The following is a 72,089-nucleotide window of genomic DNA, read 5'->3' on the forward strand; positions in this document are numbered from 1 at the left end:
TGATAAACTCGGAATCAGCTCTGAGTTTCCTAATGAAACGGTAGTAAGGGCAAGAAAGGTTAAACGTCAATTTTTGTATCAAGGTGTCGACGAACCAATTAAGACAGAGACAGGAAAAGATTCTTTCAAAATAAATTTATTTTTTGTGATTCTCGATACAGCCATCAGTTCATTGTCCGAGAGATTTGATCTTATGCACAACCATAGCCAACATTTCCAATTTCTTTATGACTTGAAAAAATTAGAAAATGGTGAAGAAAAAACTATCAAAGGAAATTGTCAACGTTTGAGCGAAGTTCTGACAGCAGGTGATGAAAGAGACATTAACGCAGAAGATCTTTTTAAGGAAATATCAATATTAATTCCAATGTTGTCACAAGAAGAGAGCTCCCCTCACACAACACTGAGCTATCTCACAACAAACAGATTAATAGACATATTTCCAAATGTTTTCATCGCGTTGAGGATTCTACTAACATTACCAATATCAGTGGCCAGTGGAGAAAGGAGCTTCTCAAAACTAAAAAGAATAAAAAACTACCTTCGATCTAGCATTTCACAAGAACGTCTTAGTGGTCTTGCCACATTGGCCATTGAAAATGAAATATTGAACACAATAGATACAGATACGATTTTAAAGGATTTTGCAAAAGCTAAATCAAGAAAGAAAGGTTTTCTGAAGTAGAACACTGCTGATGAACGAGTGAAGTTAGGAAGTTATGAGTATGTTGATGATGATGACCTTATTAATTGTTTTGTTATTGACTGTTCAAGAAACTGTAAATAAAATAAGATAGTTGTATCATAAATTTTTAGTCTTTATTTCCTTTGCTTTTATTACTACAGTAGGCTAGTGTGTATAAGTACATACATATATATATATATATATATATATATATATATATATGTGTGTGTGCGTTTGCACCAATATATGAAGTCACTAATATATATAGGCGCCAAATCCAGATCTCGCATGTGCCGAAAAAACTCCTTGCACCGGCCCTGCCAAACAGCGCAGCGGTAAGAAACCATGCAAGTGAACTTCCACAGCTGTAAAATAACATTTGGTAAGTGGCTGGTGGGGGTGTCGCACGAGAGATGTCGGGATGAACCGGTAAGCCAGAGGCCTCGGTACAATGGCAAGGACCGACGCGGAGTGCTATACCCGGGACAGTCGCGGCGAGCAAGGGGGTACCACCCACCACCCACCGCGCCGTGCGACCCCGGCAGTAGCTGCGGCCGCGCGCGGCTATCTTCACTCCGCCAGCCGCCGCGAGGGTCCGCTACCAACTCCGGCGCCTCGCCCCGCGGAAGATAAGCCCTTCTGTCTGTCCAATTACAGCCGTGAAAAAGCCACCCCTCCATCCCCCTTCCGGACCCCCACTGTTCCAACAAGTTCTGTAACATAATCCCGCGTTTTCCTGCTGGAGTGAGCCCCTTCATGAAAATCACGACGACTTTAAATTTCACACAGCCGATGTGAAGGAACTCCCATTTTCAAAGGCGAGAGTCGCAGGAAAATGACAGAGCAGATCGACTTCGCCCCACAGAGCCCACCAAGAGCCACAGGATATCAGCCAGGCCCAGATGTCCAGCCCTTGTCGTCGCCGTAGGTTCGCACGTCTCTTCACATGGGTCGCCAACCTTTGAGACGTGACACTCCACGCCAATATCAGCCACTCTGACAGACACCCTGCATAGCCCCGAATTCGCAAATCAGAGGTGATTCGGGAAGCCATAAAACATTTTTTTTACTTAATATAACTCAAAGTTAGTATCCACCCATCATGGTTTGAGGGGATAATTTATTTTTTCTACCAAAATCAATGTTAGTCAATCATTTTTACACGGGTGCCAATATTGTGTCAATATTTCGCATTCATAAATTGATTGAAACATAAATAACCTTGATTAAAATATTGCTTGACACCACGTCTTTATATAAGTGTTTAAAGTTTGTAAAAATTGCATAGTTAACACTTTGTCAGCTAATATGTCAGTCGTTCAATTAAAAAAAAAAAAACTTATTATGATAAAGAATATGTTCCAAAGTGTACATATAATCGTATAGCCGTAGCAGAGACCTTTTGCGTAAGCTGTCGAAATACACATAAGAAAATATTTACAACTAATTTTAACACATGAAAATGGGAATAATCTATAAATAATCATATACAAAACCTGTACGGAAAATAAACACGATGAAGACAAGTCGATGCCATTACATGCAATTTTGTATCTTAAATGAATAGAAACGCAATGTGTAATTAAAACTTTCTCCATTTTTCAAACACATTCCACAGTTTCTAAGTGTTAGCATGTGGTTGGGTATGTGTTACGGAATAGTTATGTTCTGAGGCTTATTGTTTCACCATTTAATTTTTCTTCTATAAGTAAAATAAGGTAACAAATGAATTTAAACGCTGTATTTCATATATGAAATTCGATGCATTAATCGTATGATATATATATAAATATATATTAATTTTTGGGTTTGTTATACCAACTATAATGGTCAAAATAATACACATCTAAAATAATAAATGCATTCAAATACCATCATATTTTAAAACTATTATTACTCTATGAAACGAAAAGAAACTCTCGGTTTTTAATATGTAAATACCGCGTATCATTATCACATAATTCCACTCCCCCCTACACCACCTCCTCTGGGTTAGAAGTCATCAGTATGTACATTATCAACAAGAAAGACTTATACTATTGGTACAACTGTAATACGCTATTTTATAAAATAACATTTAATAGAATAACGGAATCACAGAGTTCTTTTTTCGTGGTTAGTTGGCAATAATATCACTATTCTCTATGACCTCATATTAGCTCCATGTTTCTTTATCAGTCGATATTTCAGAATGTTGATTCTTAAAATTAATAAAATTTTTTTTTTAAATTATTGTTTTGTTACAGGCATTGCTGGGAAAATCACTTGAAGAGCAGAAGGTTGTTGGTCGGAAAAGAGAATTGCAACTGTCAGGTCAGAAAAAAAAATCGCTCTGACGTGTATTTGTCAAAATCCCTCAGCTGTGTAAAACAAAATTTACGTCAGATTTACTTGGGCGTGATAATAACAAAAATTTTTGTTGTTAAATAGCCTTGCATTTTTTAATGAGCTGATGTTTTGAAACACTATTAACCATGTAAGTCTTTTTTGTAATATGTTTAAAATATATTTATTTATATTTGTTAAGTTTAATTAAAAATGATTTTTTCATTATTTTATCGTTGCGCTTTTGAACAACCATAACATTTAATTAATAATTTCAGTTTTCATGTTACTTCGGAACCCCTATAGAGCTATAAAGTGGGCAGAAATGAACACACTTGTGGGTGAGTAAGTTTAAAAATGATGAAGCCAAGCTCTGAAATTAATTTGGTTAAGCTATAAGAAAGATGATTTTATATTGTTTCCTTAAATATATTGCCAAATTCTAGGAAGGCGATAATCGTAATTTAAAATCTAGACGGGCATAAACGAGTGTTAAATGGTCAGTTTCTAATGATGAGATCTTGCACCCATGAAAACATTGTTGCCAATATCATCTACATTTATTATTAAAATAAGTGTTTGCACTCCTTCGTATGCAATTTTCAACACCAAGATGTAATTGATTTTCCACTAAGAATACCTAAAAGTATACAGAAACTAGAAATAAGTTCTCATTTTCGGAACACTCACTGCCAAATAATTTTTTAAAGAAATAATTCACATAAGTATCAAAAAATAAATCTTTTTTCTGACAAGTTGGCATCAATCACTTCACACTATACACTATCGTTGTGTTGCAGAAAGAGGGCACTGCAGTATAAAGAAAGGTATTACATCATAGCAGTTTCGTTGAATTCGCTTGACATCTGCAACAGTAGCTCTATTTTTCTTGGTTCGTTCCCCACATATTTCACAGCGATGGAGCCATATTCAGGCATGAAGCACGTCTGGACTGATGAAAATTCACATGTCGTCCACTATTATATTCAAAAAGTTTTATTTAACATAAATGTGTGCTGCGATGTGGGTTGTGTTTGCTTGGATCACACTTTCTACCACAACGACTGAATGGAGAAATTTTCTAGCATTTCTCAACTAGACTACCCGATATTCTTTGAAGACGTTCCCGTTAACATACTTCATTGTATATGACTATAGCATGAAGGTGCTCCCGTACACTTTAAGAAATGTGCGTGGGTACTGGACTGATTTGTTGCCTAACCTCAAACCCAACAAGCTAAATGTATTGTAACGGCGTGTGTATACCTCCACAATTTTGTACGTCTAAATTCAACTTCGTCTAATTTATATGGTTCGACGGGTGCTTTGGATACAGAAGAGAATGTGGAGGTTGTACCTGGTACTTGGAGAAATCAACACGATATTACATCTCTACTTAATTTGAGAAAATTACAAGGAAACCACCAACGAATGCGAAAGAAATACGAGATGCGTTTGCTAAATACTTTAGGACAAACGGAGCCGTACAATGACAAAACGATTACTCATAACTTCATTATTAGTATACATTAATTTACTAGAGGCATTAAATATAAAGTTTACCATTATAGTATTAATTTTTTTTGTTTGCTCATAATCCACCGAAATACATTTCGCAAACTGGAGTTAGTTGAACACATACACACATACACACATACACACACTGAACCACAATGTACACTATCAGAACGCTAACAAAGTTAAAGTGTCAATCACCTTTGATGTGGGACACTTAATATACATAAGTAAATAACTATAGGCATTAAAAGTATACGCTACCCCAACAAAGTATGAATAAACTCACCTGTGAATTTGTCCCCCGTGAGGCGTTTTGTGAATGAGATGAACTGAGAGTGTTTTTGGGCTAGTTTTTGTCCTGAAAAAATCTCAAAGCCTCATAAGTAGACCATTTTCTACTGTAAGATGTATCTCGTCCTCACCTGCAAACAATAAACAATTCATTATTACACTTACTATTATTCCATGTATCTGTCCATTTGAACCATTTTGTCTTTGTTTACACAACACACTGAAGATACTATCGTGCCAAAGTTACATCAAGAGATGATGGTCAATATAAAGACAGACATACTTTTATTAATACCATTTTTTAAACCAAGAGTAGGTGATATTAATAAGAAAGTACCTATAGATTTCCGGTTCCTTTAGATGTTATTTCCTTGTTCTTTTCCCTTCTGAACGAGGAAAGCAAGGAATTGATTATCCCCTTCGCAGATTTCACGCGTATTTCCATGTTAGTGGCTATGTCTTCTCAAGCATCATGCCTGTTCAGTTTATTATGATGGAATTTATGGTTGGGTTTCCATAATTCTGGCTTCCCTTCGCACAGTCCAAAATCAGCTGAATGCATTTTTCGTTGTCCCACTCCATCGAAATAAAAACACGGTAATAAAAACAAACAGAAACGCAAACCGAATGAAAATTGGCTTATTGGTTGGTCGCATTAGCAGAGCGTGTCCGGTGGACTACCGTTCTCACAGGCTGCTGAAATGGGGGGGGGGGGAGGGGGGGGGGGCACATCATCGCGCGCAACAAACTCCGAACCCTCTGATGTACCGAGAGCTCGCGAACTGTGTCTGGCGCCGGTAAGCGTTCACGCCGAACGCGCATCCTGTTTGAGAACGTTCGCAAACACTGTGCTTGGTGTAAACCCACATCAACATTGCTAGCGAGGTGGAATGACAAGTGCGAAGATCGCTGGTTCCTTCATCACGTCACCGTCTCCGAGCGCCAGGCTGTGTACTGGCGCGCGGTCTTCTCGTCGGGCATAGGTCAACTTAAAGATTTGTGTGGAAACAATAACATTTTGTGACGTATAGGTGTAGTGCAAAGTCCTTTGAGTGCTGTTGAGAATCTCCTCCAGGAGTTTCATGCATACAAATTATTCCGTAAACACGCGTTAAAGCTATTTTAACTGTTCTAAAAATATATGTAGTTAAAAAACGAAATGCGGAAACCAATACTCATCCGCGTTCCCTTAAATACTATTCGTAAACAGACTCCACTCGAATGGCTTGAGCAGTTTTAAAAACCCGTGGTTTCTTTTGAAGATTCATAAAAGCTCATGTGTGCCCAGGTAGGTAGGAACCTTAACGTATGCGATGTGAGGAGACGTCGAACCAAATATTATTATAGGGAAAATATAGGGAACTGGTGAAAAAAAAACGCTAGGAAAGTGATGTCAGCGACCCGGGTAGCTTGGAGTGTCTCTACGTATTTTTTTCCCTTCACAATATGTGTTTAAAATGCGTGAGTTGGAGCAAAGTGCAGGGCACACATGCCGTGTGTAGAGCTTCAGCAAAAAACCACGCGATTTGAAAATTGCTCAAGATACCGTTTAAGGAAAGCGTTTAAGAATACTCTTGAGGGCGGATGAGTAGTTCTGTTTACGTAAATTTCGTTTTCAAACTGTATTTATAGAAGTTTATGTAAAAAATTGCTAAAACGCGTGTTTACAGGATACGTTTTAGGCGTGAAAACATCCGGTACAGATTCTCGAAAGCACTCAAGGGACCTGCATTACACATTCATTTTTATTTTCCCCGCCAAATTATGTTATGATTATCGCTCGATTCACGACAGCTTGCGCGCTCATGGGCTACGCATCAGTAGAAGCACACAGCGATAGTCGCGCTTATCATCTCGCCTCACTTAAACATATACACCCCTGACAGGGCGGGCCCCTATGTTAGTGGTATCCGAGCGGGAGGGGTAGTGCAGCAACGTGTCTCGCGCTTCGCCAGTCCTTAAGTGGGCATGTCGCACTGTTACGACATTTTGGTCGAACGCTTATTGGTTCGTTCTGTGCTGGTCCTGACAAAAGCACGCGACCTCAGAGGAGCTTCCTCTCGTCGCGTGCGACGCTCATCCCCCCCCCCCCCCGCCCCTCTCGCCCCACAATGGGCGGGCGGCAGGTTGAAGCCGCGCGCCAGTATCGACCGGCGAGGCCAGCTGGACGGCCGCGCGCCCAGGGGGCAATGGCGGCCTCTGCAGACTGAACCCTCGCACCCGGAGTGTCCCGCGGCATCTCCATGATCCAGGTACGTGGTCAGGCCTCCAGGCGCGTGACCCGCCAACCCCCTCACCCCTCCGCAACCCCTTCTCCCTCGGCGTCACGACGTCAAACACGAGCGGACATTCCGTCAGCTGCCGCGCCTTGGAAAAAACCAACACCTAAAACACATCAACAAACAGGAATTTAATTTCGCTACTCAATGAGCGTACTGGTTGGAATTTCACCACTCCATGCCTATTCACAGTTAAAGCAAGGTTGAAAGGGTGGCTCCACACAACTCCTACCCCCCCCCCCCCCCACACCGGCTCCACCGCTGACTTGGTTGCTCGACACTGAGATCACAATAATCGGACTTCCTGGCACGCCATGTTTACGGCTTCATTAATTCCCGCGAAGAGAAAACAATCTCTATCAAAAGTACGAATACTAAATAATCTTATCTAGCGATACACAGACCGAACATGTTTTTTTTTTTATTCGACGTGGTATTCGTGTGAATGATGATATTTACTAACATAAACTAACTCCCGTGACATGGAGTTAAGTATGTACTTATTTATTTTGAATAAAGTAGCACGCAAAGCACAAATTAAACATTACATATACACTCGTCCTTAAAAACATTGCTATCAACCTAAAAAAATTCGAACCGAGGGATTTTATATTAATATAACATTTCTACATATTCATATATTGCTTTTTTTGTAGATGGAGGCTTTGTTATGTCATAGAGCCAGGAAATTATGTGAAGAGAGGTGAAGTGTTTTTATTTTTCAAAAAGGCATTAGAACACGTATTTCATGTTTGTGAGCTGGCTGTTGGGAAATATAGATGAATTTAATATTTTCTTCACCTTGGTGGAGTATTAAAATGCAAGGGCGTAAAATAGCATGTGCAATATTTTTAACACAAATGTTTTAGTAACTGGCAGAATTGCGAATATGGCTGCGTTGTTACAAAATCGATTATAAATGAGAGTTTTATTTCACTTTTGAAAAAAACATATTGTTTTTGTATCTCGGGCCCTTCCACGTGGCCAAAGTAGAAAAATACTGCAATATTTTTATAACTCCTCGATCAACTATGGTTAGAAAAAAAAAACATTCAAAACAATTTGCTTTTATTTGTGAAGACAATTAATTCCCCAATATATTAACATAAGTACAAACGTATATTAATAATTAATTGTCTTCTAAGAACGGCATCATTTCATAATCAAAAAAGAAAGAATTTAGGTTTTCCCTTTACAAAATAAATGAATAATGCCACAATATTCTTAAATTTCACCAAACTATACGATCGCATGATCGCATGGAGTGGAAACTTACACTGTAAACAACATCGTCATTTGTTTACGTAGATCGATACTAATTTTTGTCACAGCTGGCTGCCAAGCGGACAATCGAGAAGACGAGGCTTCGATTCCTTGCGGTAGCAGGCAAAACTTGCCTCCCGTCGTCAGAACTAATCATTTAGCTTTTGAGCCGAAATTATACCACAGATTAATTACGGCTCAACGTTTTGCTGACAGAGAGGTCATTACGAACAGATAGTGCATGAAACGCTTAAATGGAGCAGCGACGGAATGCATTGGTGGGGGAAACTGGAGAACTCGGAGAAAACCCACTTTATCACGGTGACGTCCACCACGTCCACACGTGAGCTAGTCTTTCAGTACTAGTCAGTGATAAGCAAATATCTAACCTCGGTAACGAGCAAATTCATGTGTTCTCATGTTGCGAATACACTTATGATAAGAAACTCGGTCAAGGTATTTAACGTAGAATTCTTAAAAATAATGCTGAGATTTCGCTGCCGGAGCAGCTAAGTTGACTATCGAATCATTTATTTTGCAAAACTAGATTTTAAACTATACAATAAACCGGTTCCTACAAAAGCGATGAGGCTTTAAACCACCCCACAGGGTGGGCCTCAACTTAAATATTGGGTGTAGACCAGCTGTAATCTCACAAAAAATCGACCAATCAAACGCGCTGTCTACACCCACGCAAACAAGCAGAGTAAAACAAACATTGACGGAGAATATTATGAGAATAATTCGCGCAACGTTATGCCCTACAGGGTGTACAAACAACTTACAATGACTTGTTCTTGGATTCCGCCTGCAATACACACACGCCTCAGCGAAAAATCCATGTGAAAACGTGTTGCAAATACACTTAGGTCTATAATACGAAACCCGGGACACGAAATTTAACTTAGAATTCTTTAAAATATAACATTAACCTAAAACATTTTGAAACAAATATTATAACACTAAGTATATGATTGTATATTTGTTTTTTTCTCAAACGACTGAAGTCAGTCTGTGAAGATTCCCTTCAAACATTTAATATTAAACAGTAAAAATTTCATCATGAAATGCTTTTATTTTTCATGGCTTCGAACATATGTAGTCTAACAATTTGTTGTGTCTCTACAGTATGATGAACGCCGCACCAGCTGTAAATTTCAAAGTCAACTAAGGGTTGTCAAAATTTAATGCCAGGATTCAAACGTATTTTTCTAAGTTATCATTATTTCTTTATTGACTATAAAATATAACATAAAGAATTAAAGAATAGCTGTACTATTATAGAGTTTTGTCAATTTTGCGATGTTTACAAAGCAATATATTCGGATGAATCATGCGGATCCGCCATTTTTTTTCGAGATTTCCGAGACTTCAACAGATGGCAGCACCGTGGTGACGCATTTCCGTTCATTCGACTTCCGTTCTAATTAACCAGATTTCTCCTACCAAATGCCGTATACTGAGAGCTAAGATGTTACACATCAAAACTCAGGGATCTACTCCACCGGGAATCAAACTAGAATCACCTCTAGGTTGGAGGTGAGTGGTCATACAATATGCCCCTTCTGAAATATAAAGATAGAACATCTACAGTTTACTTCAGAAAATTGCGACGCCTTGAACAACTAGGAAGTTAGTATCAACTTATCTTATAGCATTTTTCGTCTTACAACAATATTTGGGGGAAATTTCAAACTCGTGAATAAAGAATGACAAGACAAAAAAAAATATGCCACTTCAGACATGATATTTTAAAGTTTGTACGGAGTTAAATGAAGTTACAGCAATATAATAGGTTGTCGATACAGCAATAGGTTGTCTTGTCGATCGTCACAAATCCCAGGAATAGTACACTTGATGTTTAATGTCATGAAAGGGGCAGATATGGTTAGACAGCGTGATTGACTCGCAGGCACAGATAGCGAGGCCAGTGAAGTGTGGATCAGAGATAAGATACAAAAACAGTACAAGTGCAAACAAATTTCCCGCTTGTAACTTGTCGCATTAAGTGCTTTGTTGGCTTAAGTCGAGTTATACGCATCACGTGTTAAAATTATCACGGAATCAAAAACTGTAAACCCATAAATATCATTCTCGGAAAGTAATGAGCAATTTCATGTCCAAGTGAGCATTTTTTAAATATTCAGTAATGATATTTGCTGATCTTGAATGTTTCTCAAAGAAATGGTATTTCCTACCACTTTCATCAACGGCACGTATCGGCCATAATGAATTATGTATACTCTGATGGTTCCAAAGTTCGCTAGGAGCCGCTAGTGTAGCTGTGCTATATATTTAAAGTTTTATAATGTCCTGGGCGTGAGGTAGTTCGTTTTGAATCTTGTTCGCAGTCGGCGATTTCGAGGTCTAAAACCATTTACGCTACTCATACAACTTAATGCACTATTATCAAGTGATGGATTAGACAGGGTATGCAAGAAATCGAATAACATTGGCATATTTCACAGGATATTATAAGATCCCGTAAATCCATACTGATTACTGGGACTTGTCAACTGCTAAAGGACACCGATATAGGGGCATGCATATTTCGCCAAAATATTCTGAAACCAGCTGAAAGTTAAAACATTGTAGCATCGTCTGTCTTTCGTGATTAATGTAGTTTCTTTCAGATATATGTCGATTGTTACAAAACCAATCACAGTAATTAAGCGTGGAAGCAAACGCGTCCTGAGTGGCCCAGTAAAATAAAGAAACGAACGACTTCTTTTGCAGACGGCTGCCAATCACAAGGAAGATTCTGCTGGTGCGTGTATACCTTTTTGCAGTTTAATAGGCGTTCAGATTTTTTTCGCAAAAAAATGCCTTCACCTACGATTTATTACTTACATTCGTTCAGACTGAAGTCTTTAATATTGTTACGAGTTTTATTAGAGTTTCATTAATTACTAACGTTGATATTACTAATAAATAATTGTACTTAAATAAGTATAATTACCAATTACTTGCACTTAAATTGTTTATTCGCAAGTCACTGAATGTCTGTCAAGTTCCGCAGTTCGCACTCCCCACTGGAGCTAGGCTCGACAGTGATTCCCCCCTTACCTCGCGCCTGTCCACACACAGACTCGCGCCACTCAATCGCACTCTCACGGTCCAATCGCTCCTCGACGCGCCGCTCTCGAAGGGGTCTCTCACCCTCTTCGCCGATGTCACACTTACCTTCACTCGCCGAACTCTCCGAACTCCTGCGGAGGCCTGCGTCGTCATTTTTATATCCGCGGCGTCCTTCTCGAAGGGACGAGAGCGGCTGTGATGTGTTGCGTCATCCCGGGCCGATCCTCGAAACACCCAGAACAGCGACGCTCATTCACGCTACCCCTCGCAGTGACCTCTGTAGGCCCGGAATTCCCAGGCCACTAAAGGTGACAATTGCCCGAGGCGAGGTGATGCGTGGGGAGTGGAGGGGGGTGGGTAGCGAGGACTCTTGTAATCCAGCTAGGCACGCGTAACTTGCCTTATGTCAATGGATGGCGCGTGATGTCAGTGGCCGTGTGGTGCCGCCAGACAGCTCCGAACCTGGTGCGCGTCTTGGTCCTGTCTACGTTCGTAGCAATATAAATATATATAGTAGGGAGTACCATCTGTAGTTCTAGCGGTAGCTGTAAGCATACGACAAAGTCGCAGTATATTAAAAAAAATATTAGGGTGCCTTAATGGTTCCAGCTGTTGCCGCTAGAACTAGCTACCATAATCTCTTATGAACCCAGCAGTGGAGTGCAACACAGTCGAAATATATTTACTGAGTACCCGCCAGGGGCGATAGTGATATTCTTTAGTTTACAAATCAACTACTAGAGCGCGCCATCATGCAATTACCACCAATCACCTTATTGGATTCAGAAAGAGGTGCTATATTAAAAGTGAAAACTGAAACATAGAGCACGCATAGTGCAGATAAGAAACTGTTCCATTTCAAACACGAATGCATGTATAGTGTGCACCGTAAAATGAAGCCTTAGGTATGTCGAGGGGGAAGAACTGTACTAAAAGGGACGAGTCGATAATCATAAAGAGGAATTCTTTTGAAGTGGATACCGAATAATAGTGCAATGTAGATGATAGGTGATGAGAAGCGGTAGGTACACTAAGAAAAAAAACAACTAATTAATAAATGTAGGTCATGTCGGTAGTCGTTGAATTCGGAGCATCAAGGGGAACAGGAATTACACGTTGTAAAGTCTGACAAATAAAATGGCAACCCAGTGAACATGTGTACAGGCACAGGGAAAGATAAATATGCCTAGGGGTGTGTCGTATGAAACGATAATAGACAAAGAATGAATAAGTAATGAATATCAGATAGGCAAATAATGAGGAGGGGAAAGGGAAGGTAAGGGATAGGAAATGTATAATACTAGCTACACCAAGTATATAATCGTTGAAAATGCAAATAATATGGTTACAGCAGTTAGGTATGTTTGAATAGCCACTAAGGCAGGTAACTAAAGCTCTATAAAACTCACTTTATAACTTCAAATTGCAGCAATCAAGACATTGGAGAGCCATAAATCCAGGATGTTAGACGGTAAAACAGTAATCCCAAAGCACGAGAAATGTAGACAATGCCAAAAATAGTAAAATACCTTCAGTACATCACATATAAACAATATTGCATTGTTTAGAATACTCGTAAAAAATATCTCACGAAGGAAAAGCCAGGTGGCGGAAGATGTGAGAAGAAGCCAAATAAAAATGTAATAAAACCACCATAAACAAAGTGGAAACAAGTTATGTGTGGGATCGCGGTCGTTTGTGCGATATGTTTTTTTCTTCCCTGGGTTTTATTCCACACACAAGCCCACACATTATAAACGGACCCTTAAACGTCAGTAAATGATCATAGAACCTGCACTCACACGTCGCTAAAGCCCCCCGCCCCCCCCCCCTCCCCCAACACGGCCAATATAAAAAAAGTCACACGCCCACAGTACCTACCCGTCTCAACGAACTCCATTTTCAGCCCGCATTTACGATAAGGCATACCGGAACCTACCTTTCAAGAGTGTGTGACAGTTACCATCCTTGTTTCGCTTTTTATCTACTAGAGAGCACTAGTTTCAGCTACCAAAGTTTTAATAATATTTTCGGCTGTACTGAATTATTATGAATCAACCAAAGGTTCTGAAAAAAAAATAAAAACTTTCTGTAAATCACATCGTCACTTATCCTCCAAATTTATTTTAGCAGCAGCTACCATTTTTAATGTATTTAAGAATCAACAGAAATATCAAAGGATGTTATATTATTTATAAGACAAATTTATTAACGTATTTGAGTAAAGTGGTTCCTGATGAACGTGTGTACCGCAGATCGGTTGCCGACTGTGGAACCTGAGCATCGTGAGCGTGCTGGTGCTGACCTTCTCCAACATCCTGCTGACGATACGGCTGCTGCACTCCTCCGACTGTCGCCGCCAGGACACGTCTCCCCCGGAGCCCCCTCGCCACGAGCAGTCCTTCCCGGGCACGCAGCAGCCCTGCCGGAGCGCCCCCGCCGACCCCGCCAGGAGCAATGCCACCTTCCAGGTACCGCTGCTCTCCGTCCTCACGCTGCCTTGACAGGTCCAGCACTCTGACACACTGCGCTTAGGGGCAACGTCATATTTCAGAGTGGCCTATTGTCTTCTGGACCAATGCCACTTCCAGTTACAGCAATGTTCTCCATCCTGATGCGGCACTCCTCATTTTGCCTTGACAGGTAACACGGTGTTTCAAGTCGAGCACTCTAACATACTGCGCTTAGGAGCTACGACATATTTCAGATATAGCAACCGATGTCACCTATTGTCTTCTGGACCAATGCCACTTCCAGTTACAGTGCTCAGCACGTTTCCCCAGTCAGCAATGCTCTCCATTCTGATGTGAAACTTGCCACATTGTGTGCTTTAAGTGCGGCAATCGACAAGTTGTGCTCAGGAGCAGCAACATCATCTTTCAAGAGTAGCAATTTTGGAGCAATACCGTCTTCCAGTTACAGTGCTCAGCGCATGGCCCCACTAAGCAATACTATCCATTCTGATACGACACTTGTCATGTTGTCTCCACGAACACACTATATTTCAAATCTTACATTTAGGCGCTACGCATTATTCAAAAGTTATGCATCCTATTTATTATTTTTAATAAATCAGACAGGCACATGCGAAACAACGCAATCTTTTTACGAGTGCGATTTAAAAATTCAAGGACTCCAACCTGAAGGTGTAACATTTGTTGATTCACACCTGTATTTAAAAAAAATGTTAAATGGTTTTCTGAATATTAAAATGTTGTACGAGTTAAAATAATCATATAGAGAAATTAAAATTGCAGTTTGTTTACAACTCACATTATTAAAGATTGTTTAAAACTTATATCTGAATGGGAAAGATATTCTGATGTTGGTATAAGACGAACCGTTAGTCTACAATTAGAGCATCCTAGTCAGGGAGTGATCATGTCTGCGTTATTACACGCTAACTGCGTGAAGCCGTTTGTTTTCTTCAGGTAATTGTTGCGCCATATTGGTAAAATGCCCAAAACGTTGGCTGAAGTGGAGCATTTGCAGCGTGGAAACAGTTTTAAATGACTTTTTTTTTTAAAAATGAAAGTGACTGTTTTTAACAACGGGGATTCTAATGAATACCTACTAACCATCAGCAAATATGGTCCAGCACCATTTGCGCAATGTTTTGGGCGTATACAATATGGATATGGTGAGGTTAAAAAGTGACTTCACCTACGTCAAAGAATACCGTATCCTGTCAATTCTTAACTCCATGAACATAGTTTCTATCTAGTGACAGCACCCTGAGGTCGTACATAAGTTCGCTCTCAACTTTACCCGCTTCTACTCCCGGCATGACTCACACACATGAGCGCCGTGTAAACACCTGAGCATTTCGGATCACCTAACATTAGTGAAGATCAGGTCACTTTTAACATTTGGGGTAAAAGATTGACCTAAAATCCTACCTTTAGGTTTTTCACTTCAGGACATTAAACTCCTATGCTCGTTCATTTCACATTAATTCTATAATTTATTCTTAGCTACATTCATTCATTTATTTTTACATCCAGTTACACATTCATTTATTGTTTATATTCTGCATTCAATCATTACATATTTATTCTTTTCCACTTTCATTCATTCACCATTATTGAAGTTAGAAATTGTTAGGAGTGGCAGGCTGTGACGTAAATCTGAATTCACTTTCTGTTAACTCACCATTGCTAAACTACGACACATAAACATTGTGTAAATTGTGCTTGTCCACACCTAATGATGATTAATAAGAATCAATAACAATTTTTGTCTCTAAACACACTTTTGTAAAATACATTCCTTAAAAACTGTTTTTACAATTCAAATACTACGTTCAGTCAATGTTTTGGATGTCCCGCGAGAATGGCGCAGGACATCAGCTGGACACAAAAAGGACTTAACTCCGTCCACATCCATGTTGTAGCGCACACTGACAGTGAGAGAGCGCTTCACGCAGTATTACTGTAAACACAGATTCAGGTTATCTGATTAGCTGAATGTGAAGGCGAGGGGGGGGGGGTGAGGGGTGAGGGAACGATGTGGTGAGGATACTGAGAGTGATGAGTTGTCTTAGCCTCTCATCATAGCCGACTCTCAAACCACTTTCACGATTGCTATGCAATGGCATATCTGTTTCCCTCACCCGCAAGTGCCCCAGTGCAGCAAGAGCTAATGCCTAAGAGCCAAAGGAGATATTCAGCTTTGCTGATACCCCTGGTCAGTCTGGTATCAATGTAGTATTGTCCTGGTTATTGTTAGACATTCATCTTCATTCTCGCGTCAGGGCGTGGTTTAGGCGCGCAGGTGTACCCGAAGCTGGGTCTTCGGGAACTACGACGCCGCGGTGGCGGCAAGTGCTGGTGATGGCAAAGAGCGTGGTTTAGGCGCGCAGGTGAACCTGAAGCTGGGTCTTCGGGAACTGCGACCCCGCGGTGACGGCAAGTGCTAGTGATGGCAAAGAGCGTGGTTTAGGCGCGCAGGTGAACCCGAAGCTGGGTCTTCGGGAACTACGACCCCGCAGTGGCGGCAAGTGCTAGTGAAGCCCTGATTGATGGCAAAGAGCGTGGTTTAGGCGCGCAGGTGAACCTGAAGCTGGGTCTTCGGGAACTGCGACCCCGCGGTGGCGGCAAGTGCTAGTGATGGCAAAGAGCGTGGTTTAGGCGCGCAGGTGAACCCGAAGCTGGGTCTTCGGGAACTACGACCCCGCAGTGGCGGCAAGTGCTAGTGAAGCCCTGATTGATGGCAAAGAGCGTGGTTTAGGCGCGCAGGTGAAGCTGAAGCTGGGTCTTCGGGAACTTCGACCTCGCGGTGGCGGCAAGTGCTAGTGATGGCAAAGAGCGTGGTTTAGGCACACAGGTGAACCCGAAGCTGGGTCTTCGGGAACTACGACCCCGCAGTGGCGGCAAGTGCTAGTGAAGCCCTGATTGATGGCAAAGAGCGTGGTTTAGGCGCGCAGGTGAACCCGAAACTGGGTCTTCGGGAACTACGACCCCGCAGTGGCGGCAAGTGCTAGTGAAGCCCTGATTGATGGCAAAGAGCGTGGTTTAGGCGCGCAGGTGAACCCGAAGCTGGGTCTTCGGGAACTACGACCCCGCAGTGGCGGCAAGTGCTAGTGAAGCCCTGATTGATGGCAAAAAGCGTGGTTTAGGCGCGCAGGTGAACCTGAAGCTGGGTCTTCGGGAACTGCGACCCCACAGTGGCGGCAAGTGCTAGTGAAGCCCTGATTGATAGCAAAGAGCGTGGTTTAGGCGCGCAGGTGAACCCGAAGCTGGGTCTTCGGGAACTACGACCCCGCAGTGGCGGCAAGTGCTAGTGAAGCCCTGATTGATGGCAAAGAGCGTGGTTTAGGCGCGCAGGTGAACCTGAAGCTGGGTCTTCGGGAACTACGACCTCGCGGTGGCGGCAAGTGCTAGTGATGGCAAAGAGCGTGGTTTAGGCGCGCAGGTGAACCCGAAGCTGGGTCTTCGGGAACTGCGACCCCGCGGTGGTGGCAAGTGCTAGTGATGGCAAAGAGCGTGGTTTAGGCGCGCAGGTGAACCTGAAGCTGGGTCTTCGGGAACTACGACCTCGCGGTGGCGGCAAGTGCTAGTGATGGCAAAGAGCGTGGTTTAGGCGCGCAGGTGAACCTGAAGCTGGGTCTTCGGGGACTACGACCTCGCGGTGGCAACAAGTGCTAGTGATGGCAAAGAGCGTGGTTTAGGCGCGCAGGTGAACCCGAAGCTGGGTCTTCGGGAACTACGACCCCGCAGTGGCGGCAAGTGCTAGTGAAGCCCTGATTGATGGCAAAGAGCGTGGTTTAGGCGCGCAGGTGAACCTGAAGCTGGGTCTTCGGGAACTACGACCTCGCGGTGGCGGCAAGTGCTAGTGATGGCAAAGAGCGTGGTTTAGGCGCGTAGGTGAACCCGAAGCTGGGTCTTCGGGAACTACGACCCCGCAGTGGCGGCAAGTGCTAGTGAAGCCCTGATTGATGGCAAAGAGCGTGGTTTAGGCGCGCAGGTGAACCCGAAGCTGGGTCTTCGGGAACTACGACCCCGCAGTGGCGGCAAGTGCTAGTGAAGCCCTGATTGATGGCAAAGAGCGTGGTTTAGGCGCGCAGGTGAACCCGAAGCTGGGTGTTCGGGAACTACGACCTAGCAGTGGCGGCAAGTGCTAGTGAAGCCCTGATTGATGGCAAAGAGCGTGGTTTAGGCGCGCAGGTGAACCCGAAGCTGGGTCTTCGGAAACTACGACCTCGCGGTGGTGGCAAGTGCTAGTGATGGCAAAGAGCGTGGTTTAGGCGCGCAGGTGAACCTGAAGCTGGGTCTTCGGGAACTGCGACCCCGCGGTGGCGGCAAGTGCTAGTGATGGCAAAGAGCGTGGTTTAGGCGCGCAGGTGAACCCGAAGCTGGGTCTTCGGGAACTACGACCCCGCAGTGGCGGCAAGTGCTAGTGAAGCCCTGATTGATGGCAAAGAGCGTGGTTTAGGCGCGCAGGTGAACACGAAGCTGGGTCTTCGGGAACTGCGACCCCGCAGTGGCGGCAAGTGCTAGTGAAGCCCTGATTGATGGCAAAGAGCGTGGTTTAGGCGCGCAGGTGAACCCGAAGCTGGGTCTTCGGGAACTACGACCCCGCAGTGGCGGCAAGTGCTAGTGAAGCCATGATTGATGGCAAAGAGCGTGGTTTAGGCGCGCAGGTGAACCTGAAGATGGGTCTTCGGGAACTACGACCTCGCGGTGGCGGCAAGTGCTAGTGATGGCAAAGAGCGTGGTTTAGGCGCGCAGGTGAACCCGAAGCTGGGTCTTCGGGAACTGCGACCCCGCGGTGGCGGCAAGTGCTAGTGTTGGCAAAGAGCGTGGTTTAGGCGCGCAGGTGAACCTGAAGCTGGGTCTTCGGGAACTACGACCTCGCGGTGGCGGCAAGTGCTAGTGATGGCAAAGAGCGTGGTTTAGGCGCGCAGGTGAACCTGAAGCTGGGTCTTCGGGAACTACGACCTCGCGGTGGCGGCAAGTGCTAGTGATGGCAAAGAGCGTGGTTTAGGCGCGCAGGTGAACCCGAAGCTGGGTCTTCGGGAACAACGACCCCGCAGTGGCGGCAAGTGCTAGTGAAGCCCTGATTAATGGAAAAGAGCGTCGTTTAGGCGCGCAGGTGAACCCGAAGCTGGGTCTTCGGGAACTGCGACCCCGCAGTGGCGGCAAGTGCTAGTGAAGCCCTGATTGATGGCAAAGAGCGTGGTTTAGGCGCGCAGGTGAACCTGAAGCTGGGTCTTCGGGAACTACGACCTCGCGGTGGCGGCAAGTGCTAGTGATGGCAAAGAGCGTGGTTTAGGCGCGTAGGTGAACCCGAAGCTGGGTCTTCGGGAACTACGACCCCGCAGTGGCGGCAAGTGCTAGTGAAGCCCTGATTGATGGCAAAGAGCGTGGTTTAGGCGCGCAGGTGAACCCGAAGCTGGGTCTTCGGGAACTACGACCCCGCAGTGGCGGCAAGTGCTAGTGAAGCCCTGATTGATGGCAAAGAGCGTGGTTTAGGCGCGCAGGTGAACCCGAAGCTGGGTCTTCGGGAACTACGACCCCGCAGTGGCGGCAAGTGCTAGTGAAGCCCTGATTGATGGCAAAGAGCGTGGTTTAGGCGCGCAGGTGAACCCGAAGCTGGGTCTTCGGGAACTACGACCTCGCGGTGGCGGCAAGTGTTTGTGATGGCAAAGAGCGTGGTTTAGGCGCGCAGGTTAACCTGAAGCTGGGTCTTCGGGAGTTACGACCTCGCGGTGGCGGCAAGTGCTAGTGATGGCAAAGAGCGTGGTTTAGGCACGCAGGTTAACCTGAAGCTGGGTCTTCGGGAACTACGACCTCGTGGTGGCGGCAAGTGCTAGTGATGGCAAAGGGCGTGGTTTAGGCGCGCAGGTGAACCCGAAGCTGGGTCTTCGGGAACTACGACCTCGCGGTGGCGGCAAGTGCTAGTGATGGCAAAGAGCGTGGTTTAGGCGCGCAGGTGAACCCGAAGCTGGGTCTTCGGGAACTACGACCCCGCAGTGGCGGCAAGTTCTAGTGAAGCCCTGATTGATGGCAAAGAGCGTGGTTTAGGCGCGCAGGTGAACCCGAAGCTGGGTCTTCGGGAACTACGACCCCGCAGTGGCGGCAAGTGCTAGTGAAGCCCTGATTGATGGCAAAGAGCGTGGTTTAGGCGCGCAGGTGAACCTGAAGCTTTGTCTTCGGGAACTACGACCTCGCGGTGGCGGCAAGTGCTAGTGATGGCAAAGAGCGTGGTTTAGGCGCGTAGGTGAACCCGAAGCTGGGTCTTCGGGAACTACGACCCCGCAGTGGCGGCAAGTGCTAGTGAAGCCCTGATTGATGGCAAAGAGCGTGGTTTAGGCGCGCAGGTGAACCCGAAGCTGGGTCTTCGTGAACTACGACCCCGCAGTGGCGGCAAGTGCTAGTGAAGCCCTGATTGATGGCAAAGAGCGTGGTTTAGGCGCGCAGGTGAACCCGAAGCTGGGTCTTCGGGAACTACGACCCCGCAGTGGCGGCAAGTGCTAGTGAAGCCCTGATTGATGGCAAAGAGCGTGGTTTAGGCGCGCAGGTGAACCCGAAGCTGGGTCTTCGGGAACTACGACCTCGCGGTGGCGGCAAGTGCTAGTGATGGCAAAGAGCGTGGTTTAGGCGCGTAGGTGAACCCGAAGCTGGGTCTTCGGGAACTACGACCCCGCAGTGGCGGCAAGTGCTAGTGAAGCCCTGATTGATGGCAAAGAGCGTGGTTTAGGCGCGCAGGTGAACCCGAAGCTGGGTCTTCGGGAACTACGACCCCGCAGTGGCGGCAAGTGCTAGTGAAGCCCTGATTGATGGCAAAGAGCGTGGTTTAGGCGCGCAGGTGAACCCGAAGCTGGGTCTTCGGGAACTACGACCCCGCAGTGGCGGCAAGTGCTAGTGAAGCCCTGATTGATGGCAAAGAGCGTGGTTTAGGCGCGCAGGTGAACCCGAAGCTGGGTCTTCGGAACTACGACCTCGCGGTGGCGGCAAGTGTTAGTGATGGCAAAGAGCGTGGATTAGGCGCGCAGGTTAACCTGAAGCTGGGTCTTCGGGAGTTACGACCTCGCGGTGGCGGCAAGTGCTAGTGATGGCAAAGAGCGTGGTTTAGGCACGCAGGTTAACCTGAAGCTGGGTCTTCGGGAACTACGACCTCGTGGTGGCGGCAAGTGCTAGTGATGGCAAAGGGCGTGGTTTAGGCGCGCAGGTGAACCCGAAGCTGGGTCTTCGGGAACTACGACCTCGCGGTGTCGGCAAGTGCTAGTGATGGCAAAGAGCGTGGTTTAGGCGCGCAGGTGAACCCGAAGCTGGGTTTTCGGGAACTACGACCCCGCAGTGGCGGCAAGTTCTAGTGAAGCCCTGATTGATGGCAAAGAGCGTGGTTTAGGCGCGCAGGTGAACCTGAAGCTGGGTCTTCGGGAACTGCGACCCCGCGGTGGCGGCAAGTGCTGGTGACGGCACAGAGCGCGGTGCACGGCGCGCAGGTTAACCTGAAGCTGGGCCGCTGGGACTCGCGCCACATCTTCAAGGACTTCGACTTCGCGGTGGTGGGCGAGCACTTCGCGGCGCTGTCGGCGCGCCACGCGGTGTGCCTGGCCACGCAGGCCTCGCTCGAGCGCATGGGCTCGCTGGTCGAGGTGGCGCACCGCTGGGAGGGCCCGCTGTCCGCTGCTTTGTTCGCCGCCGCCGACGAGTACGCGCTCGTCGAGGCGTACGTGGCGTTCGCGCGCCGCTGCTACGCGGCGGTGCGCGAGCGGGTCAGCTTCCACCTGGTGTACCCGGGCGACCGGCCGCCCCCGGTAGAAAGGGGGGGCGGCGCGGAGGCGGCGGCGGCGCGCCTCGACTGCCGCCGCCCGGAGGCGGCGCTGCAGGAGCTGCTGCGCGCGCGCCGCCCCGAGACCGCGCGCTGGAGGATGCGCGCCGCCTACCCGCAGAACCACATGCGCAACGTGGCGCGCCGCAACTGCCAGGTACTCATCGAGGCTTTCCTTTTAACCTTGCCTCTTATCATCTGATAAATAAATCATATTTCCAGACACAAGCACTCACCGAGAGAAAGGTTTTTTTTTGCCCCAACAAAATATTCGTTTATATATGGCGAAATAAATATATATTTTGCTAATTAAAACAAATATTTTGTAGTAGGAAAGATTCTGTTGACCCAACAAAATGATTCTGTCAACTCAAATACTTATATATTTTGTTTGGTGTAACAAACCATTTTTATTACTTACCGAGTTTGGTTAAGCTAACAAAATATTTTGTTCCACCAAGTAAATATTTGTTTCGCCATATATAAAGAAATATTTGTTTGATTAAAACAAACCTTTTTCTCTATAACGATTTTGCATTAATTTATTAATTTTGTAACTACACCTACATACATTTTTTTAGCACAAAAATACATTGTAAGTTCAAAAAACATCATTTTTAATTTTTTTCTTTATCATTGCTTAATAATGTGTGTAAAATAATATTTTATAATAATTTCTAGTTGTATCATCATTAATACATTTTTAAAATGGGTAAACATGTTATTTTTTTAAGCGCTATCATAATTTTGTAAACAATAACCTAAGCTACGTACATGACTTCAAAATTAATGCTAAAAGTTAAGAATAGTGCAAAGACGTGATAGTAGGCCTATAATACGTTTAAGACCTTCGAAAATGTAACATTTATATTAAAAATGAGAATAATATTTTTTAATATAAGGTAGATTTATTTAAATTCACTTGCACTCTTTTAAACATAATGTTGAGCAATTATGAAAAATAAAAAAAAACATATTTTAATATTTCATAATTAATCATATGAACTTTTAGCAAGAATCAGCTTCTGGAATATTTATAACATGGTAGGTACCCAATAATATTATTACTACCAGTAAATGTGAAACCATAGTCAAAAGAACTTCGTACTTAGTAAATCGTAAACAAAAATCTCATTGAATGTGAAAATTTCTGTGATATCGATTCGATAATAATTGGAAAATCCCTATATTGGATGATTGTATTTATAATTAGTACGTGGAGGCCCAGAAGATGTACTGAATGCTCAGGATATCTGAAAGCCTGCGAATAGTTGAATGACGTAATTTTTTCGCACCGAATACAGCCCTGTCTACAATTGTGAAGTCCGATGACCAGATCTACTGATTTCTAACAATAGCGCAGTAAATATACAGCGCCGAAATAAATGTTTTTCAATTGTCTTTGTTTATTATTTTCGTGCATTGTAAACGAGTACGCAGCTAAGTTTTGAATATTCATTTAACTTGTGAAGTTGTGGGAGTTCAATAATATTCATTTATCCTGTAAGACTGAATGCTAATAAATTAATTCTAAGCACACTGAAAAAATGAATTCGTGTTTAGCCATTTGAAAAACGCCGGTTTTTAAACGGCCAACACTGATAAATGTTTTGTTTTTCGGTCTTCTTGGTTTCCTGCCACACCATCCGTTATTTTCTGTTTACATCTTGAAACGGAACACGGAAACAGCAAATATCAGGAGTGTTCTTCTACGCTATTAAAGGGCACAGATTGGGACAGAAGTTGACCAATGTAATTGGACCATGGAGATTCGGAATATCGCCCACACCACCCATAACGTCAGAGTGGGCCAATCAGCTGTCAGTGTCCATCGGATACAATTTGGGACATTGCAATTGTGTACGGACCTGTAACGACAACTTAAATCTTCTTACTTCCACATGCCTGTTTACAACGGAACACAGAACGCTGGAATCCGCGAATACAACGAAATTTTAACGAAGATCCAACTATCTGGGAATACTAAGAACCCTTCTTTGAGAAGGCGTATCACAAACCGTGTTAATTTGTTCATTATCACGTTCATAACTATTAGTTCAGGGCTATTTCAGTCAATTTCAAATTATACCTCTCTTTCATTTGTTGTTCTATGACACACAATTTCAACATATACGTATTTACTAAGTGTGATGTAATTGATGTATAAATGCGCGCAAGTGATATCATTTACAAAAAACTTACGCGACTTCTTACACCCATTATATTTTATTATACTTAGTAAATATCTGTTCAAAATATTCGTCACAGAAAAAATAAAGATATAGGCTATATAGTGTTACATTCACAGAAATATCGTTTAACTGTTAGTAATTATGTGAAGATGAAAAATAAAAACTACATGGCGTGTGAGACCCTGCCTCAATTTGAACTGAAATCGTCGTAGAAAATTCAGTATATTTATTGTTATTTCTGACAGTGTACTCGTGTGTGATAGAGTTGTATGTTGGTTGTTTCAATTTTTTTATTACTATCATTTGAGGGCTTCTTCTTTGAATTTTCCCAAAATAGCGCTCTTGCATGTATAATTTTCTGAGTAGATATTTACTTTAAGAGTTGTTTCATTTCTGAAAAAATGTCACAAGTTTTCTTTATTACGATCACTTGCCTGACCTCTTACAGCTGAAAACGAACATTTAGAAAATATCAGGCGGGAAAATTTGTTACACAAAATAAATTGCAGGATAGCTATAGAAAAAAAATTATCTTCTTTATGCACGGATTCATTTCGGTGTTCAACACATTTTTTTAAAATTTATTTTTGTTCATAGCTAAAAAATCTATTGGTAAAAAAAAATAATTCCAAGCAAAAATAGTTTCTTTTACAAGCTGCTGGAAATATTTTCATGTCATCGATAACCAATATTATAGTAAATATTTATTTTAGAACGAGTCAGTCTACACTGAGAAAAAGGTTTGTTTGAATCAAACAAACATTTGTTCATATATGGCGAAACAGATATTTACTCGGCGGAGCAAAATATATTTGTTAGCTTAACCAAACTCGGTAAGAAACAAAAAAATTATTTGTTACACCTAACCAAATATACATTTGAAGTTGAAAACATCATTTTGTTGGGTCGACGGAATCTTTCCCGCTACAAAATATTTGTTTGAATTAACAGAATGTATTTATTTCGCCACATACAAACACATATTTTGTTGAGGCAAACAAACCTTTCTGTCAGTGTATGCCACTATGCATGGTTGAGGGTGGTTATTAGTTAGTAGTAAGGACATGGATATTCACGGTAATCGTATCATGTCACCTGTGTCTTGTGGAGAGTGTATCGAGCGAAGTGGGCACTCGGCTCGGAGGTGTGTCTGTCGAGAGGCTGGGGAGATCCGCCCCAGTACCTCGCTGGCAGGGTCCCTCCAGACCGGTCTCAGCTCCGGGACTCTGACGGTGCCGAGCGGTCAGAGAACGGCGCCGGCACCGGGCCTCTGACGCCGACCCTGCGCAGGGCTCGCACGTGTTCCTCACCGACGTGGACATCATCCCAAGCTCCGGCCTAGCCGCCGGCCTGGACGCCTTCGTGCGCGCGCACCGCTGCCGCGACAAGTGCGCCTACGTCATACCCACGTACGAGCTGGACGAGCGGGTGCGCTTCCCGCACAACAAGACCGAGCTCATCCGGCTGGCGAAGAAGGGCCTCGCGCGCCCCTTCCACCACAAAGTGTTCATCTTCAACCAGTTCGCCACCAACTTCTCCAGGTAAACCTTGCGGCCGCCCTGCTTTTCCTCCTCGTTGTGCTACTTAACTGCAATCCCAACGGATGAGTAACTCTAAAACCATTACTCATTACGTTTTTCTTGCTCTTAATCTCTTTGCCAAGTATGCATTATATTATTTTGCCTTTTATTTACGAGCTGAACGTAATGATATTTATAATTAAAATTAGAACCGATTAACTGAGACATGATATTCATAAAAAGTATTATTTTTTCCTGTTTTTCTAAAACTGCACAATGCATACAAATTTACTTCTCATATATATGTACATATATATCGAAAATAATCATTCCAATAGATCTTGAACATTAGGGTAAAATTCATGCTTTGCTGAGTGGAGTTTTCTGTAAACTGAACGATATTTAAATGTGTAACCATATCCATTTTTTAAACATATTGTTTTTATGAAATCCAGAGTGGTACATGTTATAATTATATTTAATTTTTTTTAAATTTCAATAAAATTAGGTAAAACAATATAAATGTAGTTAGTCGGGTACAATGAACGAGCCAGTTATGTATATGCAGATGGTTTTATTGAGCGAGTGCAGAGACAGAGAAGCGGAGGCGGTCAAGTGAACACGGCGGCAGGGGGCTGCAGCAGGCGATGTCGGCGCGGGCCTCACCCGTAGTAGGCGGCTCCGAGCACGGCAGGGGCCGAGTAGGCCGAGTAGGCCGGGTAGGCGGAGTAGGCGAGCGGGGCGCGGTAGGCGGAGTAGGCCGGGTAGGCGGAGTAGGCGGCGGCGGGCGCGCCCACGTAGGCCGCCGGGGCGCCCAGGAAGCCGGGGGCGGCGCAGGCCGCTGCCACCACGGCGAGGAAGACGAACTGAGGGAAACACAAACACGTCACAAATATACATATATAGATTTTCGTAATGGCACTGAGAACTATGCGCGAGGGAGAAATTTTACAGCACAACTCTTTGATCGGCTTTGAAAAAAAAACCAGCCACACCAGGCAAACATTTGAGGCAAATTTCGAACGACTAACTATTGCTGTCCGTTACAATGGTGAAACACATACAAAATTTCTACCTAGTTTTTCGTCTCATAGTCCATAGAACCCAAAATCATAGTCAAACTAAAAAAAAACAACTATATATAAACATACATACACACACGCGTAACGCATATATGATCACGATAGCTGCCATAATTTTGCACGAATTACTTCCAAGACTGATGTATAAAACAAACAGCTGGAAAAACTGGAGCGAGTTCGTTTTGGGGCAAATTTGGACCCAGGGGTTAAAAATGGGGAAGTTGTTTTTTAAAAAATAAACTGAAAAAAAAAATCACGTAACTCATATGATATGAAAAAAAAATATTGCATCCTTTTAGTGTTAATTTATACTTCAGTTGATTAAGGTGTTTCTATAAGGACATTTTTTTTTCTTTAAAAGAAAGAAACATAAGACCGTTACTGCAACCGCAGCAGAATAGTTTGGAATCCACAATACGAAATAGTTTTCCCAACGGTTCCCCAGATCAATCAAGGCAAAATTACGAATGGTTCCAATCTACAGAACACTGCATATGCCTTTCCCTTTGGCCCAGGGTTGTATAAAGTCGTGTATTGCCGAACCTACACAGTAAAATGAAAAACAGATTTATGGCCACTATACAATATTTTATCAATAAGGACACTACCAAAAATTTTTGGCGACAGCAAAACAGCTCTGTAGCTTAACAAGTTAATTCATATCTGACAAAAATCGTTTTTTCCCCTCTCAGTGTATTCATATCGCTGTTGGCGAGACGTAAAACCCAAGAAATTAAAAAAAAAAAAGATGCTATAAGAATCTTTCAGTACTCGCCAGAGATGTGTAACATCTAACCTCGGATAACGAACAAAAATTCCTTTTAATTCGAAACTCGCACATTAACTTTAACGTAGAATTATTTTAAACAATGCCGAGCGTGATGAATATACACGCAAACTGTGTTTTCAACATTTCCTGACGCGAATCACCCGTATCTAGAATTCGCTGCCGGAGCAGCTACCTCGACTGTTTAATCAGTCCCTATAGCTTTGGACCTTATTTTTAACAAGGGATTTTTATCAAAACAATGACCGTCTTGTTGTAAAGTTTCCCTTTTGGCTTTTGTGAACTTCGGGTTGGCGCCGCCCACCAACGTGGTCCACACATCGGCGACTCCGGTCGCATCCACACAATCACTCCCAAGTCCAGCAGGCGGTACTCACCAGCTTGAACATGTTGGTGCGGCGATGAGAGTGCTCGAGGGACAGGAGTGCACACTGCGGTCCGAGGCGCAGGCTTAAATACCCGCCCGCGCGGCGGTCGCGACAGGACCACACGGCTGCCAACATTCTGCACCCGCACCCAGCTCGCTGCAACTTCCCTCCCCCCTCCCTCCCCGAGCGAGGTTCGTCCAGTGAATAATCATGCATATACGTGATCCTGGCTCTACACACTGACGGGCTGATCCGCAAAACAATGACCGACTTACGGACTAACGATGAATATTTGACAGACTCTGGACAAGTCATGATATAATGATGCAATGTTGCCCGACTCTGCTGGCTGGCATCACGTAATACTACTGGGCTAATAACTAACAGGTTCTGGCTGATCCAGAGTATAATGATGGTGTTATGAAACAAACCATGGATGATCCACTGAAATACCACAGACCGACTTAGACTGACACACAGAAAAAAAAATGATTCAAAATATAGATCGATTCTGGCAGATCCATAGAATAATGAGTGGGTTATAAAGCTACGCTGATTCATAGAAAGTGATGCTTATAGGTCGACTATCAGATCAATTTAACAATGATGTAAATTTTTTTAAGAATAATTAACGGTATCTGGCTGATCTATAAGGAAAGTATAGATATAGACAGTCTTTGGGTGATCCATAGAGTAATGATAAATCGTCGACAGACTCTGGATGCTCCTGAATAATGATTTATTATAGACCGACTGTGATTGATCGGTAGAAATCTGACGGATTACAAAACGACTTTCGCCTTCAGTGCACTGGGCCGACATTGGCCAACAATTTGCCAATATAAAAATGTCAAATAAATCCGATATGATCTTGTTTGTTTGGTTTCATACGGTTTTATGGCCCACGGACTTTCCACAGATGCCTCAGGCAGCGGTGTAGCCTACTTCCAATTTTATATTCGGGCTCCGAACTGTTTGAATACCAATCGAGTGCTCGAAAATTCCAGTCAAGTCAGTGTTGGAATGTAACATGAGCGCGACGTCTTGTCGATCATGACCACCGAGGACCTTGATGTAAGCAATGCCACGCCGTCTGACTGCTGTTAATTCTCCAACAGACATACTTTCTGTCTAAATTACTAGGCAAAAAGTAATGATTTTATGTAGAATATTAAAAAAATATATATACTTAGAATGAAATATTTAATACTTAATATATTGAAATCATACAAATACAGTGCTTACTATCTCATTCTTGGTCATTGTTCCGCGAGGAGGGGTGTGCAGAGGGTAGCTACCCGCTTGCGCTTGCAAAATAGTAACTGTGAAACGGGTTGATAAGTGTAAACGTCAAATCGGTTTTATGGGATATTTTATGTATATCATAAAGTTTTCTGTATATTGCATGTATATGTAAACATATGGGCAGTATACAACAGACGAGTATCCAATCCAGAGACGACTTGTGTCGGCTTTCCCCACGCGCACAACTCTCGGGTCGCGCTTCCCCCCCCCCCCCCCCAAACCACACATTTAATCCTACAGATTTTCGCCCTTGATCTCAGCCACGGGTTAATTATTCCCGCCATAAAACACTTTCTTTGATAGTTATGTTCAGCAATAAGAAGTATTTGAATGTTTAGTTCACAGATAATTTTCTCATCATTTAAATTAATGGTACAAGATTATTTCTAAGGAAACTTCCTTACATGTTGAAGCGCATCGGATTAGATTATTTACATTCTTATGAGAGGTAGGCCCTACCTGTTTGTGGTTGGTTACGTAAAACCTGACTGTAACTTTAGTCGAAACTGGCATTTTTATGACGGAACCAGCAGAGCTCTAGCTGGAAAACTGATTTAGATATTTGAAATTTCATTTTGAATATAAAAGATATTCTACATTTAAACAACGTACTATAATTTATTTGCAAGCTAGAAGAAAAATAATATGCTTGGCACGAAACTCCGGAAGTTCCGATTAAACTAATCTTGGAAATATTTATTTTCCTTCATTTCCTTAAGTTTATTGTATTAATGCACCGCTAAATTTTTTCCTCACTATTTGGAGTTATGTGCGAACATGTGATGAACAGTTTACTACGAACAGTTATGAACATTAAAACAAACACTTTCCTTTACAAACATAATCAGAAGAAAGCCAGAAATGAGTAAACCTTACATAATATGCTTGCAAGGTAACTAAATAGCACAAAAACATTTTTGAATAATATAGAATATGACAGGAATATCATGTATTGTACATGAGAGTTAGTAAAAGGTTTTGGGGCATAAAAAAATGTGGGCCTATATCCCGGAATCAGGCCGAATATCGCCTCTTTTAAGTTAGATAAAAATAAAAAAGTCTAAGAGTAGTTGTGAGGGCTTTTCGGCGTCGGCTTGAATAGTGTTTTTATATATGGATTCAATTTAAATATTTCTTTGTATGCTGTCTAACCAAAGTTTAGATATCAGACTAAGTTACAGTTAGGACACAGCTTACTTTCGTGAATATTATTTTATACTGAATTTTAAAAATCAATCATCTTTCTAAGTTGCAAAAAAATGTAAGTTCAGCTAATATTACTAAGGTTAAGGTGGATCATGAAACATTTTACGGCAGGCTTACATTAGATACTCTTTGTCATGTTCTCTTGGACAGAATGTTAATATTGGCATTTGGCTTCGTCAAACATAACTTATTTCAAGCGGTATTTTACACTCAATATCGACCTTGAACTGCCTTAAGTCTTTTCTCACTTCATTGCACCATCTCCTCTTAGGTCTTCTCAGTGGCCTTGTGCCTTATGGATTTATTGTCAACACCAGCCCGTCTCATTTTTCTTACTAAATGATCCTTTATTATTCTACTAATAATGTCTATCGTTATATTTTCTTTATTTCGACGTGTCACCGCCAATATTCTGAATACATTGAAAACCTTTCTAATTGAATTTCAGGTGTTCTTGGCAAACTAATTTTTAATGTTTTCTAAGTAATGTTATTTATTTACTGCTATAATTAATAATGCTCTATTAACTAGTGTAGTAACCACTTAAAATTTATTTTATTCATCAAAAGATAACCTTATAGAGCTGAATTTAATTTAAGAATAAGCAAAACCTTTACACATTATGTGTATTAAATTTGGATGATAAAATGCTGAACGTATTGTAAAGGAAAGTTTGATTGTCTTCGTATTTCGGCAATACGAAAGTGTCTTCACGGCCGGGGAGCCGCCAGATGGGGCAAGCGCCACTTCGAATGCAGCGCGGGCTTGAAAGTTAACGTTCTGTTCTAAACACACGTGCTTGGCAAATACCAAAGAGAATGCTTCGTCCTTGCCAAGTGTTGCAGCCGTCTGACGCCTCCACAACGTGCTCTGCAGACCAATGCAATCCGACGATCTTTGAATGAACACGCTTTGGAGACATGTGTTGCAAAATTAACTTGTGTTTTCTGCCGTGGATACACAGCAAGAAAATTTTGGTGACATCCATAAACACGTAATTTAAGTTATCTATATATCTATCTATAAAGTTATAAAACTGGTTTTTGTTTGTTCGAGAATCACACAAAAACTACTAGACCGATTTGTTAGATAGGTCTTAGGCTAACTAATAAACTACGCGATATATTTAATTACATAATTTAATCCCTAAGGAGATTAAAAAGGGGCAAATGTGGTTTTAAGATAATTATGATATCTCCGAAACTAACCAAGCTAAAGAAAAGTTATTCGGTATCAATAATTAACATACAAAAACACCCAACCGACAATTATAAATTTTGTGAAAAACAACACCTAAGGAGTGAAAAAGGGTGAAGTATTTTTTAAAGATGATTAATAAAATCTCCGATTTTAATCAAGCCAATAAATTATATTGGGTACCAATAATAAACCGCAAATAATATATTTTCCGTAATTCTTACCCTATGGGATGAAAATAGGTAGGTATGTTTTTAAGAATAATAATTATATTCCTCCGAATTAAAAAAAAGTAATAAATTATATTGCATACCAATAGCAAACGTACGAAAATTACCAAAAACTATTTTTATATTTTGCAAAAATCAACTGCTAAGGGGTAAAAAAAGAGGTAGGTTTGCTTTTAAGATTAACAATTATAACTGAAAATTTGATTAAGCATAATGAATGAAATTGGGTTATTATTTTAAGTTTGTTATAAAATATTATACTGAAAATTTTAACAGGTTTCAAAACTTAAATAAGTTGTTTTAAATTTCAGCATGGGAAATCTGCTAAGTTTCATACACCACATGTAATTTCTCAAAGAAAAAACAAAAAAGTTAAAAATACGTCGTTTTCCTACGACCTATTTATCATGCTCCCCAAGGTTATGCTTTGACTGAATTCACAGGGAAAATTTGTTTATTACTGGGGAAAACCTAGAAAAATATTTTTCGTACATTACAAAAACCCATTTAGTAAAATTTTTTTCCTATATTGTCTAACCTCCGTGATTTCATCTGAACGCTGTGCTGTGTATGGATTATGGATTATTATTACCCTAGTACAATGCCTGTTGAGTACGTGTTTACTACTTGATTTGATTTTTTCAAATGCTAACATGTGGAAATATGGTTACGTAGCTACATGGATATATTAGAACGTAAATAAAATATGTGTGGTGTTGAGAGTATTGTAGCTAATATTTTTTTGACATGAATTGAATAAGTCTTTAAAATTTCTTCCATAGTGGGAGGCAATTCAAAAAAAGAATGATAACAAAATCGGGGTATAAAGTTTGGTATTGGAGCAACATATCTATCATATCCATCCAAAATTTAATTACACCACTGGATAGCTAAATGGTCAAATAATTCGTTACGCTAGGTGAGGACTGTGACACATCGCGCGCGGTGGAGGGGGAAGCGCTGCCATTTTGAGGTCATTTTGCTTTTTTTTCCCCCGAGATTTCCATTTATTATAACTTTTGACTCGGAGAAACTACGACGTTCGTTGGAGTTTCAATCGATAGCTCTCGTCAAAATCTATCGATTACGTATATAACACATTAGTGTAAAATAGTAAAAGTGAATATATATAGTGTTAAAATAAAACATGGAAACTCGAAGGACTTCTTAGTGTTCAAACATGACTATAACATACTTGAAATAACGTGTTTTATATTTTGTTTAGAAAATATTACCTGTTATGTACAACACACGTCCAGTTGATGTGTTACCAACCAGGTGGGAGCAAAACGCAGAGACTGAAGAGACGACTGTGCACATCAGCCACAGTGTGACCAACTTCGAGTTCTTGTACGAGCCGTTCTACGTGGCGCCGGACATCGTGCCCGCCCACGACGAGCGGTTCATCGGGTACGGCTACACGCGGAACACGCAGGTACGAGCATCACGCCCTTGAACTCGTTACACTTAGGCAAATATACATTTCAATGTAACAAAATACGAAATCTGTACGGGTCATCGTTGTGACTGCCGCCATTAAAAATTTGTACCTTTCAAAAGTAAGCACCTTGAGTGAGTTACTGCAAATAGGTTATTCTGCGGTATCAGATATTTTTCGTACTAGATTCCGAAAAACAAACAAACAAAGTTCTGCATTGCTAAGTACATGGGGTTGCTTTGAAACGGAATCTTAATAAAAAATCTATCACAAATGCATGTTACAGCTATAATTTTGAATGTATAACCATTTTAACCTAACACGCAATTTTTTAAAAATATAATAGGGTGTCTGAGATCCAATTAAAGAAACCTGTCAAGCGTGGTTCCTACTCGCTATCGCTTAAGACATTGTATTTCTGTTGGTCATAAAACAAATAAAGTCTCACTGATTGAAATTGCTTTTATAATTTATTTTTAAATCTATAGCAACACATCAAACCATCTTCATATCCCATCTACCATACTCAAATAAAATCAAATATCCACCCATCTTGATCAAAACCTCAGCTCATGTCGATGATTTTTTCTCTTTTAAGAGTGTTCTCTTGATTTATAATACTCACCGCATATTTTACTTTGGATTCAGAAGTCATATACCTATAGTTTTATCTCGTCTCCGTAAAAACCTATAGTTTTAATAGGCCTATATTAATAAATAATTAATAAATGCATCAAAACATTCACACATAATCGTGTAAACTTTTATCAGTCTCAGTTTTAATTATTGAAATTATTTGTGATCTCATTTCGTAACTACGGAACATACTAGGAAACATAATCTAATATGACGACAGAAAAAAAATTGAGATTTTAAACTAACATTACATAATATTGTAGAGTAGCCACGTGAAATTTAATATCTAAGAAAGATCAGGTATATAAGCAGTGTTTTGAACTAAGCATTTAAGTTTGTTTGTTTACTTGGCTGTCTATACACTAGGCAATGCATACGAATAACAAGGGTGTTTTATTTACCGATACAGCCTTAACCAAATAATTATTTAATGTCAAGGCTGTTATAAGCGAATAAGTGCCTTGAAAAGCTATTAGAATTATTTCGATACTAAACTATCTAGGCGTTCATAAAAATAAATAATTTGTTTATAGTAACCAATTTTTCACAATATATTTTCAAGAAATATAAAATTTTACCTGATCAAATTGATCGATATATTTAGCACAAATGTAACTATTTACAGACAGCACCAAAGCCACTGAAAAGTCACAAGAATGTATGCAAGAAGTGAGCGATTCGTCCTTTCACGAAAGGCTGCATCCGCGATTCTGTAAGGATTCTTCCAACTATTCGTAAGATAAACAAAAATGGCTGGTATATTTTATGATGGCACATTTCAAGCACCTTTTAAACCAATAGTTTCAAAAGGTTTTAGCTGCTGCAATCCTATGAGATATGACAAATCACCACGCCTCACTTATCACTTATCGACTTATCGCTGACGAGGTGGAATGATACCCTAATATATATAATTTCTTAACAAGAAAAACCTGTGTTTACAAACAGAACATAGTAAAATTGTTACATTAAATATTTTTTTTATAACTTTCATGTTTACAGAGATAATGTGTAAAAAAAAAAGAAATATACCTACTGCTAGCAAAACAACATAATAAAATCACTAAATGTCACCCCTTTCAGTTCTGAATGACATTGTGCAAACATTTATCTTTAAGATATGAAACAAAGGACTAGATAGTTAAATATTTTTTTTTATGTTTAAAAAATTCACAGATTCTCAAATCATTTTACCCCTAAACCTCCCCCCCCCCCCAAAAAAAAAAAAGATTAACACACGCACCCTGGGAGTGGAGGAAGGAGGGGTTACACCCTTAGTTTGGGAATCACTGTTTTAGGTTAAACGGCCCTTTAGTCCAGTTATACAATGACACGGAAACGGAGACGGATCATGCAAACGGAAACGGATCTCACGCAACAGAGTTTCTACAACAGCACGCGGACAGAGAGGGACCCGTACGGATTAGCTTGGCAGAGCAGAGCTCTTCCAGTTACGTTGCTCCGTGTGCGACCAATAGAAGCCGAGTATTTAGCTGCGACGGTAGACATGATTGTTCATGTTCTAAATGCGTTAAAAAATTGTTTCAAGTATATAGTGTTCTATTTTGACTTTGTAGTTTATTATTTTGTTATAAATGTAAATTCTGCCTGTGGTATTAGGGTCTTAAAGCATAATGTATATTTTTAATTAATTAATATTTCGTAACTATGAAATGCAATCTCATTGGTTGCCATTTTCACGTTTCCGCGCATTGTGGAAGCAGCAGAGACGCGATAGCGATAGCGTCTCCATCTCCGTGCCATTGTAGAGATGGTCCTTGCGGAGAGACTGGGAAGCAGCGGGCCTGGCGCAGGTGTACGAGATGTTCGTGGCGGGCTGGCAGTTCCACGTGCTGTCGCCGGTGTTCACGTGCCACTGGGGGCTGCAGAACAAGAAGGGCCGGCCGTCGTGGCGCGAGCGCCAGAACAGCATGAACCGCCGCCACTTCGAGGTGTTCAAGGCCGAGGTGTTCGCGCGCTACCGCAAGGACCCGCTCAAGATGGTGTCGTCCAAGACGCGGTAGTCGCGGCGGTCGCCGCCGCGGAGCGCTCGGGTCGCGCCTCGAGACAGTAAACGTAGCAGCGCATACATTCAACAAACACAAACCAAGTCCTCGGGCACATGGTTAGCATAGGATTATTTGATCAAATCATAAAGTAATGATATAATACAGACCGAGTATGCGCAAGAGACAAATGTTTGTCTCTTTTTACAAAAAACGTCGCTAAGGAATGTGTGTACCAATTTACTTTTTTTTATTTAATGATAAAATAACAAACAATTGCATGTGTTCTTATGTGCGCTAATAAGAAGTTATCCTTTTTTGATTAATTACATTAAACTATGTTTTAGTTAATAGTTACAAAATTATCCCAATTGTAACATAACATTTCTAACAAAAAATATCTTACATTTAAATGGATATATATTTTATTCATACTATCTAATAAATTAAATTAAATCATTCATACTATCTAATAAGTACTACTGTCAAAATTAGTTGTCGTGTAGATTGATACGTTAATTTGTTTACAAATAATACAATCGGTTCAAACTGTAGACTGCGAAGAAGTTGTTAGACACTGAAAATATTAAAATTAACCAGTAATGCAATATAAAATATTAACTACGTTGATACCTCATCGGCATACTACCGGCTGCGTCCACAATGACTCACGATACAGGTTATTTGCAGCTTGAACGCGCGGTCGAATTCCATATTTAGTTTATTGTTAAAATCCATTAACATCTTTTGTGAAAAATATGCGTTCATATTTTTAGTAAACATGTGTACCATTAGTGTGAATTCAAAATCTGAGTATTTTTGAAAACTGTTAAAGCCAACAACTGCAAATAATTCTACTGTATATTAGTCTCTGTTACTTTTGTTTTGACTGAACAATTTATTAGGAACGATCTTGAAATATTTGAATTGTCTTGAAGGAAAGCAAAAAAAAAAAAAGTAATTTAAAATTATGTGGCGAGAAATGAAGAGAAGCAGTAACGCTACCCCTTAAAATAATTTAAACCAATTTACAATGAAGTCCAGACTTACTCAAATAGTTTTTTTCCCTTAAAGTATTTATTTTTTATTGAGTAAAATAAATTTTCATATACATTTACTTGCACGAGTGCCTATTTTAAGTTTTGGATGTAATTAATTTTCCTTTCAACTTGCTGTTATTTGATCGGGGAAATACATTTTTGGAATTTTTGCGAAAATTGTTCAATTAATTTAAATGTATGATAATTTTCACAACAGTGTCTTATGTATTATTACAGAGAACTGTAAGCTGGAGTTTATAAACAACGCAACTTAAGGACACAACAAGTAACTAACGGAAGAAAATAACGAAAGTCGCAAGACGACATCAAACCTACAATTTGAAATTGTAAAAAGTAGAAATCCAATATCTTCTCTAGTCTTCTTTTGATAATTCATGTTTATAATGAAGCATGTGAAACTAGATTTAAAATCGTTACTTGCTATTACTGTGCGAAAGGTAAAGAAGAGAAAACGTGATGCATATAATACAAAGAACATCGTATCATTCTATAAACATAACCTCTGTGACTATTTTTCGGAATACGTCACTTCAAATATAGTAGGAGTAAACGCAAGTCAAAAACGCAAGAATTTTAAGTTTTGCCAATGCTCACACTGTGTGTTTGCTTTCTTGCACAATTTATATAAAAGTTATTAAAAATCCGGTAACTTATTTTTCTTAGTTTCGCGCTTCAAGTGTTTTTGCATTTATTGCGTAATTTATAAACTTGGTCTTAGAGTACAAATAAATTCACGCAGTTAATAATGGCAAATTAATTTTTAACGTGCTTTCAAGTACACGCGCACTCACGAAGCACCGTCTACCAAAAAATCTGGACCACTCTGCTTCCCGAGTCGGAGAACTCATCAACATGCCTGCTTCGTTTCCTCCCTGGTAGTTTTATAAATTATCTAGAAAATGGGGAGGAAAAGCAGCATTTCTGAGCTCATTTCGGGAAGCATAGTAGTACAGACGTGCAACAGTAAGCATTTAATTAGTGCGCACACATGGGGGAGTGGAATCTTTGCTTCGTTCATGCACAAGCAATGGAAGTATGCGCTGCTGCATTTACTGTCTTGTGGAGTAAGTGGTAAGAGGTCACGTGCTATCAGTGCAGAACTAATTCAGTTTGCGAATATACCTACCAAAAACACTCATCATGAAATACTTAGTGAGAATTTCTTAGGTTACGAAATGTATTTTCTGAGTTTAAAGGAAAAACTTGCATTTTTGGCCTCACTGGAAATTTGGTTGCGCCAATTAAAAATTTTATTTCTAAAATTTTTCGCAACAAAGCTTATATCTGTTCGTTGAAATATCAAAAGTTAATAAATGCAAAGTTTATAATTCTGACAGTTCTATTGACAATTCGTTAGCCGACATCGTACACATGCGCAGATCCAAAAATCAATCTACCCACATGCATTTTATGATTTGAAAAATCTAAACTTAACAGTTAGCATAATTTCACGTAGAGGACAGAATCCGCAATCTTGGAGTATTATTGCGTTTCTGCCATTTAAAGTTTTAAAGTTGTTTGTCATTTGTGATTTGATAAGGCACAGTGAAAATCTTAGGACGTGTTCGATTAGTGAAACTCTTAAACATTTTGCTACTATTATCAGCTTCGATGTTGTCTGAACGTATGAGAAGTAAAGGTGAACCAAGGCGCCCGTGGTCGTTGAGATGGTAACATTGGCATCCAGGTAAAAACGTGTCAAAGTGTAGGAGCTAACTGTCGTTTTGCTGAGCCTTTCTTAAAAAACTTTTAGTAACAACTTGTTTAGTAGAACTTCTTTTAAAAGGAATTAAATATGGTTATATTATAAATTTATTAAAAATCATGTTTGAAAACACAAAACATTTTTATAAAAATAATTTAGGATACAACCCCTTTAAGGGCTAGCCCTCGAACAATCCATTCCCATATCTTCACCCCTCATCCATCTCTATGGCTCTATGGTAGGATTAAGAGGTATCGCAACTCACCTAGTACTGAAAAAGAAAACCTTTTAAATACGTAACGATTATTTTTTTATGTTATTAAAATCTCTGCTCGAGCTAAAGGAATTCCTAAACAATGATAAACACACATTTTAAACCTAAGAAATCCTCAGTTCTATACAATGATTGATGAATTCATATGGTATTACGTATATGTGTTGTAGTCTTCGAACTAAACGCGTAATTCGAGATGATTGTTTCCTTTAATATAATTTTACTTAGCTATACGACTAGTAAACATATATAATTTGTGAAATTTTCGAGGAAATGTGTTAGTTTGATCGTATGCTGTTGTTGAATAATTGTCGAGTCACAGTAAGCGAGTTATAACTGAAGTCGTACCTGTCAGTAACGTCAGTATTAATTTGTGTTACTTTAGGGGCTTCTATATGGTGTGTTTTATGTGTATATCAAGAAGTAAGGTGCAGTTATTTTAAAACAAACATGCAATTAAAAAGTCTTTTAATGGGAACACTGTAGCACCAAAACATGACATGTTAAAATAAAGCATAAACTTATTTAAAGACAAGTGTTCATTTTATTTCAATTAAAACTATTTCCTTCTTCTTTGTGAAGATACATCCTGTAAAATTATAACAGGTATTGGAAAGAAGATGTACAGAATAAATATATATTAGTTTAAACATTATTTATGTAGTATTTTCGTGAATTTAAACCAAATTAATACAGGAAGTAATGCTTGAAATGTTTATAAAACTTAGGTGGCAAATATTTTACTCACGTAGGTATTTATTGATTTAATTATATTTCAATTAATGGCTGCATAATCTTAAAAGCGAAAGTGGCACACATTTTTCGTATACCATCATAATTCTATCTTTACCTTTTCTTAACAGTAAATATTTTCCCTGCGCTGAATTGTGTATAATTAAAAAAAAATCATATATGTAACCGATTTGGATACATAGTATTCATTCACGAACAAATATAAGGTGATTAAAAGAACCCCGTGTTAATTACATCGACACATGAGTTTTTCTTAAAAAGAGCATATTTTGTGTATGACACGCAAAAAGTGTGGTAAATAAGCGTACAAAAATATTAATGTGAAAGTTTGGATGCTTGGCTGTTTGGCAGTTTGTTACTCAACCACTTCTTTAATAGTTTACGAATTTGGATAGCATTTAAACGCAACTAGCTCATATCCTGAATTAACACATAGTCTACATATGATTATGAAATTTCATCTTAAGTAGAGAAAATGGGGTTTATTGTTTCTAACATAAAATAAAAATCACAAAATGTATACATACACTGGTTATTCATTTCACTATGTCCGCAAAGCCGAACTCGCGAACACTTGAAGTTACGTTGTTGATGATCCAAAGGCAAGAACAAACACAGTGATTTGCATATGATTACAAGCTAAAATACGGTAACGTTTTATGCTACTAAGATACTTAATACGTATTCTAGTAATTCCAGCGTCTTTCCAGAACTATAATAGATAAACCAAAGCAGCATGCCCACTTTCATGCATCTGAAATTTTTATAGAATACTATACAGATAATGTATCTACTCAAAAACTGTAGGTAACTAGCGTACTATTAAATTTTTTTTAAATACATTTTTTAATAAACCACATTTTTAAAACTGAATAAAAATGTAAAATAATTTCTCCTAGCCTCATACAGATTTATAGCCCCATACATATTGTCCTCAAAATTTGTGATTGTGAATTTTTAATACCTATGAAAATATTTGTAACAATTAAAACGAAAAATGTTGGGCGCATGCAATAGGCTATATAATTGACGCATGGTAATTTCACTAAGTCACATTTTTATTGTACTGCGAATTATATGAACGCTTGTGTGAGTTTTCCTACACTCCCTACTATTATTTCTATAAAGAAAATTTTATATCAACGAATCTATTAAAGTGGAAGTTAAGTAACTCAACATGAATGACTCAATTATGTCTTTACAATTGAACCTATTTTATGAATTCGTGGAATATATGCATTGGACTAACACATACCACATACGTAATTTTTATTTTTAAACTATTAAAAAAACTGTAGTTTCTTATGTAATAGCCATTTACAAAGATAACTTAAGGCGACACGAGACAAAATGGCGAGCGTGTGGAGAGCGAGTATTATTTTATGTATGTATATAGATATGTATACAATTGCATATTTTTAATTCATTAAACATGTTGTTTGCGTTATTCCTTTGTTTAAATGTTGTAATAAAAAGTCAAATCTAAAATATCTTATATGTATTTTCTATATATATATATATATATATATATATATATATATATATATATATAGGTTTAAACTGCAGGTATAAGTTATTTTCACACACACACACACCTATATATATATATATACACACACACACATATATATACACATACACGGAACTGAGTGAATCGTAGCGCTTTGCAATGAAACGTAAATATAACCCGCCAATGGCGGGTCCCACAGCTAGTTCATACTAAGCCAACAACTATATTTACAATCAACTGTTTAAATATGATGAACGATTTTCACCGACTAAGTGGCAATTTCTAGTGAAATGAACTGAAATATTTGTCATGTTAATTGAATATCTTGTTTGGAAACGAATTAACATTTTAATTGAATGTAATGTTGATAATGGTAGCTTACCAAACTAACATTTACCGGTTGAAATAATTCACTCCCTTCGTTCGTTCCTAGAAGGTTTCCTTTACCTTCGGCGGAAACAGAGTTTTGAATTTATAATATTCTCTAGCCACGATAAATTGATACTTTCTACAACTTCATTTCCAACGTCGTAAACACAACTATCGATCGTTAGTGAAGCTAATATTAATAGTGTAACTTCATTTTTATCACAGTCTTCTTACAGTATACTATCCATGAACAGTAATGTTGAGTCTTTATTTGAAATTTGGTCTTGAGTCTCACCAAGGATAACTTTTACTTCAACTTCAACTTACATCGTCCTAACAAAGTAAGATGTTTTAGAAATTTTTAGGCATATTTATTTTATATTTATAAGTGTACGTGTTAGTTTTGTGCACACGCTTGGTGCTTGGGTGTAAGTTTAAAAAAGTTACACATGCAGTTTAATTTTGAAAGTCAGAAATCAGTTAAACGGAAGTTTGTGATAAACCAAAGTTATCTTTTGTTACTGTTCAACAGAAGAAGCAAGTCGTATGATTTACATTCGAAGTAGGTTACAGACAGGTAATCAAACATTTACATAAGAACTTAATATTAGTATTAGTAATCCCAATTGTGAAAAGCACCAACTTATATTATAAAAGTTAATTCAAGATATCTGTTTTGAAATTTCACCCGTTATGGTGAACAGGTGTATTATTTTATAAACACCAACTAAATGTTTTTGTTGTATTTGGAAGTATAAATTGGAATGATGAGATTTTAAAGTATAGGTATTAGTTGAAGAAATTGTGTTTTTAATAATTTAATATTTGCATTTTGACCATCGGCGTTTTGTGAGGTTAGAACTTGGTTGCCGGTGTCGATTCCATCAGAATTCTTTGCTACATTACATTAATTATTGTGCGTTATGAGGTCAATGATTTTTAAAAACTTTTTACCACATTTACTACAGGAAGTATGAGGTACCCATTGCAGTATAAGCTAATAATATTAACTATTAAGTAAGAAATAAATAATCATAACTAACAGTGAACCGCTAAAACCAATTCACGGCAAGGACAGCTGAGCTAGTTAAAGCTGCTACTAACTGCTACACACGTACCAACATATGCTAAGCAAAAAAAAAAACAAACAACATATGTTGGATGCTGAGCATAAAGACAGTATTTACGATGCACATTCTGTCTTTTTGTTAAGCTTTTGTAGATACTGCTTTCTGGCTTTGTATTAAATTAAAATTATGTACATGCTGTCATTGATACCCATTGTATCTCAATAATGGATGTAGATATGCCTTTTTAACATGAATTGTTTGAATCCTCGACCCCAAAAACATAAAGATACATCAAAAACTAAAATTTGAAAATTTTGCAACTACTGCCTTTGCAACTACTGCCTTAGTAAGGCAGTATTTTTGTAGGAATATTTAAGTCAATATTTACCCTCTTATAAGAATTCCATTAAAAATCCACAAAGATTTGATGCAAATGATATATCCGGAATTTTTTATGAATAAGCACTACTATAAAATGACGGTTAGGGAAAATATACAAGCAGTTTGAGTGAGAATTGGCTATTATTTCAAGTTGGTAACAGAAAAGTGTACTATTTACATTAAAAAATTTTCCATAAAAATACAGATTTACTGTACGATCTTTTCATGCACACATGAAAATGAATATCTTAATTAACTACTTGAAAGAAGTAAAAATTTTCCTGTCAATCGTTGTAAACTGTTCTTTTCGAAAAAGCTAATAACAAATCAATTGTTTTTCTAGAAAACCAGTTTCATTCATTTAGCTGTTGATTTCTCCTGATTTCCAGTACATAGAACTACTAAGTACCCACGTTCCCAACGCCATAAGTAAGTTCTCTTGTCAAGAGTAGCTTATTAACTAAACAATGAATGCTCATTTAGAAGTTTTTAAAAAGTGTCAAAACATACGCAGCTTCAGCTCTCGTCCATACAAACGCTTTCACTATCAGAATTTTTACCTGTTCAGTCCACAGACATCCAGGGGCTATAAGGTTGCGAGTCTCATAAAAACTTGGGACTCCATAAATCAAGCTTGCAGTTCTTTATTAAAGACATACAAATTGAGCTCTGAAGCTAAAAATATATATTTTAAGAAGAAGTTTGATAATATGGAAACTGGTTAGAAAAATGTATAAAACCAAAATATTTGCTAATAGTATAACTAATTGGGGTGGAATTATTAGAATTAAAACTATTGGAAATATTATTAAGAATTTAAAACATAGTTTTTAAAATTTTTGTTTGCTCACCTGTATGTTTTTTGGTTCTTAATTTGTAAACTTTTTAAAGGCATAATTTGAAATCTACTGAATGGATTTTGATAAAACGTTTTTGTTAGTAAGGTCTTTGGCTAACTTAAACACTATATATATATATATATATATATATATATATATATATATATATATATATATATATATATAAAAATTAAAAATTCCACCTATGAGTAATTGAAAAAAAGGGTAATTAAGCTTTTGAAATCACTAATCCCATCTCAGAAGCTAATTAAAGCTTAAGAAAAAAAATTGGGTATCAATGATAAAAATACCAAAAACACGAACCCAATCTTTAGAATTTTGCGAAATCCCACCCCTAAGGGTTGTAAAAGGGGTAGTTTTGGTCTTAAAAAGAAAATTGCATACTTAATTTTCTAAAATAACTACAGGGCAGAAACTCAGAATGAAGAATATAAATTTCAAGTAACGTCTTGTATTTTTTTTTTCCAACTCCGAAATTCGACTGTTAAGGGATCGTCCATTAATCACGTGAGGCTCGAAAAGGGGGGGGGGGAGTCGGGAAAAATCACGAAATATCACGTGTATTTATTTTTTCGCGCGATTTCTACTAAACCGAAAAGCGACGCGTGACCTTGACTCGCCGTAGCCAGGCAACAATATCCCCGCCCGCCGCAAAACGAACCACCCGGCTCGGCTTGCCAGTCGCCAGTAAGACTGTGATTTTGGCGCCGAATACATGCGTAAATCACATATAAGCCTTTCCTTTATTATTTTTATGCCAGTGAGAATAAACCTGCATCCTGTATGTGTGTCTGGACATTTTTATCACTGTGCTTAATTTTCCAGAATTAAATTAGATTATACCTATATTTAAAGATAATATTCTGAAATGTTTAAAAATATTTTGTACCAAAAAAATACACGTGATTTATTGGGGGGGGGGGGGGTAAGTCTAAAACCTCACCACAAATCACAAGAGGGGAGGGGGGGTAAAATATTTGCTAAAAAAAATCACGTGATTAATGGACGACCCCTAAGGGGAAAAAAGAGCTAACTTTGTTTTATATAAAAAGAAATCATACCTCCAAAGCCAATCATGTGGGAGGTATGATAACTTATATCGTATTTAATACTTTACCTTGCATGATTTTAAATTTTCTCAAGATTCGACTTCAAAGGGAGGTGAAAAAGGGTAGGTAAGTTTTACAGTAGAAAAAATTCTCCAAAGAAAACTAAGTAAGATATAGGTAAGACACTGAGTATAAATGACGTACATAAAAAATAAAGTAGCGTGTTATAACATTTTTTTAAATCGGCCCCAAAGAGGGTGGAAAGTGGTTAAGCTAATTTTTATAGTAATAAACCATATCTTCGAACAAATCCAGCTGTAGGTTAGAAACTGATTCTAAATAATTTAAATTATGAGTTACGTAATGGTTTTAACAATTTTTCCAAAACTATTCCTCAAATGGAAATAAAAAATAGCTTCGGTTTTATTAAATAAATCAAATCTCTGAAGCAAATCAAGCTAGTAGTAAGAAACTGGTAATGAATAATTTAGATAATAAATTTCGTAGTGTGTTTTATAAATATTCAAATTTTGGCTACAAATAGGATGAAAATGATGTAAATAAAGTTTTACACAAATATTATATATCGCAATATACAAACGGTAGGTAAGATTTATATTAATTATCCATATTAATATATTATATATCCGAAAAAAATGAAGCAGGTTATAAGAACAGAGCAAGAATAACCTACATAATATTATTAATAAAGTTTTTACATTTGTTTTTATATTTTACTGCAAAGGAAATGAAAAGGCAGAACTTTTTATTATAAAATCATACCAACAAAATAACAAAATGGGAGGTTCAGTATTCTTATAAATGTACTATATCCACCAACTTTACTTTATCACTTTTCGAATTTTTCCCCTTAAGTATTAGAAAGGGTGTGGATACAAATTTATTACAAAAAATATTAACTTATTTTATAAAAGTTAATTCAAGTTATATGTTTTGAAATTTCACCTCTTAAGGCCATATTACCTGCCAGAAAGTCTATTATATGCAAGGCTACAATGTTCTAGGCGCGACTGTACTGTCCCTAATGTATTCCCTCTCCCCATCCCCTAAATCTTTACAAACACACACCCTTCCCAAGCCTACCTGAAGTGATTCCCGGAACTGAGCTAAAAGCTGCAAAGCGAAGACAGAGGAAATAGGACCCGTTATAACATATTTGATAAAGAGTTGTTAGCCTTGCATTGACGATTCCATTGCAAATTTCAACTGAATGACCACATCGCGCAGGGCACCTACCTTATATATCGACCATCAAATTACCACTGTACAAAATTCAAATGATCAACATTAAAAATATAGGTTATTTTCTAATCCTGAATGAAATTTTTTAAAAAGGTAAAATAGCACATCTTTATGACGAAGCGAATCATGGTCACAAGAAAGAGAAATACAGAAAAAATAAGATGTAGGTACTTTAGAGTTCTCCAGTCCAACAAGTATATTTTATTCTTATTCATTCTCGAACTCACGGCAAATTTTCACATAAACTGTTCAGATATGAAATAAATATTGTGCAGGGTAACTCAATCATGGAACTAAAGAAAAAATGGCAAAAAATCACAATAAAATGTAACCCTGGATACCGTGTTGCAGCAAAGATGAACAAGCATAAAGAAATTGACATTTAAAAAATACTAACAATGTTTGCGGTAAACTGCCTGAGATGTCCTACTTTTCAGAAAAGATTTATTATTCTGAAAATGATTATAAAATCTGGGGGGAGGGGGGGAGGTCCTTCTGTAATAAAAGCTTGATCGCGATACAAAGAGATGCGAAGGAAAGAGGTCTAATTTTTAACACGCTTTTATTAACTTCATACGTATGTATGTTAGTATGTAACGGATACTTTGAACATGATTTTGACCCCCTTAAAAACGTCGGATTAACTCGAAATTTGGCATAGGGCTACTTATCAAGGACCTATGACAATTCAATATTTTAAACAGTTAGAACAGTTATACTTTACTAGGATAATCAGGATTAGCGATTTTCTCTTTCCTAAACTGGTAGTGTCTTTGCGCCAAGACCAAGAAGGGAAACTACCAGGCGCGCCGATCACCTATTTCTCAGAAAGTTACCGACTTTGAATAAGATGAAATTTTCGGAGAGGGAACCTGAGAACCGGCTATCTCATCCAAGGGAGGCAGCAGGCGCCCAAATTGCTAATTTCTCGGATAAGTTACCGACTTAGAAAAAACATCAATGACTTCCCGATTTTATTGAAAATCATTGATTTTCATAGTAGGATATTGCAAATATTGTGTATTATAGTTTTTCAACACACTATATCGAATATATATTTTAAAAGCAACCAATATCCAGTCAAACTCACTTTGATAGTAAGTTGATGTAATAAAAAAATCCAACTAAAAAATGGAAAATAAATAATAGTTCAAAGAAACTAAAAAACACGCTTTTATAGAAAATCCAACTTGAAATATAAAAAAATTTAATAAATTTGAATTAAGAAAATTGTAATTTATTTTAATAAATATAAATTAAGAATAGTGTAAATAAGAAAAAAAGGTAATTTATTGTAAAAAAAAAAGGGTGGGGTGCTTTTAAAGATATCAAAATGATAATCCGTCTATTCATGTATGTCCATAAAATATTTATAACTATTGACACCATGCACCTCACGCTTTTTTTTACAATGTAATACATCTTTTTATTATTTATACTATTCTTAATTTATATTTATTAAAAAAAATACACATTTCTTAATTCAAATGTATTAAAATTTATTTTCTTTTTTTAGTTGGATTTTCTATAAAGCGTGTTTTTTAGTTTCTTTAAACTATTATTTTAACATAATCCACGTATAACTTTAACATACTGCATTTTTATTGCCAGTCCAGAAAACTGATTAAATGTGACGGCGATTTAGAAAAAAAATTGAAACATAAGTTTCCTTGTAAAACTGTATATTTAAGCATTTAATCATAAAAATTTCCAGATAGATATTTTTACAAAAAAAACTTGATTTTTTAGGGGATTAAACATATATTTATATTACTGTGAGCCAAAATAACATAAAAGCTCATTGATAAATTGTTTTCATACGAATAAATATTTTATGGCAAACAGTATAAAATACACGTTTCGGTACATATAAGATTCTTAAGTTTTTTAATATTTCAGGATGCGCAAGATTTTCAATTTGTGAGAACCCACAAACTCAAAGTAATGGATACACAGTACATTATATCTTTATTGGGAACAATATGCCGAAACAATTTTTTTTTGTAGACAAGCATACTTTCGTACACTTCACACTTATTTTTGAGATTTACATTTCGCGAAACCGCATAACAGTTCTTTTCTAGTATCATATTTATTTTGAATCATTGCAACATGAATTATATGCATTCTATTGAAGTGTGTTCAAATGTAAAATGTTTAGCTTGTACTATTACAAAAATAATCTTTAGCAAATAGATTCCAAACACGTTTTTGAAAAGCACACAATATTTTTTAGTGTTCGTGCATTAAAATTTATACACTTTGGAATACTTTCCAGCTTAAATGGTATGTCATCGTAAGCAAACTGTAAAGATTCCTTACAAATTTCGCAAGTAATTTTATGATATTTTATTTATATGTACCTAAATAACTAAAATTCCAACACTTACAAAAACTTTTTTCTGAAAATTCAGCAAAAAATTTAGTTAATTTTAATGATTACTACCTGCTCAAAACGTTTTAGTGTGCAAATGTTTAGGTGCTCGTAGACTACTCTCATTTATTTCATAAAATGTCCGCTGTCTACGATTCTGTTTCCTGATCATGTATGGGCCCACGAAGGAACGTTTTCAACAAATAGATCTGGAAGTCTTTACTCATAAAATATGGACAATTTATCGTTGTCTTCCTTTCTGTCGTTGAAAGACGCACGAGATTCACTTTTCGAAGAAGACGTATTGCCACTGCTTGTTAGCCGTTCAACTCCAGACATGTTTTGTATTTCTTCCCTATTGTTTCTGCAAAAAAAAGTGTTTTTTTTTACATAAAATGTTCTATGTGAGACGTAGGAGTGTTTCTATACAATATACTTTAAAGTTAGCAGCACAGGTACATGAAATCAGGTCAACTAACTACACCGAATAGGATAAACAAATAATGGTAGGCTGGTAATATTAATGACATTATTATGCCACAATGAATAAGGTATACATGTGAAATAATGACTTAAAAATGTGTTTGAAATATTAGTATGCTATCTATATACGTGTTACTTTTGAGAAAAAAATTATTAGGTTGTGAAAATTTGTGTGTTGAAGTTTTTTGGAGTTGCGTTGAAAAAAACCACTTGGTAATATGACTTAACACTTAGAAAGTATTCACAGCACAAACTTGATGCTATAGTATTTTTATACTTCTAAATACAGTCTGTTATATTATTAATAATTTTATTCACGCTATGATTGAATTAAAAAAATAATTTTAAAATTACTAACTTACATTTTCTGCTTAAAAGCTATTAAAAAGACGACCTATAAATGTTTGTTTATAACTCTCAGATAGAAAGATAATTTCGAGATTATTGTTATGTACCTACAACTAACCCGATTTTGGAGTGACATCAACAGAATAACAGCTACAATCACAGATGGTAGTACATCAATAATATAAAGTGTTTCAACTCGTTTTCAAAATACTGTATAATACACTGCATAATACACCCACTGTAAGCATAGGCGTAGCTAAAACATTGTAGAAAAGCTGGCTAAATATTTTTAAGTACATGACTCAAGGAAAAAGCTGAATACGGCGGGGGAGGGGGGAAGACGGATGTATATGCAGTCCGACACCCACCTGCCCAGCGAATTTCGTTGACAGGTCTCAGGAAAGTTTGTGGCCTCGAGATCTAACACGCACAGGTTTGCTAAATACATTTAGATATTTATTTAAGTTAAAACACTTCAATCTATTTAAAAAGTCTGAGAATTTGTTTTGTCAGTACAATAGGGGAATAGCGTCACACACAATATACAGAAAATAATGAAAGAAACAATTGGAAATTCGTTAATTGTATGTTAGAGTCCCAGAAACAAAAATAAAATTTTCCGCGAAGTGTAGCTATGTTGTTAGCAGAAGTTAAATTAAGTTGTTTCAGCTGACGTTAATTACTAGGGTTTATAAGCTGCATTGCTTATGGGAGGGGCGTACTTTATAAACTTAAACCTATGTCGACAAGAAAACTAAGTCTGGCCGGTATTTGAACCCGCTACCTCTTGCACTATAAGCGATTACACAATGATAGCCAGCTTCAAAACTGTTATAAAATTGCATTTATTAAATATAAAACTCAACATGTATAATTGCAATAAACAACAAAGTAAAACCAACTGTAAGTTTGTTAAATCCATATGGGGAAGCTCCAAGTTTGAAGCAATACAGTGCAATACTCATATTTTTAAAAAATATGCATTTAATTTTACTTTTTTTAAAATCCAATTCGCATCATGGAAGACATTAACTTTATCATAGTATTTCAAATTCTTATTTCGAAAAAACTCAAGGACATAATACAGAAATGTATTACATCAACTATTAAACTTTATTATTTCACGTAAAATTAAATAGGTATTATTCTATTTAGATTAAACTCAGATCATTGTCAATATTACTTTTTTTTCTTTTCCTTCACATCTCGTTCGCAGCTTTCGCGTGTTTGTTTCGTTCCGTGGACGAGAAGCCCGAGGTTTGCCCGAAATTTGTCTACCCACTAATATTTTTATATTAAAAAAACTCGACAAGAAAATTTAATACATAAAATAAATTTATAAATTTATTGCATTTATTTATACAAACTTCACTTTACTTCCTCCTACTAGAAATGCTCACTCTGTCCCTTGAACCTTGACAAGTGTAATTTTGTGTGACTAATCTTCAAGGTCAAAAAGTGAGGGGGTGGGGAAAGAATTCCGTGTGGCCTGACGGCAGGGGGTACCAGTGGGGTGCGTTCAACACAGGCACAACTACTGTACAGTCCAAAAGAAGAGTGTTGTAGGCAACTGACATATAACAAAAACAGTGTTGCAAAACTGGATGTTTTTTGGGAGCTACAAATTACTAAGAAATTCGAAACAGATTTTATTTCACAGATTAAGTCTCAAACTATCGATTAACAAAATCTGAAAATTTTCCGTCGAGAGATAAATGGTGATTTTTACCCCAATATTTGCGCTTATTCAAGCATCCTTTAAGACTACAACACACATTCGGCAACTTGCTTTATTGCTTTCATAATATGTTATTTTGTTGTGCAGATGGTACAGATCACATCAAATACAATTTAGTAGGGAAAAAATGGATAGTTAATTAAAAAAACGGTACACCAAAACCCTAAATTATCAACTTAGAAGTGAAATATATTGAAAATTATGGTTCTTAAACAAAAAACGACTACAGTTTTAAAGTATCCATGCACAACTCTTTTACATATAAAAATAAAAAAATCTGTGAAATATGGCCTTAAGGTGTAACAGGAGCGAGTATTATTTTATAAAGAAAAAATGTTATCCACTAAATCAGTATATCGTGCATTTATTGATATATATTTAATTAAATTAATATTTGTATATTTAATATATATTTATAAATATTGGGGATAACATACATTAGGTATTAAAACAGGTTGAGTTTGGTTTTACTGGTTAGGATAACACCACAGTTAATAAAAATTATTAGGTTTGATGTTCGCATAGGCATCTATGTGGCCAAAGAGGAGAGGGGTAAAATTTTGTGACTTGTTTTATTAGCAGATACAAGGAATGACTACTAATCTACTAACACATAATAAAATATATATTTGATGCTATACATTTAATATAAAATACGATTGTTTCAAATAAATTAAAATAATGTAGGTATCTGTAAAGAGGTGAAGCAGGGAAATCTTGAATTTTAATTATTCTATACCTACGTTATAACCATTTCAAATAAAAGTTTTATATATAAACGATGGCATAATCGAAACTAAAATTAAATATGAGTTTTATTTCATACATTTCAGAATAGGCTCTCCCTTAAAATGAAAAGAATGTAAGAATGATTTCATAAATTTAAAACATAACTCTAAAAACTTTAAAACTGGAGTTATATGATTAAGTAAGCAGATTATATATAAAAAGTTAAAACATTGAAAATTTTAACCTTAAATGATTTTGTTACAAATGAAATCGTAAATACGCTTGATATTTTATTTTGTGTTTTTCTTTAGTTAACAGTTTGGAATTATTCACAAACTTGTATTATTATGGTACAATTTCAGTAGTATGCTGAAGTTGCTACAAGCGAAGCCACGATTGTTAGTTAGTTATTCTACACTGGTTTGGTGGTCGTGTCCCTTGGTTCGTTCGGAGCATGTGCAGGTGAGGTCCCGACAAGAACGGCTTATGTTCAGTAATGTCGGTTAGTGTGTACTGGAGTGTGAGTAGAGACCTTAAGGCCATATTTCACAGATTTTTTATTTTTCCATGTAAAAGAGTTGTGCATGGACACTTTAAAATTGTAGTTGTTTTTTGTTTAAGAAGCATAATTTTCACAGTTTTTCACTTCAAATTTGATAATTCAGGGCTTTTGTGTACTATTTTCTTGATTAACTATCAACCTTTTCCCTAAAGAATTGTATTTGATGTGATCTGTACAAAACGCCCAACAAAATAGCTTATTATGAAAGCGATAAACTAATTGCCGAATGTTTGCTGTAATCATTAGAGTCGCTTGAATTAGCCATTATTATTTCGATAAAAACCACCATTAATCTCTCAATGGAAAAATTTCTGATTTTGTGAATTGCTAGTTTAAAACTTAATCTGTAAAATAAAACCAGTTTTGATTTTTTAAGTAATTTGCAACACCCAAAAAATATCCATTTTTGCAACACTGTTTTTTGTTATATGTCAGTTGCTTACAACACTCTTCTCTTGGACTGTTGTGCCTGTGTTGTACGCACCCCACTGGCACCCCCTGCAGTTAGACCGCGCGGAATTGTCCCCCCTCCCCCCTCGGGCAGCAGTAGGTTTCTGCCTGACCTTGAACATTAGTCACACAAAATAAACACTTGTCAAAGTTCAAAGGACAGAGTGAGCATTAGTAGGAAGAAGTAATTTGAAGTGACTTTTGTGGAGATGAATGCCATTTTTATTTTATGTATGAAATTTTCTCTTCGAGGGTTTTTTCATATCAAAGTATTAATAGATAAACAAATTCCGGGCGAACCCCGGGCTTCTAGTCCATGGAAACGAAACAAACACGCGAAAGCTGCGAACGAGATATGGAGAAAAAAAAGAAAAGTAAGCAAAAATTGATAATGAGGAAGAGGGGTAAGCAAAAATATATTATTAAGCTGATTTTAATCGAAATAGAATAATACCTATTTAATTTTACGTCAAACAATACAGTTTAATATTTGATGTAATACATTTCTATTTTATGTCCTTGAGTTTTGTCGAAGAAATAATTTGAAATACTATGTTAAAGTTAATGTCTTTCCCAATTGGATTTTAAAATGAAAAATTAAACGCATATTATTTCAATTTGAGTATTGCACTGTGTTGCTTCCAACTTAGAGCTGAGAGCTTATTTCCCCATACGGCTTTAACAAACTCTCAGTTGGTTTTACTTTGTTGTTTATTGAAGTTATGTATTTAGAGTTTTATATTTAATAATTGCAATTTTATAATCGTTTTGAATTGACTATCATTGTGTAATCGGTAGAACGCCAGCTTATAATGCAAGAGGTAGCGGGTTAGAATACTAGCCAGATTTAGTTTTCTTGTGGAAATATTAATAAGTAAGCCCCTCCCATAAGCAATGCAGCTAGATAATGTAAACGTCAGCTGAAAGAACTTGATATAACTTCTGCTAACAACATGGCTATAAATGGTAGTACACATCGCGGGAAATTTTCTTTCTGTTTCTTGGATTCTAACATAAAAATAACGAATTTGGAATTTTTTATTTTATTATTTTCTGTTTATTGTGTGTGACGCTACTTTCCTATTTGTACTGAAAAAAACAAATTTGGAGACTTTTAAAATAGATTGAAGTGTTTTAACTGAAATAAAAATCGAAATGTAAGTATTTAGCAAACCTGTGCGTGTTGAATCTCGAGGCCACAAACTTTCCTGAGACCTGTCAACGAAATTCACTAGGTAGGTGGATATTGGACCCCACATACATATGTCTTCCCCTCTCATTCAGTTTTTTTTTATTTCCATGAGTCATGTACTTAAAAATGTATAGCCAGATTTTATAACACTTTTTTAGCCACGCCAATGCTTACAGTGGGTGTATGTATTAGTCTTCAACCATCTAATCTGTGTCATAAGTAGCTAATTGTCCAGTCCAATCGAAAAAGCACCAGATCGGTACAGTATTTTGAAAACGTTGTTGAAACAATTTGCATTATTGTTGTACTACCATCTGTTACTGTAGCTGTTATTCTGTTGACGATGTCACCTCAAAATCGGGTTAGTTGTAGGTACATACCATGCATCTCGAAATTATTTTTCTAGCTGAGAGTTACAAACAAGCACTTGTATGTCGTCTTTTTAATAGATTTTAAGCAGTAAATGTAAATTAGTAATTTTAAAATTATTTTTTCACTAAATCATAGCATGAATAAAATTATTATTCATATAACAGACTATTTAGAAGTATAAAAATACCATGCATGAAGTTCGTGCTGTGAATAATTTCTTAGTGTCAAGCCATATTACCAAATGCTTTTTTCAAAACGTCTCCAAAAAAAACGCACAAATTTTCACAACCTAATAATATTTTCTTCTAAAAGTAACACGTTTAAGACAGCCTTAAATTGAATACTAATGTTTCAAACACATTTTTAAAGTCTTTTTTTTTGTGTATCTTATTCAGTGTGGCATAATATCACTAATATTACCCGCATACCATTATTTGTTTATTCCATTCGGTGCTTTTTGTTGACATGAATTCACGTACCTGTGCTGTTAACTGTAAAGTATATTGTATAGATAAACTTCTATGTCACACATAGAACATTTTATGCAAAAAACCTATTTTTTTTCCTCGCAGGTACAATGTGGAAGAAATAAAAAACATTTCTGTAATTGAACGGTTGTCAAGCAGTGGCAATACGTCTTCTTCGGAAAGCAAATCTCGTGCGTCGCTATACCAAAGAAAGAAAGTCAACGGTGATTTGTCAATATCTGATGAGGAAAGTCTTCCAGATCTATTAGTTTAAAACGTTTCTTAGTGTGCCCCTACATTAGCAGGAAACAGAATCGTAGACGAAGAACCTCTTATGAAAGAAATGAGAGTAGTCGACGAGCACCCAAACATTTGCACACTAGAACGTTTTGAGCAGGTAGTAAACATTTCAATTAACTAATTTTTTTTGCTGAATTTGCAGAAAAAGGTTTTTGTAAGTGTTGTAACCTTAGTTGTTTAGGCACCTATCAAGAAACTGCTTACGATGACATACAATTTAAGCTGGAAAGTATTCCAAAGATTATAAATTTTAATGCTGGTACACTGAAAAAGATTGTGTTCTTTTCAAAAACGTGTTTAGAATCTAGTTACTAAGGATTGTTTTTGTAATAGTACAAGCTAAACATTTTACATTTGAACACACTTCAATAGAATGCATATAATTCATGTTGCAATGATTCAAAATAAACATGATACTAGAAAAGAACTGTTAAGCGGTTTAGCAAAATGGAAATCTCAAAAATAAGTATGAAGTGCACGAAAGTTTGCTTGTCTACAAAAAAAATGTTTTGGCATCTAGTTCCCAATAAATATATAATGTACTGTGTACCCATTACTTTGAGTTTGTGTTCTCTCACAAGTTGAAAATCTTGCGCATCCTGAAATATTAAAAAAACTTAAGAATCTTATATGTACTGAAACGTGTATTTTATACTGTTTGCCATAAAATATTTATTCGCGTGAAAACAATATAACAAAGGGTTTTTATGTTATTTTTGGCTCGCAGTAACATCAAAATATTTTAACCATCAAAAAAAAAAAAAAAATCAAGGGAGCCTTTTTTTTGGTTGTAAATATACCTATCTGAAAATTTTCATGATTAAATGCTTAAATATATACTCTTACAAGCAAGCTTATGTTTCCTTTTTTTTTCTAAATCACCGTCGCATTTAATCAGTTTTCTGGGCTGGCAATAAAAATGCGGTATGTTAAAGTTATTGATGGACTACGTTACTTCTACACTCTCGTTTTCTCGCTGTCAAGCTTTTGATATGATTTTTCCCCTTAATGCTTCTCCAAAAACAGCTTTTAAATATATTTTCAGATTAACAAATATTTTTGAAAAGTAGGACAACTAAAGCAGTTTACTGCAAAAAAAATATTCTTAGTATTTTTTAAATGTCAATTTCTTTATGCTTGTTCATCTTTGCTGAAACACGGTATTCAGGGTGACATTTGATTGTGTTAATTGTTTTGCCTTTTTTTTCCTTTAGGTCCATGATGGAGTTAGGCTGCACAATATTTATTTCATATCTTAACAAGTTTTTGTGAAAATTTGCCACGAGTTCGTGAGTGAACAATAATACAGTAGAACTCTAAGCACATCTTATTTTTGCTGTATTTCTCTTTCTTGTGCCCACGATTCGCTTCGGCATAAAGAAGTGCTATTTTACCTTTTTAAAAAATTTAATTCAAAATTAGGAAATAACCCACATTTTAATTTTGATTTTTTGAATTTCGTACTGTGGTAATTTTATGACCAATATATAAGGCGGCTCCTGCGCAATATCGTAATTCAATTTAAATTTGCAGTGGAATCGTCAATGCAAGGCTAACGACTCTTTAGCAAATATGTGATAATGGTCCTATTTTCTCTGTCTTCGCTTTGCAGCTTTCAGCTCAGTTCCGGGAATCACTTCAGGTAGGCTCGGAAAGGGTATGTGTTGGTTTAAGAAGGAAGGGGGGGAGGAGGAAGAGGGAAGGCATTAGGAACAGCACAGTCGCGCCTTGTACTAGACTTTATGGCAGGTAATATGGCCTTAAGGCTCGGTCTCACACGCCATGTAGATTTTTTTTTTTTTTTTTTTTTTTTAGTTCTCCATAATGTCTGTGTTTTTAAGGGCAGTTTCTGAAAGTTGACCTCGATACCTCTCTTGCAATCGTTGTTATGCCACAAATAATTTCCGCAGATATAATGCGTGCAAAATAATAATAGGTGAATTTAAATCACACTTAGTATGACATTCATTTGAACCAGCCTGAAGAATGCCGGATTAGTGACTGAACGGGAGGATCCAGAGAAAACCCACAGGCGACGGCACCACGTTTACCACTTGAGAAAAATCCAAGCTAGACCCCGCCGGGGTGCGAAGCGAATGATCTCACCATCTTACTTTTTTTTAAAATGATGAACGGCACACTGGCAAGTTTGACAGTCACCAGTGTGCCAATCATCTCTCCCCCCCCCCCCTAAATGTTGTATTTTTTTCTATATAACCCCGAGTTGTTGTTTTTGTTAGTGTTATTGTTTGGAGTTGCTTGAATTCTGTGTTATAGCCGCGTCGAAGGCGAAATTATCACGGAGCAATTACCTACTGAGTGGGGAGTAGCTGATGATGGCAACTGCAACGTCGACCAAAACGTCTGTGTTATCTTCGCCTTGGACGCGGCTACAACCCAGAGAAGCCAAGCAACTCCGGACGATGGCCGCGGAAGTCTGCGATCTTTTAAGTTGTTGTGGTTTGTAATCGTTGGTGTATGGGTAAGCGCCACGGATACGTTTTGGACACTGCAAATTACATCCATGTCTCAACCGGGATTTGAACCCAGAGCCCCCGCACTGAAACCTGCTGCTTTGCCGACTACGCTTCGTAGGTTGACCCCACGAAACCACGGATATATGTTAAAACTGTGTGTTTGACAGAACTACAAACGGTATCGAGTTAAATGTTTTTTTTAGAAATGATGGAAAACGGGGAAAAAATATTAACAAGGCGTGTGGAACCGAGAAGAGACGTTTCCAATGGACCGGGGGGGGGGGGGGGGGGGCAGGGCTTTAAGCGGACACCTCAAGGAATGACGGACACCCACCCCAACCGCCCCTCCCCGCACCCCTTCCCGGACCGCCCGGTAAATAATCCACCGAGCTCTAAAACGCCCGAGTGGGGCTAATTGCTTTCCCTCGGCCCGGCGTGTGGCCGCTCTAATCCCGTCAAACTCTGCCTGCGCGACGCTCTCAATGCCAGTTTAATTACAATGGATAATTAAATTCTGCCGCTTGGTCGGGAAGGGGAGCGGGTTCGGTGGGCCGAGGGAGGGAAAAAATGAAAAGGGGTTGTATTGAAGGGGACGGGGGACGGAAAGTAATTTCGACGTCCACACGTCCGAAAACGTGAAAAGGGAGGGGGGTAGATGATTCAGTCACAAGAGGTTGGGAGAGGGAAACATCAGAAATACAGCTCTCTAGTGCAGATTCCGCGAGTGTGTGTACAAAATGGAGGGGGAGAGAAGGAAAAAAAAGAAAGGGAGGGGGCAGCGGTCCATGTCAAGCTCTTTTTGACGTGCCAGTTTTGCAACAGTATTTATTTGAAATGCTGCGATGTCCATTTTCGTGTCGGTTGCAGAGACTCTGGACCGACAGGTTGGAAGGTATATATAATAGGCCGCTCGAGTCGTTCGTTCATTTTCGACCTACCTTGTTTCCTAATTCGTCAGCCGTGGGGACGTGACAGGAGCCGCCAGGAGAGGGAGGAAACAATAACATAAAAAAAGGGTTCAATTGCAAAGCCGGAGGTGGATGAATACGTGTCATTGTCACAAGCGCGGCGGGTGCAGTCGTAAAAACTGACGAATAATTTCGACCTCTCGTGTCGGATGTGAAATCACCGCACTGCTGCTTGCAAATGTTACTACTACATGCCAGGGGTGAAAAAAAAAAATCCTCTGAATTTCTGTTAATAACGGATGTAAAAATATGTCACATCTGCAAATAGAGAGCGAGTTGGGGCTGAAGCACCGTGAAACGTTCACTTTTAACCACTAAAAATAAACCCGAGAATTGTAAAAATTGCGGTGTAGCACGCACATTGACGTCCGTAAAAAAGGCATAATTGCTACATTTATATTTTATTAAGAGGTAACAATATTTTTAAATGTTTCAATCCGAGATGTTACCTACACACTGATTCGAGCTACAGTTGTTTTGTATTATATTAAAATTTAAGTATGGTTTCCTTATAAGGAAGTCTGTTCATGTTCTAAGTAATTTCCATATGAACTATTTATAAAATAAAACTTAAACATGTCAGTAATTCCCAATTTAAATCTGTGACTGTACAGACATAAATTTGTTTATAGTTACCGTTTGATTATATTCTTAAAATTTAATGAAGTTATGACGTACCTGCATTTTGATGGAAACGATGATAAAATAAGATTCCCTCCAGGCCGCCATCCATATTGTATGTGCTTAAGTGACGCTACTTAATTATCCAGCAGATATATGTATGTAGCTAATCATCCGTCATATCAAGGCGGAGAAGAGGCGGCCAGGAAGCTCAGTAAATAATTAAATAGGAAAATATCAAAAGATATCTTATTCAGGAGAGAATAAATTGAATCCACGGTTACGGCTCCTAAGGTAAGTCACTGAAGCTCCTGATACATAGTGACACTAACTTTATTACAAAGCTATTCAGGGAACGGTTTACAAATAACTTTAACTAATGGAGGCACTGGGACAAAACACAGATTAAATACCTGGGTAATATTTCGAAATCAGTATTACTGCGAACACTGTTGTGACAACTGTTTTCACGTAAATTTACAAATATAATTAAATATTTAATTTTAAATGAACATTTCTGTTCTATTTACAACAACAATTTACAGTGTGTATACTATATATATAGTTCTATGGGTATAAAGAATGTTTTAGAAGATTATAGTCTTCCATTTCCGGTTTCTAGAACAATCTAGAACGTTCCCGAATGTGAAGTCACTTCGTGGTCCATAACCATCTGGAACATTCTAGAACATTCTCGATGATCCTGGAATATTCTATAACATTCTTTAATATTCTAGCCACAGCGGCACTTGATTGCCAGCTGCTTAACCGACTTCCCATAAGAAGTCCATTTGTGCGATGCCATCTTTTGACAACCATATCTTCGAACTCAACTCCTGCAGTTCCAAACCGTAACCTTCTTTATCCAACACATTGCCTCAATCAACACAGAAATAAGAGTTTTGATTAGACATATTTGGAGACACTCTTTGTTCAAGTGGTATATTTATTTAAATTTTACTGCGCAAACAAGTTTAAATAATACAAATTTCTAAGCCAATGGAAGCGCACTGCTGAAAGTAAAACAGAATGGTATATCAGTTTATTTTCATTGCACGTTTTATCGCTCGACTAGCTTCTAGTCTTTACCAACATAAGTCATACCGCGCTCTGGTAACAATTTTATACCTTCAGTTTACGAAAACAACCGTTAAAAAAAGAATCTAGGAATCCTCGTGAATTTATGGGTGCTCACAAGAAATCTCTTGGAATTTCAACAAAACTTTTCCAACACTAATTATTCCTACAACTAAATCAATTCCCCCCCCCCCCCTTTTCGTGAGTGATTACCTTGTTTGCAATACATCGCAGAACTCTGAGGTCGGAATATGGCGCAGTTTATAAGATTATCCGGTTGTCTGGGACTGCAAATAACCCTTCGTTCATTGGATGCACATTCTTGTGTTGAAAGTCAGTAAACATACTTTAATATTCCTAACAGTATGACAGTTTTTTGGGCTGTGCTGGGAAGCTTAAATAGGTTTTTGCGCTATATGTTTTTGCACAAACGTGTCTAGCTGATGTGTGTTATTTTTAAGTGGGAAACCATACTGCGTGAACGCTAAGGAGTTTTAAAAAATAGAATAGAAGCGTGCTTCAACCATGCTGTGTCGGAGTGGACCATGCGCTAGACAGGTGATTCCCCTGTAGTTGGCTGGCTTCAGAAAGGGGAAAACCCTAACTGCTGTGGTGTCGGCTTGCTGCGCGCGCTGCGGAAACTGGAGGAAGTTGTTTTTCAGACGGCGATCCCCGGCCGGCGGACCGCATGCTGAACATCACACACCTCCTGGAAGCGTGGGCATCAAACATCACACACCTCCTGGACGCGTGGGCCTCAAAGCTTTGTGTCTTGCAGCCGCGCTAATGGGACGTCACGCCAGACACCACCACAACCCCCTCCCCCTTCCCACCCCCGGAGCGCCGTGACACGGGATCTTTGTGCGGCCAGGTGGGACGAGGGTGTTTTTCTTTAACGTAAAATACAAATTTTTCCATCCCAACAATTTTCACGCGCAGGAACCGTTTCACCAATAAGCCGTAGCTGCCCGCCAACTTCCCGTGCAGCAAGTCGAGACCCGAGATGAGAGCACCAAAAGTCAGGTCGTACTTAAAGGCCCCCCGCCTGCCCGGGCACACGTATGTATGTACGGTAGCCGGCGTTTCTGGAAAAAACAACGCGATTTGAAAACGACCCAAGATATCCAAGTGGGGGTCTGTTCACGAAAAGCATTCAAGAATTTGTTGAGAACCAAAAAGTAGTTTTGTTTCAGGATTAAGTTTTTAAACTGGGTTCTTAAAAGAGTGAAAATGGCTAAAAATAACCATACTCGTACATTTATATTCAAAATAAAATAAAATATGCTTTTATTTTGGGAAATAAATCTTTGCGCGACTTATGTGACAGAAATTTTTAGTCGGGAAACTTGAGTATTCATACTGGAAAAAAAAAAAAAAAATAACACGCTTACTTAGCAAGTAATTTGAAAATACGGCTCATTTTCCCACTATTTTAAATATACGTTTTTTTTAAACGATTGATAATAATGATGTTTATAGTTGGGCAAATAATTTTCCCCCACAAAAGTATATCATTTTGATTTTTTCGAATTGTTCTATTTCTGTGGTTGTTCAGTATTGCGTGGCAAAAATGTGTAGTCACATCATCTTATAATTTAGTTGAAGGGTTTTAAAAAAATATAAAAAACTGCAACTCAAAAAAGACAATTTTTAAATTTTAGTTAATTTTATCAGAACCGTTATTAATTTGCCTATTTACTGTTTTCGGCCTGACTTCTGGAAAATCCTGTTTAAGCTTCAAACTGTTAGGCAGACACAGTAAACGTGAGAATGCTTTTACCCTAGTCTATATATACATATACTTGTTTCTAAATATAAGCTGCGCTCGAGTCGTTTGAGTCTCCAACTTTCGGGCAGACATTCTAGGGATATTTATAGTGCCCGCTCGTTTCCCCGAGCTCTGGGCTCTCCAGAGCCACGTCGGCAGGGTTCGGCAAACTTCGTAATCGGTGACGGCAACAACTTCGGCCCCATAAAATACTGCAGCAGCAACAGTAGAAATAGAAACGCCATATTTCCCAAAGTTAAAAGTATAAAGAGATTTAGTTGTAAGGATCTACAAATGATACGGGCATTTTCAAGAACAAATTATCACAATTTTTTTTTCTTCCTAAGATTTGAAGCTTTATATATGCACTATCATGTTTATAAATATAAATCTGATGCTAGTGTTGTTTCCGGTTTTGAATAGTTGGCAACATGGCAAATCTCGTTAAAACGTGTAGGGCTTTCGTACTTGTTTTGTGAAAGAATATAGTAATTATTATTCTAGAGACATTTACATGGATTAATTGGTTTTTAAGCAATTAATCAAATATAACTATAATAAATTTAATTTCATTGCTCTACGTGTGATCTTGAAGCATAATACCAGGAAGAAACCTTGATTTTCAGCCATAGAACCACTTAATAAAATAGTTTTAGTTTTTGTAACTGGCTACCTGAATAATATCCTAAGCAAGTATAAATACCTAAAACTTTACCACCTCCCAGTTGATAATCAACCGTGAAGATGCATGTTGCTATACAGAAATAAACTTTTTTACACTCTATCACTGAGACTTGTCTTAACCTTGAAACACCAAGTTAGTTTATCAAGAAATCGCCTGGATGATGTATCAATATTATTTTATTAAACATCAAATAATAAAAACCTAACGAAACATAACTTAACAGCCTTTTGTACTCTTAAAAAAATGATTTGACAGACAATTTCTTGGTAAGAGTGGGTGGTGAACATTCACTCCACGTTATCAGACGTTGAAATTTTTTGCGTTCAGCTGTGAGTTTGGAGTTGGCGCGTTTTAAATTCTAACTTCTGACATGGTCGCGTGTTAAGGGCAAGCAAGAAGGAATTATTTGACAAGTTACCCGAAAACCTTCTCTTTCGTTACTGGATACCATAAGTAACGAATAATTAAATCACAGGGAATGAAATTTCCGAGTTAAAGTATAAAACACATACATTGTTCATTAATGAAGAAATCGAACTCCATTTCGAGATATGCTCTTTGGGAGTGCAGAAAAAAAAATCGTTATGCACGGGACAAGTAATGTATTCCACATTAAAAATATTTCCAGAGTTGGTAAACCTGGACTAACAGGGTGGGGCCTACAGTGGTACCAACCTCACCAGCAACGCCTCAATTGAACGAATGATTGCGTCGCAATAAACAAGACTCGCAGCTCCGCCACGGAATCTCACGGTTCGCGAAGACAACATTATTTGGAGGCTTTATTTCAATAGAGGCACAACTCCACTTTATTTTTAAAAATTTATGTTTTCCTAAATTACCTGTTCACACAGGTCATCTGAAATAAATAAAAAAGAGGTTAATCTCTTGCAACAAGCCGCGGACTACAATTATTTATAGTATCTCAACAACAGGATTTCCCGACTCAGTTATATTGAAGAGGGTGCATCTAAAAAAAAAATGAACGAAATTGGACTTAAAGCACTATTGTAATAATGTATTTCCTCCCAATCGTAGCCCTAAGTGCCTCATGTACAGAAGCAGCAGGAATTGTGTTTCCAAATAGTCGATAGTAAATAGCGGTTTGATCAGGTGTCACTGTAAGTATATCTCTCGTACAAACTTGACATGTATGTTCAATGTATTTAATCCCATTAATATATATGTATTTATGGCTTCTTTTAACTAAATAATACAAATTTATGACTTAAAAACAAAATATTAAAAACAATTAAATAAAAACTAAAATCAAAATATTCAGATTAATTTCCTTAAGCAAAATCGTTACTTCAAATTATGTGTGTAAACGTTGAAGTTCTGAAAGTCTATTATTCCCTGAGATGTTAGAGTGATAATCAATTTTCTTATAAAAAACAATTATAAAGGAAACTTTCTCATAAAAATTGATGTAATGGTTGTACTGGGACACCCTCCTTCAAAAACCGCTGGCCACGGCCTTGGCTGACACCCGCCACGCCACTTTACACTTGAGCGCGGGGGCAGTGTTGCCGCGTGCCTCGACACGAACTGCCCCCGCATGAGTGAAGCAGGGGAAATTTAAAGGGGGGGGGGGTTTCAGGGCGGCAAGGGACGTTAGGCGTTAAACAGGGCAGGGGACAGCAGCCGAGGGGACGAGTTTTTTTTTATTTTAAACTGCCGGCGAACGGTGTTTAGGTGGGGAGAGGGGAAAGGACTAAAGGGGTAGGGGGAAAAAAGAGGGGGATAGGGCTAAACGTGTTAATTTGGTGAACATGGTGCCATTTGTCATCGGAACGAGTTGCTGGCTGTTTGCGATGTTTCAGCCGCCGTCCGCCTCGCTGGCTTCCAACGCACGCGGTATTCTCTCCCTCCCCTAAACCCCCTCTCCGTATTCTCGAACCCCTCCGGACCTTCCGCCAGGGGAAAACAAGCCCGCGACTACAAAGCAACACACACAAAAAAATCCTTACGCTCTTTGTCGCTGGGAAGTTTTTCCTCACGCAGTTGTCATCGCAAATTCTAAAAAAATACAAAAAAAACTCATTAATTATCCCACGTTACTGCTGTGGAATTAAGTAAATTATTGGTAGCGTATGCGCGTGACAAATATAAAGTCTTAAAGCCTAACGATCTGTATTTACTGTAGGTATATATACTAAAATATACGAGTAGTAATTAAGTATTTAACATTTGGTAAATCTAAAACCGTTCCCAAAACTTCCCAAAGTTTAAATTTGTCAACATTATAATTTTAAGCGTCCTCGGCGGAGAACTATCGACTTACACTCATGTGGCGAGGGTCGTGAGTTCGATTCCAACACCCCGGCGTGAATCATATTTATGAGCTCCGTGTCTGTATCCAAGTGGTTCCAAGTCCACTTAAATCTTGAACTAAAAAAATAAAGCGTATAATAGCATCTATACACACCTATTCAATATTTAATTTATGTTTTATTATTAGTATATATTGCAACAATAAGTACAGGTAAAACTAACAGAGAAAAATTTGGCCACCCTGAAAATTATCACTACTATTAAGGATGAATAAGGCACTGCAAAATGTGAACAAGAAAATATGAGTCACAAGAAACCAAAAATCCTGGTATATCTTAATCGGGAACCACAGGCCGAAAAGCACAAGACCGAAAAGCACCAGACTGAAATATTGAAAATTTGTATCGCCGGGAATATTTCTTAACTCAGACAACAGGCAGTAGACCAAAATGCATTAAACCATGCACTATATCGAACAGGCACTATACCGAACAGGCAATAGACCGAACAGGCACAGATCTAAAGGTACTATACCGAACAGACACTAGACCAAAAGGCACTAGACCGAACAGGCACAAATCTGAAGGCACTAGACCGAACAGACACTAGACCAAAAGGCACTAGACCGAACAGGCACTAGAATGAAATTAATAATACCGAAAGTAGTTTCTCCGAAATTTCGGTCAAATGTCTTTCAGTGTAGTGCCTGCTATTCTACCCATAGTACGGTTTGGATCTAGGAGATACTATAATACATGCCTAATTTTGTTATTTGAAGAATCTTTAATCTTGAAGATCCCAACACTTTAAGTCTATGCGCATAACCGCGGACGTAAAACCATATCAATATGGTTTTACGACCATAGTACAAAACTTAAAATTTTCAGGAAAAGCAAAAAATGTTCCACTTTTGCTTATTGGTATTTCATTGCTGTGAATCTTATCATTAATGTGCAAATATAGTTATACAATTAGGCCTGAAACTTGGAAAAGTTTGTTTTTGCCAAAAATAAATCCATCTAAGTTTACAAAAATTAAAATAATATTGTTTATTGATTGATTACTTATTGATACAGGAAAGCATTTGCAAACCAACAAGTAAACAACACATATGTCATTGAAATTTTTTGGAAATATGTATAGGAAATCCAACATACAATTAAAAATATTACCATTGTTAGGAAAATTGTTATTTTTGTTTCAAATACTGTAGAATGATTATTTTTGTTGAAAATATGCGGACAAAGGTTATTTTTGCTGAACGCACACATTTTCAGAGCCTCGTATCGTACAGACTATGGTTGTGTTTGCGTTAGCAGATTGTTTTAGGCATGCCCACTAGGTATCACCACATGATTGACCAAGAAACGCAGTATTGAATATTTGGGACTATGGTTGTTTTTGCCAAATGCTCTTTAATCAAACGCTGTTCTCGGGTACCTCCAGAAAATGGGCTTCAGAGCAATGAGTCAGTAGGATACACAGAAACGTAATTCATCGTAGGAGACACTGAAGCAACAGTTACTGAAATGCATTCAGCGGAATAATCTTTCAGTTCCGGTGTGTACGTAGGGGAAACTTACGCCAATACGCAGTCAAAATTGCATTGCTCTGTGGTAACTTAAAACTCTTCTTTGACTGTGGGGATAAAAATTAAAGAATTCCATTCACATATGGTCCATTCTGCTTATCTGAACGGTTTTGAGCTCAACTGATAACTATAATCACTTCCCGAAATTAAAAATAACACGTAGATACCTAAAAAGCTTATATATATATATATATATATATATATATATATATATTTGAAACTGGTCTCAACTAAAATCTGTTTAGGTATACGAGTTTATGTACATCATAATAGGATTTCGCGTGTGAAGCCATTTTTTTTAAACTTCCAAATAATGTGACAGTTTACCTTTTTCGATGCAAGCTTGCAATAACGACAGTACTATTTAAGATTGAGGCGAAATTATACTAAAAGTGTAAACAGCATCATAAAATAAATAAACATCACTTTCGTACACATCTACAGCTTAGTCACACAACTCAGATGCATGAATATACTTCGGGCTGGGTCTAAAGAAATGCTGCGTACCTGCTACGCTTGTGGGTAATGAGAGTTGTTAGGGGTTGTCCAATGAGTGCGAATGTAATGACGCAACGCGCTTCGCTGCGCATTGCTACTGTGAATAGGGTGTAAATTGTAAATATTTGTCATTTTGTACAACAATTAAATTAATATCTTAATCTTGAAATTATATAGACAACACTATATATAAATATCTTATGTCTCGTGTAAATGGTAATAATATGCGGTAAATGCAAGTTACTTGGATAGTTGGGCAAACCATATTGATATTATCACGCCTTACTTGCCCAGTACAGGTTCGGCAAGAATTTATTTCGTGGTAATACACCGTATTTATTGATTGTTTGAAGCTGCATACGACAAAAGAGGCTTCCTGTTAAAAAAAAAAAAAAAAAAAAACGCCGTAAAAATATTTCTAGCCCCATGTCAGCTCTATAGACATCAATTCCGTGATACGAGATTATTCCGTAATTCTATACGGTATATATGTTGCAAAATTTGCCGAACTGCTATAAATCGTACTCACACCTTGCTTAAATCTGGAAGGACTGCTGCACCGGCCTTATTCTACATTATGTCATGCCTTCTTACCTTGTTGCGATTATGGAAATAAAAAAATCAAGATAATACCCAAGTAATTATGTAGGTTTGTTTGAATTACACCATAAACTAGGATCAACTTTTACACAATTTTATATTTTTGATACCTAATCATTTTTCTTGATGTTTTAATGAATGACTTATTTCTCAATGACTAAGATAAACATTGTTTTTAAACAACTGGATAGTATTATCTATACGATTCAAATGTTTGTGTTAATTTGAGTATAGTAGCTCCTTACTTAAAATGATAGTACTGTACTTTCAAAGTTACCTAAATTCTGTCTATCATACGAGCATCATAAAAGTAACATTATAGGTAATATAAAGCTTGCAGCTATTGTCATTCGGCATAAATCTAAGTCGTTCAGTTCAATGTCACAGTGCAGGAAGGCATAATTTATAAATCTGTCAAACAGGAATATCTAGCGAGTGCGAAGCCACGCGGATATCGCCTTCTGACGAGCAAGCAGTTCAAAATCAATGCCCTAGATAGCAGCACGAGTAGGAAAATCGTCGCTAAAGAGGTTAGTTTGGTCTCAACGTGACACCAAAACAGCAAACTCCTGAATCGCAATTCGGAATCAATAAACTACCGGAGAGTCCCCAATTTAAAAACAGTGCACGAATAAATTTTTATTTTCTGTGATTTCTAACAGGAAGAAACCCGTAAAAACGCGAGCAAACAATCGCCATTTATGATATGAACTAGTTACAAAACGTAAATAAATATACATTGCATATGTACCTACCTGAAACCAATTCCATTTCAATTTCCATTTCCATTTCATTTCCTGGTAATCTGCACATGCAAATTCTTAATAACTGACTGAAATGTGTCATTTACCGGGTGGCATTGTTTTTTTCTTTTTCTCACTTTCTTTTGTCAATTTTCCTTGAATTATGAATATAATCTACTATAAGCAAATATACAAACTAATTAAGCATGTTTTAGGCTTATTATAGGACCAAATGCTTTACGCTTACTACAAGACCAAGAGGTTTTGATTCATTAAATATTCAGTTGTGACCACAGAATTTAATACGCACATTTAACGAAAATGACGTAATTTGCACGAACGTTCAACTCGATAGGTACGATCGTCAACATGCGGTAAGATACGAAAGCATTTGGCTCCAACTGCAACAATGGCCCAAACTGACTACAATAGCTCCAACCGTTCTAATGGCTCCAACTTTCTACAATAACTCCAACTGCTTTAATTTTTCTAACTGATCCAATTGCTCCATCAGGCTACAATAGATTCAACTGCTGCATTAACTCCAACTGCTAACAATAGCTACAAATGGCTACATTAGCTTCAAATGCTCCAATTGCTACAACTAGCAGCGAGTGCGGAAACTACACTAAAGTTAACAAAGACAAGGGGAAACATTATAGTATTAACTGTTTAATAAATTTATCAAGATGAGCAAAATATTACTACATTTCCTTGTTGAAAATCAGGTACAAAGCCAGGGTTTAGTATTTTTCCAAGTATTTTTCTCTTTTATCGGAGCCTTTTTATTTTTAGTTTTAAGTTTCGGTCTGCTAATCAAATTACTGAATAGTCGACGTAGGTGCTCCGGCAGCGAATTCTAGTGGTGAGTGCGGAAACTACACGTGATTCACGTCAATAAATCTAGTTTAAAACACAATTTGGGTATGTTTATCAAGCTCGGTATTTTTCTAAGTTAAATTTCGGGTCCGAATGTCGTATAATAAATGTATTTGAAATACATGAGAACACAGGAATATTCTCGTTACCAAGGTTAGGTCTTACACATCTCTGACAAGTATTGAAAGCCATTTTTAAAAGTAATATGTAGAAATTTTGTACTCACCTCAACTCACAACAGTTACGTCAGAACTTAAGTGGAACTTCGTCAGTAGCTCTTTACAGGGGAAGTACGCAATGGTCAATGGACATCGCACCAGCAGCACTATCTACACCTCAGAACTTGAATGTTTACTGGGAGTCACAGCATCGACTTCATAGCAAGAATTGTTGTTACTGGAGTACACCAGACCCCACCTATGTCCTGCATGGGTTTCGAGGGAAAGAAGGCAGAGAAGTGGGCGTAGTTTGTATGTATCACGGGAGTACATGTAGGTATGTAGCTTTTGCGTGTAGACTATATACGTTCGTCTGCCACCAATGATAAACATGTATCTATTTTCCTGGTTAAACAATTTAGTAATTTATAAAAGTGTTAAAATGATAAGTGCAGCAAAATTCAATAATAAAATAATAAAAAAAAAACTAGCCAATAAAACTTGATTTTCTTTGTAGGGTTCAGTTTACATTTTCCTCTTTGAATTTTTGTAGACACGCCACCTTTTTGAGCTATAAAGTATTTTTGAGAGCACTCTTTTCGAGGGAAGCCAAGAAAAACCGAGGTTTTGCACGTCGGAAAATCGCCGAGCCGAAAGAGCAGAAATAGTCGCGGTATGATTAATGCCACTTCCCCCCCCCCCCCTCATGGTCGCGGTACAGGTACCCGGGCCTCCGCGCCGAGGTATGAAAAGCGATGTCGTGTCGGCCGCCGGCTGTGGGCGCACGAGCCGCCGCGAAACCTGAGAGCGTTTCCGTGTCCCGCCGCGCGCGGCGCCACCGTCAACTTCGTCATTAGAGGCCGCCGTCAGTGCCACGACTGCTATTCTTGAAACACTCGCTCGCTCGTTTTGTTCGCTCTGGATTTCAAACAGTTTTAAACTACCCCGAATTATTCAAGTCTTATTTCAAGCCTTTTGTAACTTTTACACGAAAGATCCCCGGGGGGGGGGGGGGGGAATATCCTAAAAAAATCTAAAAAAAAATTTCCGTCACTCCCACCAACAAAATGGTTCTATCCCCTATTCTCCTCTAAACGAAATTCTGCGTACGCTCCCAAATAAAACCTGTTAATTTAAACGTTTAGGACGTCCGTTTTCAGGGGCGATTTCTGTACATCTATCACTAACTTTTTATCGCATATTTATTTAATCGCAAATTTAGTTTACTTTCTTTTGAGAGCTGTAAAAATAATCACGCAAGTGGTCATGATCACGAACAGGTGCGTGACATTTTGCCGCCATTATACAACGTTTACTCAGTAACCGTCTGTTGTCAAAATTTGTGAAGGAAAACAAATGCCGAGAGAGCTTCGTTTCTCGCGTCTGGGTTGCTAGCGCGCAGAGTAGAAGAAGATTACTGGTCATCGATTTTAGTACTACAGTTGGAAAACACTTCGGAATTATTGTACGCCATATGATTAATAATAACAATGGCAAAGTTGAAAATCATTGCATTTTCTGACACTTGATAACCACGGGAATTTCAGCCTTAATAAAACTTATTTTCAAAGGAATTTTTAAACAATGAAATAAAGCACAATATTTAAATTTGTAAAGTTTTTAAGTCATATAAAAATAAGAAAGTTAACTAAAAAGATGTAAGAAATAATTTCTAAGGATGGTAAAACTTATTACGTACCCAGAACTAACCACACAATAATAAGTGCATATTGGCACACGTTCACGTCTGCCATGGCTGTAGAGACTAGCGGGTATCACACACGCGCTGTTTCCATTACGCCCTCAACGCCACCTCGCTTCTTTCCAAATAATAACACCTCCCGGCAGTGTGGGGCCCCTAATGTCCGCACCAGCCCGCGCGCAGCAGACAAATAGCCGGTACGCGCTCACAGGCAGACCTGCCGTTCACTAAACCCGAGTCAGACGCCCCAATATCTCGTGGTTCTGCATCTGCAGAACTCCTCCCCTCCCCCCCCACAAATCGCTGTCGTAAACGTACGACGTGGGGTATTTTAGGTCAGTTACATTAAGGGCCCCGCCTACCCGGGCACACATACCTACAGTGTGAATTTTGTTTTCAGAAGAAACCACGAGATTTTAAAACTACTTAAATTATCCGAGTGGTGTGTGTTAACAGAAAAAAAAAGCATTTTAAAATACTCTGTGAGTGGATTAGTAGTTATGTTTTCCAAATTTCGTTTCTCAAACTGAATTTATAGAATAATAGAAAAGACTGAAACACGTGTTTTGAAAATAATTTATAGGCATAAAACCCCTGGTACAGATACTTAAAAGGACTCAAGGGACTTGCATTACACCTTATTCTTAATTTATCCGTCATATGATGTCATTGTTACCACTCATAATTTCATAGTTGCCCTACGCACGACTAGAAGACTGCGCGCCAGTTAAGAGCCTTGCGCTTAGAGGCGATACGGCGCTAGAAGCACCAGCGAGCGTCGCACTAACACAAGTACACGCCTGATTATGCGGGATACTAAATACAATTCGGGAGGGTATGTTTTCACACTTCTGGGCAATCTGAACTAAATGGTTGGTAAGGTCAGGTAAGCGACATTTTAAGTAATCTAAACTCACAATAATAATAAAAAAAGACGAGTTCTCGCAAAATGGTGTTTCTTATTCCAACCAAAAATTTTACTTGGGATATGTTCGGGGACTGATCGGGGGTCGGTGAAACGCAGGCTTCCCACGCACTCACACCAGCTTGTTTC

The 72,089-nt window shown here is 38.3% G+C and overlaps 1 protein-coding gene across 1 annotated transcript; it reads left to right on the plus strand.

Moving 5' to 3' along the window:
* The first annotated feature begins 6,983 nt into the window (after positions 1-6,983).
* Positions 6,984-39,254, plus strand: LOC134534438 (beta-1,4-glucuronyltransferase 1-like). Its single transcript, XM_063372905.1, has 6 exons — positions 6,984-7,071; positions 13,695-13,910; positions 21,389-21,874; positions 25,200-25,450; positions 32,883-33,039; positions 35,493-39,254. The coding sequence occupies exons 1-6, from the start codon at positions 7,063-7,065 to the stop codon at positions 35,700-35,702; spliced, it is 1,329 nt and encodes a 442-aa protein (XP_063228975.1). The 5' UTR covers positions 6,984-7,062; the 3' UTR covers positions 35,703-39,254.
* The last annotated feature ends 32,835 nt before the right edge of the window (positions 39,255-72,089 follow it).

Source organism: Bacillus rossius, chromosome 7, assembly GCF_032445375.1.
Source record: "Bacillus rossius redtenbacheri isolate Brsri chromosome 7, Brsri_v3, whole genome shotgun sequence".
Classification (NCBI taxonomy): domain Eukaryota; kingdom Metazoa; phylum Arthropoda; class Insecta; order Phasmatodea; family Bacillidae; genus Bacillus; species Bacillus rossius.

Excerpts from the sequence above, each read along its gene's own strand:
- LOC134534438 (XM_063372905.1), top strand. Across the intron at positions 13,911-21,388 it reads GGAGCAATGCCACCTTCCAG|GTTAACCTGAAGCTGGGCCG; the intron begins GTACCGCTGCTC and ends CACGGCGCGCAG. Across the intron at positions 33,040-35,492 it reads GCTACACGCGGAACACGCAG|GTGTACGAGATGTTCGTGGC; the intron begins GTACGAGCATCA and ends GGCCTGGCGCAG.